Consider the following 72,089-nt stretch of genomic DNA (forward strand, 5'->3'; position numbering starts at 1 on the left):
AATACATGGCTTTATTGGAATCAAAGACCCAAAAAACTGGCAGCATCTTGTCCAGCGTTTTTAACCTCTGGCCTCAGGCTTTCTTTTTAAAAATATGTTGATAATCAACAATTAAAGTACAATAAAAATGCCAATTACCATAATTACCAATTAACATGACTGCTTCTTTTGTAATACTATTTATTTTACTTCTTGCATCTAAAAATAATTCTGAATCATGGTTCATAATCTTCAGTACTTGCACACACATGCACGCTCACACATATGATAAATCACCTTGATCTGATCCATCTCCATCATTTTCTAGATGAGGAATCTGTGGCCTGGAATGTATAGGTACTTGCTCAAGGTCACACAGAAAGTTAGAGCCTGAGCTGTTATTTGAATGAAGGTATTGTGACTACAGATTCAGTGCTCTTTCCCCACACTAAACATCACTGGAGAGCACCAGGAAAAACCAGTGTTTCAATTGCAAAATCAATTGATTATAAGCATATTCTTTGTATGAAGTCCTTTCCATGTCCAATTCACTTTTATTCAATTTAGTGCTCACACATTAAGCTTTTGTTCTGTGTCAGGTCCTGTGCTAAGCACTAAAGATACAAAGATCAGTGGCAAAACAGATTTCATCCTGAAAGAATTTATGTTCTTAGGGAATACATGTTTACAAACTTAAAAGTGATGTGTGTATACACACATGTGTGTATGTGCATGTCTTCATATATGTATATGTGGATATGTAATATGTTATATAGTAATGTCATACATACTATTTAATGTCAACCTTTTTCAGAGTTATGTCTAAGGAAGACAAAACAGGTTGTATCTATATTATTCCTCCTAAGAAGGCAGATATGTATACATAGGGAGTACAATTAGAGCTCAGCTTGAAGTAGGCATAGGCAGAAGTATTATAAAGAAATAAATCATGGGGCTGGAAGTATATAATCATCTAATGATCTTATCAGTTTATGAAGACAAAAATCACAGTTCAGGACGTGGATTTAATCACTTAATAAGTAATCTTATTAGGTTATACCTGGGTTGGGCTATTTTTCAGAAGGTATATTATGGTTGTAGCAGGTTTGGTCACTGAGATGAGCTAGTATGAACTAGTTCTGTAGCATGGTAGGGGGAGTTCTGGGTTCAGCATATGAATATTGCAAGGCATTTCTGATGTGCCCAGTTTAATAAATGCTCGTTTTCTCTCCTGCTTCTGATTCCCAGGTTAGTCTGGCATTTTCTGCAGAGTAAGGATACTTGAGCAAATCATAGTGGGTTGGCAAAAAATCATTATCTCCTCAGTTTCACAATATCATATTAACTCATTTTTATGTACATACATCCTGAAAAACTATATGTATCTATGCATACACATATATAAGAAGAAAAACTATGAAGAGTGAGAGAGAGGGAAAGAAAAGAGAGGGAAAGGAGGAAGAAACAGCGACAGACCAAGAAAGAGACAAAGAGAGAGAAAAGGAAAGGCAGAAACACACACACACACACACACACACACACACACACACACACACACCAGATAGAGACAGAAAGAGAGACAGAGACAGAAAAGAGAGAGAGACACACACACACAGAGGAGACAGAACCAGAGTCAGAAAGACAGAGATAGAGACATAGAAAAGAACATTAATAACATAACTGAGAGTTTTAAAAAGACCTTGGCCAGTTGGCACCTGAGCTGTACCTTGGAGGTTGCTAAGAATTCTCTAAGAAGGAAATAAGAAGTGAGAGCATTCCAGCCAAGGAGGGCAATCCATGCAAAATTATAGAGGAGAGAGTTGGAGAGTCTATGTACTAAGAATGGTTCATTTGGATGGAACATAGATTGTGATTGGGGGAATCACAAGAAATTGGTTTAGGAAGATGGATGAATAACCAGGTTGTGAAGGGCTTTGAGTGCAAGGCATTTGGGGTTTCTATTGTACCTTAGAAGCAATAGGGAGTCACTGAGACTCAAATATCAGATTAAATGGAAGACTTAAGCACAATATGCTGGAGATATATGAGAAATACCTCTTTAAAAAATTCGGTATCATTTCCTATTTAATACCCTCTAGTCATCATTTCCTAACAAATAGAAGCCCGCCCTTGTATCATCATATCAGTACTACCAAGAAAAACAAATTAATACATGGCTATGTCTGAAAATGAATATCTCATTTTCCACCCTTAAAGAATCATCTCTCTTGCAAGAGGTGGGAGGCAAACTCATTATTAGTTCACTGAAGTCATGATTGGTTGTTGTATTGATCAGAGTTTGGTAGTTTTTCAAGACTGTTTTCCCTCATGCCATCATGGTCATCATGTAAATGGTTTTCCTGTCTCTGATCATTTAAGTCTGCTATCAGTTCTTATAGGTTTTTCTAAGTTTTTCACATTTGTCATTTTTTATGGTATAATAATATTCCATTCCATTAATTCATGCATCACCATTCATTCAGCCATTCCCCTTCTGGAAAAGTAAAAAATAGTCAACAGTAAAATCATTTGGAAAGCCTCAGAAAAGCATCCAAAAGAAGGGGAAAGAAATTAAGACAGGGACACGCAAATCAATTTTGTTACTATTTTAACAATTTAATGTTTCAAATTTAATGTAAACTTTCAAAAGAAAAGAAGCTTTAACAGAAGTTTCCTATGCAATACATTTTCACTTGTTCTTTGTTCATCACATGTTAACACATTAATGTGTATTAATGATTGGTAAATTAATCTAGAAGAACACACAGGGGAAAAATGTCCTTTTTATAATTTAATGAGCACTCTGTTGCTGTTCAGTAGTTTCAGTCATGTATGACACTTCATGACTTCATTTGGGTTTCCTTGGTAAAGTTATTGAAATAGTTTGCCATTTCCTTCTCCAATGGATTAAGCCATCACAGGTAAAGTGACTTACCCAGAGGCAAACAGTTCATGTCTGAGATTAGATTTCCTACCTCCAGGCACAGCACTTTATCCATTGTACCAAGGAACTGCCTTAATTCTCATTCCTCCAGGATGTATCAATTTAGTCCTTTACTTAAATTCAGGAGACCAAATCTCCAAAAGAAGCAGCAAAAACCCAATATTGATAGTCCTGCAAACTAAAGGGCACAAAGAATAGTTCAGGAACAATTTTGTAGCATGTAGCAAAGGAAGAACAATCTGATTTGGTGATCTTCCTTGTGCCATTGACTACAACAAAAAGATGTCTAGTCTGTAAATAGAGAAGTTCTCTTTGCTCCAGTACTCCAACCTAATGGGACATAGGGTAGAGCCTCCTACCAAGATCTTAACTGATTCATGTGGTCTGTTAGTAACACTTTCATCAATCAAAAAAGTCAAGCACAGCCTTAAGGAATTATTGAAAACAGAGTTGTTGTTGTGGCAAAAATCATTCCATGATTTGACAATAGTCAAATTTTTTTGACTATCATTTTTCCAATGTAAAATTTCCTACCATTAATAGACGCAAACTATCAATTTAATCACAAAATAGAGAGGAATACTACTCTCTAAAAATAAAAAAATAGTAAAATGACATAATGTAAATCAAGCTCTCTGTAAGTAATATGCTGTTATTAACATTATTGTAATTATAATTATTATTTTCAGTGGAAGTAGCTAGGGTGACAGCGTAGGCAGAGAACTAAACTTGAAGTAAAGAAGACATGAGTTCAAATCCTGACTCAGACAGTTAATTAGTTGTGTGGCCCTGGGCAAGCAACTTAATTTCTTTTTACCTCAGTTTACTCTTCGTTATAAAATGGAAATAATAATAGTACCTATCCCCTAGCATTATCTTTTTATTTTTTAATTAGGTTAAATTTATTTTTAGTTACATTTAAGTTTTTGACTGCCTTCCTTACTCCCTCTTTCCCTACCCTACACTAGAGAAGGCCACCATTTCACAAGAACTATGTAGATATATATGTATATCTGAATATATCTATATCTCTACACATGTAATCTATATCTACATGTGTAAAACCATACTATATGTACTTCTATTTTTCAGTTCTTTCTTTAGAGCTGACTGACATCTGTCTTCATAGGTCTCTTTAAAATGATTTTAGTATTTATAATAAAACAACTTAGTCATTTACATTTATTTTTTGAACAATGTTGCTGTTACTATATAAAATGTTCTCCTAGTTTTGCTCATTTCACTCTTCATTTTTTCATGTATTTTCATGTTTTTCAATAATCAATCTATTTATCATTTATTTACAGCACAGAGACATTTCTTCACAATCATATACCATTATTTGTTCAGTTATTTCCCAACTGATGGGCATTCCTTCAATTTCTAGTTCTTTGCCACCAAAAAGAGAACTGCTATCAGTATTTTAAAATATATAGATTATTTTCCTTTTTCCTTGATCACCTCGGGAAATGGAGCTAGAGGGGTATTGCTGGTTCAAAGTATATATATATATATATATATATATATATATATATATATATATATATATATATATATATATATATAGTTTTATAATTCTTTGAGCATAATTCCAGATTGTTCACCAAAATGATTGTACCAGTTCACATTCAACAATATTATAGTTCTTGAGTTTTTTCACTCATATCTGACTCCCTATGATCCATTTGGGTTTTCTTGGCAAAGAGACTAGAATGGCTTGCCATTTCCTTCTTTAGCTCATTTTACAGATGGAGAAACTGAAGCAAATATGATTAAGCGACTTGTCCAGGGTCTCACAGCCAGTAAAAATCTGAAATAAGATTTGAACTCAGATTCTCCTTATTTCAAGATAGGAGGTCTATCCACTGCACCTCCTGGCTACCCTAACAGTATATTAGTGTCCCCCTAACATCTGCCATTTTACCATTCTATTATTTTAACTAATTTCGTAAGTATGAGATAGATTTTCAATGTTTTTCAAATTTACATTTCTTTAGCTAATAATGATTTAAAGCACTTTTATATGACTACATATGGTTTTGGTTTCTTTATTTAAAAACTGTTTGTACCTAATTTTGAACCATTTATCAGTTTTCCAAGACTTGCTCTGAAAATCAAATGAAATACCTATGTAAAACATTTTGCAAAGATTTAAGTGCTATATAAATGCTGGTAGCTCTTATTGCTGTTGTCATTATTGTACACAAATGAATGTATAGTTGCTTTGGAGTATGAAGAAAATCTACCAAATCTCTTCATTGGAAGAAATCTCAGATTATTTATTCCAGTTAATACTGAAATATGAATCCCCTTTATTAGTTTCAACAAGTATTCATCTAGTTTATGATTGAAGCTCTTCATTGAAGTCTTCTACCCATTCCCTCTTGAAGAAATCCATCACAATTTCAGAGTTTTCCCTTCAATCAAGTCTAGCTTGCTTACCTTCCTCTTCTATTTATTGTTCCTAAGCCTATTTTGTGGAGCCAGGGAGAACATACCTCTTTTACATGACCATACATCATATACTTTTTGTAGGAAGTGCAGTGAAGCATATCAGCCTTAATGCAAAACAAAATAATTTTTTTTTAATGTGGCCCGGAGATGTTGGTAAAGGAACCTGTCTGCTTCATCTAGGCTTTTATTCTTGTTCTTAGCTTTATTTGCTGGACAAGCTATTCAGAAAAAAAAGTTGAACTTTCTTGCATCAGCTCACATACAGCACCTCTTGAGATGAAGTTTTGGTGTATTTTTTGGGGGAAAGGGGGTGCAGCAGGGGTAAAAGGAAGAAAAAGATGAAAGAATTTCTGAAATGAACTTTGGGATACAAATACACAGACAATAATTTAATAGACCTAAAGAAAAAACATTTTTAAAAATTCTAAGTCTCTTGTTTGGGACAAAGGATGCTGAGTAAGTACCAGGAGAAATGGAGTCAAAAGAACAAGCTTGACAGTAACCTAGTTTTGCTAACATTTGATAATTTTCTCTATGGGATGGTACCTCGCAGCATTCAGCAGTGCACTAAAAGTGTACCAAGCCACTCTTTTAGATATTAGCTTCACTTTACTGATGAAGATACAAAGATACCCATTGTTCAGGATCAACTAATCAACAAGCATTGATTAAGTACTTACTGTTCAAGACCTCAGACATGATGAACAATTGAACAATACATCAAGTACTATGCTAGGTGCTGAGCACACAAAGACATATAAAAAAACACTTCATTCCCTTACAATGCTTGTGGCTCTCAGGGAGACAACACATACAAATATATTAAAGGATATGGAAATTAAATATAAGATCATTTTGAGGCAGTGAAAGAACATGAATAACCATTAAGTAAAAGGTAACATTCCAGCTGAGTTCTGAAGAAAAGAAAGGACTCTAAGAGCCGGAGGGTGTAGAAGTGAATTCCAGGGAAATGGGACAGCCACTGATAATCATCTGAATAAGAGAGGTGAGCCAAACAGAGTGTAGGAAGGGGAATAATAATGTAATAATGCCTGAAAGATAGTGAAAGGCTTTATAAACCACCTAGAAGAGTTTATCTTTGACCCTTAAGGTAATAAAGGGTCATTGAAGTTTATTGAGTAGGGAAGAAACTTTGTCAAACTTACACTTTCAGAATAAATACTTTAGAAGGCAGGTGTATGAAGGATAGATTGGAGTAGTGTAAACTCAGGCAGGAGAACAATTAGCTAGTTATTGTAGTAGTCTTGGAAAGGTGAGGAGGTCTTGAACTATTATGCCATCCAGTAAGCAGAGAGCAGAAAAAAAAAAAGATGCAAAAGATATTGTGGAGGTAGAAAACACAAGATTTAGCAACTGCTATGCTATGTGAGGTAAGAAAGAGTGTGAATTAAAAAAAAAAAATGTTGTACTTGCTTCTCTACTCTCCAGGTTTGCATTTCCACCTGATTAGATTTCTTAAAATGAATGTCCCATATATATCTTACACACAATATGTCCAAAATTGATCCCATTTCTCTCCAAACATTTCCTTCTTCCAAATTTCCATATTACAATCAACTATCCTCCCAGCCACTATCTAGATTCACAATCTAGATGCCATCAACTCCTTCTTTTCCTTCCATTTCTAATTTGTTGCTAAAGACTGTTAATTTTACCCTTGTAATATTTCTGCTATATTCCCCTTTCTCTCCTCTGACATTGCCACCCTCCTAGTGCAGTTCCTTTTCACCTTATACCTGAACTAATGCATCAACATGCCATTTGACTAGCCTACCACAAGTTTCTCTCCATTACATTCCATCCTCCATTTAGTTATTAAAATGATCTCATTAAAACACAGATTTGACCATACTACCCCCCTAAACAATAAAGTCTAGTAGCTCCTTGTTATCTCCAATATCAAATGTAAAAATCCTTTGGCATTTAAAGTCTTTTACAACTGAGTTCTTTCACCTGTAGCAAGGATGCACTCTTTCTTCACTTGGACGCACTCTTTCTTCACTTGGACATTTTCATTGGCTCTCCTCCATTGCATGGAATGACCTCTCTCCTGGATTCCTTCAAGTACCAGATAAAATCCCGCTTTCTTCAGGAAATCTTTCCTGAGCCCCATTAATTCTTATGCCTTTTTTATCTTGATTAGTTCCAACAGATCCTATTGATAGCTTATTTGTACATAGTTGGTTACTTATTGACTCTCCTATTAAACTTTGAGCTTCTTGAAAGCAAGAATTGTTTTGCTTAACATTTCTTTTGTATCTCTAACACTTAACAAAATTTATGCTACATAGTAAGCATTTAATAAATGACTAATAATTGACTGATTTTCTCTTGTTGTCCCCATTAGTCTATGAGTTTCTTAAACACAGGATCTATCTTTTGCCTATTTTTGTATCCTTAATACTTAGCACAATGTCTGGCACATATTATATTAATAAATACTATTGATATGTTCTAATCATGTACATGTTATAATAATGATTAAATTACATATGCATTACATAAATATCAATTGACTATATGTGTGCATATATGTATACACACACACACTTGACCATATCCTCCTTAGAAATAAGAAAGTTTGCCAATTGGATAGAGATTTAGGAACAGGGAAGCTAAGAAGAGATATTTTTAAAAAGACACATAAGTTTTACTTTGAAAATGTAGAGTTTCACTTCCAGTTGATCAATGATGGACAGAAACAACTACACCCAGAGAAGGAACACTGGGAAGCGAATGTAAATTGTTAGCACTACAGTCTATGTACCCAGGTTACTTATACCTTCGGAAGCTAATAATTAATGTGCAACAAGAAAATGGTATTTACACACATATATTGTATCTAGGTTATATTGTAACACATGTAAAATGTATGGGATTACCTGCCATCGGGGGGAGGGAGTGGAGGGAGGGAGGGGATAATTTGGAAAAATTAAAAAAAAAAAAAAGAAAGAAAATGTAGAGTTTGAGATGTCTTCAGGCACCTAATTTGAAATAGGCAATGGAAAGTGAAATACTGAAACTCAGAATAGAAAACTAGCATTGAACATATAGATCTGGGAATGATTAGCACAGAGAAGATAATTAAGCCTCTGGGATCTAATGAGGTCATTTAGTGAAAGAGTATAAACAGAAAAAAATGGCTTAGGACAGAGAAGTTGGGCACACCCACAGTTAAAGAGCACACAATTAATTCATTTCAGCAAGTATTTATTAATCACCTACTATGTGGCATGCTCTAAGAATTGGGGATTTAAAAAACAAATTCTAAACAAAATTATCTTGCTTCCCCCAAATGTTACATTCTTCTTGGGGAAAGAGAAAAGAAAACAACAGGTAGATTGATAAGTAATTATAAAATATAAACAATAATAAATCCACTTAATTTAAGAAGGAACTAAAAGACAAAAACAAAAACAAAAAACTGAGGGAATAAGAAGAGTTGTTTCCCAGAAGATAATCTTCAGTGTATTATATGGAACTCAGGGTTCTTAATTAGCACTAGCTAGAACATAAGCCTACTACTCCAATACTCTTGCTGCTAGACTGAAAACTTCCAAGTTGTGATTATATGTTGTTCATCCTTTATTCTTGAAGAACAATGACATCATAGATGATGTCTTGACTTGTACATAAAGTGGATTTAAGAAAGTCAGAGTTGTGCAGAATTATCTCTCTCTTCCCGAATCAGCAAAAATGGTACATCAAAAGTGAAGATGATTGGCAATGGCCCAAGATGCAGTGAATGACTTTAGAGTCTTAAATGCTTGATCAGTCTCCAAACACTCCACAATATGATCAACATGATAAAGGACTCAATACTTTCTAAACCTCATTACTCCTCACACCTCTCCAAAATGGGCAAGAGACAAAAAAAAAATTTCAGTTATTTATTTTGCAAATATCCCAAATAATAAAAATACAAAGAAAAAAAAAGTATCCACTAAAGATGATACAATTGAGGAAATAAATTAACCCAGAAAAAAAGAAAAAAGAAACTATAAAGAGAGAACACCTTTGGGAGGGGAGGCACTTAACAACAAGAATAATGAGCATATAGGCAAAAGAATAGGAGAGACCATTAAGAGATTTATTTCTCTTTCTTACTACTAGACAACACTGTTTCAAGGCAGCATAATCCCTTGTAAAACTACAGACATAATGGCTAATCCTATAGGCAAGATAAAAGCTTCAATAATCTCAGTTAATATTGAAGTGTTTTTAAAAAAAGAGTTTTTTTATAATTTTGAAATGTTCTGAATCAGCTTTATATGGAGTCAATTTAGTGTAAAAGAAATGACACAGAACATTGTCAGAAAATTGGGATTTGACCCTCAGGTATATTTGGCATGGTGAATAGTGTTGGTCTTGAAATCAAAAAAGACAAATTCAAATCCAGCTTCAGACACTTAGTAGCTATGTGACCTTGGAAAAACCATTTATCTCTCTTTGCCTCAATTTTCTCAACTATAAAATGGGCATACTAAAAGCATTTGTCTCCGAAGTTTGTCAACATCTTGAAAATTAGATACTCTTTATGCCAAGTGGTTAATAGATAAATACACAATTTTGCGCTTCTTCAGAAGAGTTATCATATGATTTCTCATAGGGGAAAGTGACAAATGTTGGACCGGATGCAGAAAAATTGGGACATTAATTCATTGTTGGTAGAATTGTGAATTTATGCAATCATTTTGGAAAGCAATTTGGAATTGTGCCCAAAGAGTTATTAAACTGTCTAAATAAACCCTTTGACCCAGAAATACCACTATTAGGTTTGTTTTCCAAACTGAATGGGAAAAACATGAAAAAAACCTCATACATTCTAAAATACTTATAACAGCTATATTTATGGTAGTAAAGAACTGGACATTGTGAGGATGCCCATCATCTGAAGAAATGGCTGATTGTGATGGAATTGGAATATTACTATGCTTTAAAAAAAGATGAACTTAATGATCTGAGAAAAAATATGGATAGATTTGTATGAAATAATGAAGAGCAAAATGAGCAGAACCAAGAGTTCATTGTATATAATAACAACTATAGTGTTTTAAGTCAAACTTGAGCAATTAAATAATTTTGGCTATTATAAATGCCCAGATTAAATGCAAAGTACATATGGAGGAAGATCCTATCTGCTTCCAAATAAAGAATTGATAAACATAAATGTGTATAGAATGATTTTACGTATACACACAAACACACACATGTATATGTATATATACATACACACAAGTAGGCATGTACATATTTGTGTCTGATAGTATCCATTTTTAGGGCATAGGGAGATAAGGCAAAAAAGAAATTTATATAACTTTATTATATGTTTAAAGGGAATAGTAAGTTTTACTTGATAGATTTGCAGTTCTTAATGCAATTATCTTTTAAATATATATATGTATATATTGTTATGAAAATGCTTTTTTGTTCCATAAATTAAAAATTGAATAAAATAAAATTTAAAAAAGAATAACTAACCAGATAATAGATTTAGAGCTGGAAGATACTATGGCCATCTTGTCCAATCTACCATACAAATGCAGACAAAATTTTGATCTCAGGGCTTGTTGACTGGAGATTTAGTGTCTTTTCCACCATGTCATATTGCAGTTAACCACTACTGGCTGACTTATTTGTGTTATTTCCTTTGGTGATGAGATTCACTTACTTCCTGGGTGAGATAAACCAATTATTATTTTGACAGAGAACAAGGCTATGGAGATGATACTTTGTATTTTTACTTTCCCATATCATGTTTAACTTACTAACATATACCTAAAGTTCTACTCATAAAATGTTGGCAAATGCCACTTTGATCACAGATTAGTATAATTTTTAGACTTACAAGATACCTCAGAAGTCACTGTAGTTTTACCACCTTATTTTACAGAAGAGGGAATTGTCTTATTATTGAAATTATTGAAATGTCACGTACAAAGTCATACAGCTAATCATTGACAAAGATACAACTAAATCTTGTGGTTGTTTTTTTTTCACTTCTAATCTATTGCTCCATCAAAGCAACTAGTAATGGCCAATCTCTAACCAAACTCTGAAGCATAATATATAATTGCCTCTCAAAAATTTCTAATAATGAGTTTTTAATGCTTCGTAAAAGAAAATGTGAAAAACATTATCAGTACATATGGTTCCTATGAAAGGATGGCTTGGTCCAGTGGATCTTTGATGCACCAGAACTTCATTGCTCTAGAAAATGATGCTTGAAATCAGGTATAATTTGCATGATTTATGAGAGAAAACTGCAGCTAAAGTCACTTGCAATATGAAACCCTGATATTTCCAAAGATGATGTTTGAAAATAACTATAAGCTAAGTATCAGTCAAAAAAACCAGACTTTTTGTTTAAAAACGTATGCCTATTTTTAAGTAAGAATTTAGGCTGAAGCAAAGACAAATTGAGAATTATTGGTCAAACTAAAATGGCCATTACTCTTTTATATCTTATATAAACCCATAAAACATTTGGACCATTTTTATTTAATGTCAAGTTAAAAGTGGGAACTTTCTTGGTATTAAGGGTTTGTCTTCTTTTGCTTTTTATGATTACAGATGAAGTATTCTTTAAATTTGGTAACAGGCATATCGACAATCCTTGTGCAGTTATGATACCATGGAAACAGGATTAGATCTGTGGCAAGAGGACCTTGGAATAAGGTCTTATTTTGCCACACTTATAAACTGTGTTATCTTGAAGAAGTTCCTTAACCTCTCTGAGGTTCACTGTGATTTGTCATCCACAAATACTCATGAAAAAAAATTCTTGAAAAGTTTTAATAACTATAAGATGAGTTATTAAAGGTTTAAGTAAAAAAAAATGGAATGATCCAAGTCGGCTGTTGTGTTCACTTCTGGGCACATTTTGAGAAGGATATGTACAAGCTGGAATATTCCTGGAGAATACTCAGTCCAGTAAAGAGACTGAAAAGTCTATCAAGCCAGAATATAAAGAATTTGGGATGGTTAGACTATAGAACAGGTCTTCTACTTTTTGAAGATGTGAAAACAGACTATTTGAAGGGTTGTCACATGAAAGGAGGACGATGTTTTGTGTGAATTCAGAGGATAGCATTAGCATTAAGACTTGTAATAAGAAGTTGTAGGGAATTAAGTTTTTGTCTCACCATAAGAACCTCCTAAAATTAATTAGTCGTTCTTCAGCCTTTTCAGTTACGTCCATTTCGTCATAATCCCATTTGGGATTTTCTTGGCAAAGATACTGGAATGATATGCCATTTCCTTCTCTAAATCATTTTACAAATAAGGCAAATAAGGTTGTTATTTGCTCAGGGTCACATAGCTAATAAGTGTCTGAGGCTGGATTGGAGCTCAAGAAGATTCTTCTTGACTTCAGCCCAGAACTCTATTCACAGAGCCATCTAGTTGTCCCTGATATGTAATAGTGACTTACTATGTATCTGTAGACTGTCAACATTTACCTTGACTGTCAACATTTACCCATTCTTCCTAAATTTTAATTTCCTCAAAATGTAACAATTTCTGCATTTGAACACTAGACTACAGGACCAAACAAATAAGGTCAGAGGCCTGAGATTGATTTATTGCCACAATTTTCAAATTCTTAATTTTTGAAGCTTTAATATATTATTATCTTACATTTCTGAACACTGTGTTTTTGGTGCTTTCTTCTGAAGTGTTGTATATTTTTTGGTACTTTGTTTCAAAATTAAAATAGGGTTTTGATTCAATAGCAACAATTATTACCAGCTGGTTGAAAAGAAGCCATTTCCAAATGATAATTATTTCCACGTGGCAATCTAGGTGAGTAGGCTGACATCCAGTTTGGAAGAGGATTACAGTGACATAAAATTAATTTGAAAGGCTTGTGACAATCAGACTCATAAAGATGAGAAGTACCTTAGAGGGTTAAGTAGCACAGCCAACATAGGAAAAATGCTCTCCATTACATGTAACATAAACGAGCATTCAGTCTTTTATTTGAAAACTTCTAGGGGCTGCTAGGTGGCACAGTGGATAGAGCACCAGCCTTGAATTCAGAAAGACCGGAGTTCAAATCTGGTCTCAGACACTTAACACTTCCTAGCTGTGTGACCCTGGGCAAGTCACTTAACCCCAACCTCAGGGGGAGGGGGACTTCCATTGAGGAAACCTTCCCAAAGCACATTCTACTTTGGGATAATTATGATTAGGAAATTTTTCCACTCAAACTTAAATTGACCTCTTTACAATTTCTACTCATTATTATTTTGTCTTCTGGAGATAAACAGAACATGTCTATTCCCTCTTCTATGAGACATTGTTTGAAAAGAGCTATCAATTTTTCCAAAGCTAAACATTCAAATTCCTTCAACAGTTTAGATGCATCTATCTTCTGGAAATAGTGCAGATACTTGATATTCTTCCTAAATGTAATACTAAGTATCGACCACAACATTTTTAATATGTTCTAGTAAGAGCACAGTATAATAGCACTGAAATCCCTATTCCAAGATACCATGTCACTGTTAATACAATCTCAGTCTGCATTATCTTTTTTTTTTTTTTTTTTTTTGTGGCTTGTCATATAAACTAATGGGTCATCTTAAATTTATAACCTACAAAATCTCTGGGTCTTTTTTTTTTCTTTAGATAAATTTCAGATTAGCTATATCTATTCAATCTTGCACTTAAAAAGGATGACTTTTTGAGTCCACGTATAAGATTTTTACATTTATCTTTATTAATAATAGTTAATAACAATAGCACTTATGTAGTACTTTAAGGCTTGCAAAATACTTCACATATATTATCTCATTGATCCTATTAATCATATTAACTTGCCTAATCAAGATCTTTTTGAAATCTTTATTATCAAATATATCTATTTTTTTGACATTGTGTCATTTGGCAACTGGATAAATCATGTCATTGATTACAATGTTAAATATCATAAGGGCAACTACATATTTTTGTATGTGGTTTGCTAAAAATGGAATCCCTACATGAAGACAAGAATGTATAGTGCTACCATACATATGAAGAGATGTTTGTCATAGACTACATGAACAAAGTCAAAGATCCCCCTTGACCTAGACAATTGTAACCTAATATAATGCACCGCTCCCAGTAGATACTAAAAATATATCCTGTTTTTCTCCTCTTTTAAAAAGATGGAAAACCAGAGCTATTTTAAAAATACCTTGTATCTCTTTCAAATCCATACTTAGACTTCTAAACTGGAATTAATATGGAATTGTGTGAATAAAATCTGCAAAGAAAAGGATTAGCAAATGAATACTTTATTAGAGAATCATAATACTTATAAAAGAAGTCTTATTGTAATATGGAATTACTAGAATTTAAAATCATTCAAACATTCTCATTTTTTACAGTTTAAGACATACAAGTTTTTAAATGCCATAATTTTTGTTCAAGTGTTTGTCACTCATTTCACAAACCTAGTATGCATTTAATCCATAGAGATGAGTATTCACAGTAAAGATAAGGGTTTAAACTTTGTTCTTAGCAATTTAAAAGCAATTCATTACAAAAGCACCTCTAGAACACTTTATTTCAAGAAAGTTGTTTGATTTAATGTCACCAAGCACAGAACTCAGATGTCTTACTGGGAGAGAAGAGGAGACACCAGAGCCAAATCTAGCCCACTTACTTCATATGATTCTTGCTAAAAGAGACTATATCCTTATGGCACAGTGCATAACTCTAATATTCAATTCATAATACGAATGTGAATAAATGGCATACATGTAGAAATGGCAGATTTTTCAAAGAGAAGGGGAAGCTTCAGAAAAGAAATATGTCAGTGTGATATATAAAGAAAGAGGGCGGACTTCCTTAAATCATACACATCAATGAGTCACATTATAGTCATGCCTTATATGTTTCACATGAAATGTACTATAATTTACATGTTGACATAATAGGGCATTAAGAAAAAATTAGTTTGCCCTTTGATCAGCAATTACCCCAACACTGCCACTTTTATGACTAACCAATGGTTTATGAAGTGGGTTGGATACTCTTTAAAAAATATCCCATATACATGGCAACTTTTAGGATGGGATTAGTAAACACACAAAAGGATGAGGATCAGAGGGACCAAATGGTACTATTATTCTAAAGGAATCTTTATTAAGACAGGCTGGAAACACTTTGTTGAGATAACATGGAGAGGACTACAATATAACTCCCACTATGTTCCCATTCAAGTCTTTAGTTCAGACATTTTGGCACCTTTCCAAAAGTAATAATGGTACATTCCAATTAATATCTGTATGACTCAACCAGAGGCTATATAAATATATATATATATATATATACACACACATATGTGCATACACAATATATAGAACCACATATGTACACTTCTGTGCATGTAGACAAATGCATATGTGCACACATACATATATACACATGCATATATTAATATATGTATATACATATACACTAGTATATATGTATACGTATCAATATACACATTAATTTAAAAAAACTAGCTTTTGCACATCTGTCATCATTTCTCAGGTAATATCAAAGCATAAAGGTTTTATAGACAGAACTGCTTTTTAAAAATCCATTCAAATTCAGCTTCAGAAAAATAAAAATAAAAATTATTCAGAATAAAAGTAAACAATTTTGAAAAATATCACATTAATGCACAAACATATTTACAGAATACACTGAAATATAACTTGAAACATAAATATATCTAAAAGAAAAAAAAAAAAACTTAGAGGAGCTAGATATCTATCTGTTCCAGTGTTCATCTATGGATATAAAGGTCTCACTTTAGTTAGGGATAAGAAGAAAGGAAAATTCTTTTACAAAGAACCATGGTTCATTTCATATATGAGCTTTTCAAGTAACCAAAATAGAATTCTAAGATACTAGGAAGAATCATTGTGCCTCCAACAGGAAAACAATTGACTACTTAACCCAGGAAATATAAACTAAAGAGAATGAGTTTTATACATGACTTGGGGAAATCAGTCTTTTCTTGAGTTATACCTTCCATGTTCAGGTTTTATAAAATCATATGTACAGGGGATTTTATAAATGGGGGTGAGACAGTTATTTGATATTTGTTTAGTTTAAAGCATATTTTGTAGGGAGGCTTAAAAAGTAACATATAAAAGCAATAAAGTCCGGGGGATTCCAGTGACCATATATATTTAAGAGACACCATTTAATAGCTAATGCTACTCATAATAATAGCTAGTGTTTACATAGTTTACAAAGGTTACAAAGCACTTCAAATAGAAGATTCCATTTAATCCTCATAACAATCCTGTGAAACAGGAACTACACATCTTATATTCCTTTTAGAAAAGAGGCAATTGAGGGTCTAAGCAACTGAGCAATTTTCCCATGACTACAAGCTAGTAAGTATTGGAAGTGAGATTCTGAACCCAAGTCTCTCCAAGCTGCCTCGATTTATTGATTATCAACTTTAAAGTGCAGGTTTCCTATAGTAAGAAGCCAATTTAACTGTAACAAAAGGCTCTTCATCTGTTAAAATAGTTTTAAAAAGTAAATTCCATCTAAATGTGAATGAAAACGTTTTTTCCATAAAGTATCTCCATATACAAAAAGACTTTGGGAATGTATCACAGCTAAAACAATATGGCCCCAAAATTGGTCTCACACATACAAGTACACAAATTAAACTAGAACATGGAGAGCTAATTGATCTGGAGTGTTATGGTCGCCATCTTCTTAAAGCCAGAGCCAGACTGCAACCGTAACAAGCTGTTGTCACAAAGGCAAAAATCTAAGGAGAAGGAAAATCAGTATGTTAGAATTGAATGTGTGACTTATAAAACACAGAAACAATTTCATCAGTGTAAATTCTGAGGTAACCTCTCCCCACTCAATAGTTTTATATTTTCATCACAGAATTATTGCTGTTCTAAACTAAGAACATTACATAGACCAGCTATTTCCAATCAATTTTGTATGTATATTTTGGTCTCAAGTGATATGTACATGTTTAATTTCCCCTACCTAATGTTATTTAAAGTTATTTAAAGGCTAAGACTATGTGTATTTTTCAGCATATAAATATAATAAGTAGTTATGCCAGAAATGATTGGTGGTGATGCTTTTTAAAAAATTTTTAAATAAAAATTTCCTTGTTTCCTCCTTGCAACAAATATATAGTCAAGGAAAAGAAATCCTATATTAGGAATATCCAAAAATGTGTCTCCTTATGCTCAACATTTATAGTTCATTACATCTTAGGAAATGGACAGCATTCTTCATCACAAGCTCTTAAATTTGTAATGAGCAAATTGACGTATCTGAACAGACCACTTTGAAACGTTTTTCCAAACACATTTTATAATTAAGCTGATTCTTTCTAAGTCTAATAATAGTAGCTTTGACTTTTCAAAGCATTACTCTCCTACTAACATTCTTATTTTAAATAATTTTCACATTTGTGAATGACTATTTGGTAAACAGTTGGTTATTCTTTGAGCTCCTGAATATTTGTTGCATTCCCCCCCCAAAAAAAAACCCAAACAAACATCCAATCAAAGATTCACTATGAGATAATTTTCAATGTATCTATTTTCTGTGCATGGGCAAGGTGGAGAACAGCTGTCAGAACTCTAGTGCACATCAAATTATCACTCTTAAAAAGGGGTAAACTATTCTAGAGCTGAACAAAGGCAACCCACATAAATGAATCATTGAGTTATCTCTATCCTAGATATGTGTGGGAATATCATATGTATATGCTAGATCTTACAGAATACTAAGTATTCAACTCGATTCCCCAAAGTGCTTATGTATGACCTATCTTACATAAGTTCCTGGCACTGAACTAGGTATTGGGGGGGTGAATGCAAAGGAATACATACATGGCCCCAAACTCTGGGTAGTTACAGCAATGTTATATAAAATGATACTAGGGTGGGACATGGCTTAACAAAAATTTTTTAAAAAATTAGTACTTACTGTAGCTGCTACATTTATATTGTATTGGTTGTCATTCAAAAGAGGCTGTACATTTAGAGTCACATTGCACTGTAAGTTGTGCAGGGAAGTAGCTGCTGCTTCCAATAGAAAAGCTCCAAAGTAAAAAACAAACACAACAAAATGATAGCCAAAATCCTAAAGAGAAATGTTTAAAAAAAGTTTGAATTAGATGTAAGTTTCTTTCCCTTTCTCTTTTCTGCAATCATTTATTTATTCAAGAATTGCTTCTCTAGATATCGAGGTAAACCTGGGTTCTCTAGCTAAACCAGCAGGTCCTGCCAAGCTAGAAAGTCTTTGAGTATGTACGTTGTAGTGAAATGTCTATTGTCCATTGTCCAGCTTAGATAGGCTGGAGAGTCTAATTATAAAATTGTCCACAGGGTAGCCACACTCTTTCTCTATTCTCTACCACAACTCTTAGGGCACTGAAGTTACAAAGGCATTGAGATAAAAGATCTATGTTAGTGGATTGGGCACACATATCAACAAAATTACATTTCCTTTAAGTATTCATGTAGTCACTGACATAAGGTACTATATATATACACACACACATATATATATATATGTATGTATATGTATATATATACACTTATGGTGGAAAGGCCACTAGGACTGGACCTGACTGGGTCCTATAGTGTTTAAAGTTTGCAAAATACTCAACATATGCTAACTCATTTGATTATCACAACAATCTCATCAGTAGATGACATTATTATCTCCAGTTTATTAATGAGGAAACTGAGACAAAGAAAAGTTAAATAATTTTCCTAGTGTCACAGAACTATTAAGTTTCTGAGGCAGAATTTCAACTCAGGGATTCAGACCCATGATTCATCCACTGTGCCATTTAGCTTCCAAAATTCTAAGAGAGTGGGGGGATGGCTGAACCTCTCTATGCCTTATTTCTTTATTTGTAAAATGGAATAGTGTTGTAGGGACTCCATAGTTCTTTCTCACTCTAAACCTATAAAACTATGAAATTTGATGTGTTGGGATCTAAAAAAGAACATGATATTTAGCTATGTAACCACAATGTTGTAATTTACTTTCAATAAATTAGCAATGTTTAGATTTTATGAAATAAAACATCTAATATATCATGAGACAATGCATTTCTAACAAGTGTACTTGTCTTCAAGCTAGAAGACATAGTTTGGAATCCTGTTCCTTTGTCTAATTTATATGACCATATGCTCAAAAGAATTTCTCCTTCTTGGTTTAAATTGGTATTATATGTGTATTCATATTGACATATATGTATATGTGTGTGTATATATATATGTATATATATATATATATATATATATATATACTTTAACATATGTATGTATTTTTCCCTCATAAGTATTTTATTACAATAACTCTTGCAAATTCAGATTGCTAATTATATCAGGGATTTCATTAGAATGCTGTTATAGGAGAAAACAGAATATGGATTATTTAACATGGATTCATCTTTCCCATTTATAGGATGCAAACTCTTTGAGGGCAGGGACCATTTTCATTTTTGTCTTTGTATTCCCAGTATCTGACACATAGTTGTGTCATACCGTGACACATGCACTTAAGAAATGACTTTTATTTCAAATTAATTCTTCCACACTGTATACTACCTTATGTCAAAGTAAATAGTTCACAAAAGAATGTTCTTAGACTTCAGGAATTGTTCTTAAGATTACTGCTAATCACTAAAAATTTTAAGGGTCATAGTTCTTTCCACCTATAACCTGAGGTCATGCCTCCACCAATTTTTTTTTTTTTTTTTTAAGGAATGGGTTTTTCATTTTTGTTATTTTTCATAATGCAATTTACTACATTGAATGTTTTAAATAACTACACTTTCTATGTTTAATCTTAATTAAATTACTAGGAATATGCACTATGAGATCATGAAAGAAACTACTTATATCAGTCTCTTTTATGAGCATAATAGGATGTCCATTTTTTTTTTTTCTGGCACTGGAGCCAGGAAGAGCTAAGTTCAAATCCCAATCTCAAATGCTAAGTGTGTGATCCTGGGCAAGTTACTTATCCCTGTTTGGCTCATCTGTAAAATGAGCTGGAGGAGGAAAAAGCAAATCATTCCAATATTTTTGATAAACAAAAAACCAAAACAAACAAACAAACAAAATCAAATGGAGTCATAAAGAGTTAGACATAACTAATATGATTGAATAACAACACTTTTTTTCTGGGTCAGATAATAACTAACATCTTTTTTTTCTTTTATAAATGGCTTCTCAAGTGAGTTAATACAAGAAATAAATAGTGTGCTACTGAATGGAAAGTCTCAAACCATGGCCACCAAAATAGCTGTCACCTTTGAACTTCATTTTTTATGTCTACATTTGTTATACACAATATCCTACTCCTTTCTCTAGAAATGTGGAAGTAAATATGTGTGGAGAAAATTACTGATGGTTGTCTCTCTTGGTTTTACTGTCTATTATCCTCCTTCCTCTTAAAAAAAGTAGGAAGTTCAGAAGCAGAAGTCTGTTAATGTCAAATAAAAACTTGTTTGTCTACTATGACCAGTTAATTTATATATTTATTATAGGTTCATCCTGGATGACAGACTTTTACTCTAAATATCTATATAACTGGACATAATAAAATATGCAAAATGTTTTAATTAAATTCATTAATTACTGCCCTTTGAGGTTAAAATATGCCTTTTTGGATGAACATTTTCCTTACAAATTATTCTCATTCTAAATTATTTTAACCAGGAGAATTAAACTCAAATATATACATCCACTTACCAAAATTAGGCAAGTCAAAGTCATCTTCCATCCTTCAATCATAATACAAAATACAAATCCACCAAAAATAAAGTATTCATTTTTCACCGATAGCAGTTATCTATGCATATAACTTATCTATTCTTTTAAAAAATATTTCAATTGATGACTGAAGAGATCTGTGCTAAGCACTTGCAACAGATACAATGATTAAAAAGATTTTGGTCCCCATTTTCATGAGACTCATAATCAAATAATCATTCTGTTTTCAACTGTTATATACCTAATTGTGCCACTTTTTTCAGATGACTGATGGAAGAGATCACTAAAGTCATTTATCATATATCTTTAAAAAACCCAAGTAAACAACAAGGTTGAAAATAGGAATTCAACTACAGATTGAAAAGGAAAGCTATTTTAACAATGAGATGATTGAGGCCAGTTCCAGTGATCTTATGATGAAGAGAGACATCTATACCCAGAGAAAGGCCTGTGAGAACTGAAATGGATCATAACATAGCATTTTTACTTATTGTTGTTGTTCACTTGCATTTTGTTTTCTTTCCCTGTTTGATCTGATTTTTCTTGTGTAAGCAAGATAATTGTATAAATATGTTTACATGTATTGGATTTAACGTATATTTTAACATGTATAACATATATTGGATTACTTGCCATCTAGGGAAGGGGGTGAAGGAAAGGAGGGGAAAATTTGGAACACAAGGCTTTGCAAGAATTAATGTTGAAAATTACCTATGCATATATTTTGAAAATAAAAAACCTTTAATTAAAAAAAACAGAATAAAACAAAACAAAAACTTCACTTAACTCTATCACCTCAAGCTATTATCTAAAATCTTTTCTCTTTTGCAATAAAACTCTTAGAAAGAGTCAAAAAAAAAAAAAGGAAAGCTAAATCAGTGTTTAGGTATCAAAAAATAGATATTTTAGTAGATTATATAACAAAATAGAATTTCAGAATTGGCAGACCTCAGCAGCTACCTAGTTCAAATCTGTATCTCAAATAAATTTCTACCATGCCATACTTAATAAGTAGTCATCTAATCCCTACTTGAAAACCTCAAGTGAGGCAAAAACAGACTCTTTCTGTGGGTAATCTATTCTGCTTTTGAACAATTCTAGTAGTTCTTATTTTTATTTATTATTGTTATTTTTTTAATAATATCACGTCTAATTTGCTTCTTTGTGACTTCTACCCATTGCTCCAAGTTTTGCCCTCTTACAGAATCTAAACAGAATAATCTAATCTCCCTTACATATGATATCTCTTCAAAATATTTGAAGATATCTTCCTTTTGATATCCCTCCCTTGCATTTTCTCCATGATGATAAATGGTTCTATTCCCCTCAATAAACAAATATTCATGTGGCTTGCACCTAAGATCCTTTACCATTCTGGTTGTTCTCCTGTAGACCAGGAATTCTTAATGTGGAGCTCACAAATTAGAAAAAAGTAGTATTTGTATTTTAATGTAGTTGGTTACCTTTTTTATCATATGTATTTTATTTTATGGACTTAAAAAACTTATTCTAAGGAATCCATAGGCTTTATCAGACTGCCAAACATACATACACACACACACACACACACACGCTAATCTTTAGAATCTTTGCTCCATTCACTGGGTCTTCACTGCAGAAAATATTTTGGGAGATTTTGTCTACCACATGTAGGATGCAGTAATTAAAGTGATAACCATCTCATAGCTTCTCCACAGAACATGTGGAACAATAGGAATCTACCCAGTACAATGTGTCCATTAATGTTTAACAAAAGGCAGGCCATTTGAATAGAGACTTCTTTCAAAGACACTCTGAATAAACTAAGAATCACAAAGTAAATAAAAGAAAAATCTTCTAAATGGGGCAGACATTCAATAACTTCTCAAAGATTTCAAAATCAGGGATCAACTTGTGGTATTTATGCCAAGCATTACAAAACAGTTGTGGGTTTCTATTAAGTCATAAGATAATAGACTATTATAATGAAATGGATCTAAAGAGGTCACCCAGTCTAATTCCCTTCTTTTGGATTTGAGGAAACTGAGGCCCAGGAAGGAGAATGAGTTCTATTGTTGAGTTGGAATTGGAACTTATATTTTCTGGCTCTCAATTCAGTACTTTATGAGACTAAATTAATGCTAGATTAACTCCGATTAACAAATGCTAATGACAAATTATTCAATTTAAAATTTAAAATTGCTGTCTACACATCAAATTTAGGAAAAAATTTCAAATGTGATTATCTCTATTTTATAAATGAAGACAGTGAAATTCAAGAGATTCAAAAGATGGCCCCTGGAATAGGAAGTGGCAAAGTCAGGATTCAAATATTGGCCTTTTGATTCCAAATTCAAGGTTAAATCTATTCAACCAAGTAATTTTCTTGACAACCACTGAAACAAATTATAAAATCTTTGAATTACATAATCTAATAAAGAGGTCTTTCAAACTATAGATTAATCTTTCAGATGCAAGGAACCATTAGTCACTCATTGATGATTCTGGTCATTCAATTTACATGACAGGAGACAAAGAAAAATGCTCTTTTATATATTTATCTGAGAGTTAGAGTGAAATGGCATTATCCAGCTCAGGCAAACTGACTATTCATTGCCTTTTCTGCACCTTTTCCTGGGCCACCCTACATGAATGGAATGTATTTTTTCATCACGTCCACCTAAAAGAATTTCTTATTTCCTCAAGAGGAAGCTCAAGCTTAACTTCCTATCTTGAAGTTTTTTCTAATTTTCAATTATCCCAACTTAACAGTTTCCTTTCCCCCTTTCTAACTACTTTATATTTATTCTGGTTATAGTTACTGTGTGTGTGTGTGTGTGTGTGTGTGTGTGTGTGTGTGTGTGTGTGTGTGTAGGATATGGAGGTGTGTATGGGGGAAGGATGTTTTCCCAAAAAGAATATAAAGTTTTGAAAGCAGTGAATCATTTTTTTTTTGATTCTTTAGCTCCAGAAAAATGCTAATTAGCACACTGGATAGAGTGTTGGACCTGGAGTTAGGAAGACCTGAATTCAATTCTGACCTCGGATGCTCAGAAGCTGTGTGACTCTGGGCAAATTTGCCTCAGTTTCTTCATTTGTAAAATGAGTTTAAGAAGGAAATGCCAAGCAACTCCAGTACCTTTGCCAAGAAAACTCTAAATGGTATCACAAAGAGACAGACATAACTTAAATGACTGAACAATAAACTCCAAAACCTCCAATACAGTAAGTACTTGATATTGTTTTTATTAACTTATCAATCCATCTATGACTCCTGTTCATATACCCTCAAAAATTCTTTACAGGAGTCATACATATAACTAGATAGATAGATACAACACAATCCCATTCTGACAGAAAAATTAAGGCTCAGGGAGCTCATTATTTTAACCCTCTTATTTCCAGTTTTCCTCAGTTGTAAAAAAAAAAAAAAAAGGAAAATAATATCACTTTCACTATATCTCCCATTATAATGTGAGGGAAGCACTTTGCATTCCTTAAAGCATCACATCAATGTCAGTCATTATTTGTCCTAGATAACAAAAAAAAAAAGTTGCAAGTGGCAACTCCTTCCTTTATGTTAGCTTGTTCTTGGCCCAAAAATCATCTTTGAAGAAGCAAGTAACGTAAAATGAGCTAAACATTCATTATTAAATTGTACAGGATCCTCATTTTTCTAAGCAAGTTCAAAGTCAATATCAATGATATCTGAGTCACAAGCACAGATTTTGAAGATGCCATATTTATAACATAGAACTATAAATGAACCTAAGAAGATTTAGCTGCTTCATAGAACTTGTGAATTAAAACTATACTAATCTAAAATGGTATCTTTCCTTAGTTTTACTATATCAACCCTGTCATATTTCTGAACTAAATTGAAGATTCTTGGGCTTAACTGCTAATCACATTCTAGATCAGGGCTTCTTAAACTTTTTTACACTAGTGACTCCTTTTCACCAGAGAAATTTCATGCAACCCCATCATGAGTTTGAGTCGAGGTTGTTTCTGCCAATGTTAGTGAATGCAGATGTAGTGTGTTTGGAAACAAGGCTGCAGTGAAAATTATGCAGTGCAACACAAACAAATATTGCCAGAAACACCTTGGATTCATTACACATTTGATTTTGAATTTTTGGTTATTGTGTTCAGAAACCTTTTATCGTTGCCAAGTTTTTTTGTGAACCCCATATTCAGTTATAGAACCCCACATGGAGCTGTGAGCCACAGGTTAGAAGCTTTGTTATAGAGTATAATTTTATCTAATCACTTACTTTGAACATATTAGAAAATAAACTGCTTCCTCCTTTAATAGCACTTTAAACCTAATTTCTATTCCTGAACCAAACTTTTACCATAAGTGGGAAAAAACCATAGGATATGTATTTTACATAAGCATTAAGCAAGTTTTTGCATATAAATTACATGCTTGTTTTCATAAGTTATGGATGCAGCTTGCTCCTGCCATTATAAATGTGGTTCCAGACTGGAATTTAGAGGCAACATAATATGTAGGAATGAACACTGGTTTTGGTTTCATTTAACACAGTTGTGTATAACTTCATATATATAATGGGTATCACATTTCTTGCCTTCTGAATGGATTTGAAAGAGGTAGAAAAAAGAAACAAATCTGAAACTGAAAATTAAAAAGACAAAAATAAATTTTAAGAAATCATTGCTTAATCTTGAGTCACAAACCATTGGGTCATGATCTTTTTAAATGGCAGACACATTGCATGGATCTTAAAGAAAACATTAGATATTTTCCTGATATTATATTTAAAAATAGAAAATTTGGCTAATCTGTTATTATGGTAGGAGTTTTAGAAAAAACCATAAAGTTATCTCTGTTCTTTTGCAGAAGTTTGAGAATGATGAATAATACTGAGGGTACGAGATATCAGAAGAGATTCTGGGGTAAACATTTTAATAAAAATAAAATGAAAGAAATCTTGCAATTTTCCCAAAGCAATAAGTTAATAAGTTTATTGGAATCATCTGCTATTCAAAATAAAGTAAAATAATAGTAAAGATAATTTTATATACTGAAATACAGAACTACTCCTTTGCTTAGAATATAAGATGCAGTGGGACCTAAGTGCAAAGTCAAAGAGACAGCTATATCACAGCATCAGTTCCTATGGATTTGATACTACCTATATGAATACATAGCTAAAATGAAAGTGTGTAGACAGGATATTACCAGACTGAATATAAAACACTATGCAAACTTTAAGACTAATATAAATTCTTATCTTATTCTCATCAATAGTTCCAAGTCGACATTAAATCATTCATATTTTTTGATATATACATAAAATGTGAACTCTTACCAAAAAATTCCAGTTGGCATCAATTCTATTCACCATGCCTGAAAGGAACACACACAGGAAGAGGAGGGAAAAGAAAAAAGCTGTGACTGATACAAACATCACCCATCCTTGCAGCAGAGGTAGAGGTACATTGGAGGATGATACCAAAATCCAGACAAGTCCTCCAAATAGCTGCAAAGAAATAAAAAAGAAATAGCTTAAAGTCAAAAGGCATTGTAACACAAATCCATTCTGATACTGTTAGCTGCTCTCTTTCACACATATGTTTCCAGGAGTGCTGAAGGCAATTCCTACTGGCTCTTGAGAACAAGTTGTTAAATTTTCAGAGTTTCATCATAAGTACAGTAAAAAATTAGTCACTAGGTGAAAGGGAAAAATCACTTATAGTGAGCCCATATGCCAAACAATGCTAATTACTTTACAAATATTATCTTTTATCCTCACCACAATCCCAAGATGTAGGTGCTATTATTGTCCCTATTTTACAATTGAGGAAATGGAGGCAAAAAGTCAAATTACTGGTCCAGGGTCACCAGGCTAGTGTCTGAGGCCATATGTGAATGTAGGCCTCTGACTTACAAAGCTCAGCACTATATCTACTATTCCATCTAGATTATAACACATATACCTTGGAAATGGGCAAGTGCTAAAATTATTTTGTTGAATTTTCAGAGAGCTGGTTGTAAAACACTTAGCAGAAGAGCCAGCCCTTAGCTAGATAGAATCTCAGCACTAGGAGACTTCTATAAATCCCTTTTTTGTACCTAGCATAGTAGTTTGCAAATACCACTTGGTTGATGAAGTGTCTTTCTTTTTTGTTTATGTTTTTTGATGAATGAGAAAGGGGGAAATTACTGTTTCTATAATCTAGGGAATTAACCTAAAATGATCACTTAAATACATAGCTATTTAAGGAAAGTATAACAAATAGATGCAAAATAAACACATTTCCCAACATCTCAATGGTAATCTATTTTAATTATCCATTCCAATAATATCAACATAATTGAATTTTAACACCTCAGTATACCCACATCCTCATATGAAAACTAATTTGGGAAGAATGGCTGGCTTAGACCAAGTGAAGACAGAAGAAAACAATGCAAGTAACAGTGTTTTAAAAACATTTGGGAAACATTTTTTGAAAGACAGATTTTTTTATTGATAGCTTTTATTTTTTATATCTTTTAGATTTTCCCATGTCTATTTTTCTGAGAGTTCCCTGATTCCCCTTTGTAAGTCTGTAGTAATTATTATATCCCTGATTGCCTTTTTGCAATAATGATAGCAGTGATCATCTGGAATAATATTCTTTTTCAGAGGTCTTAAAAACTGATCCTTGAGAATGGCTGAACAAATGTATCTCTCTCTCTCCCTCACTCCCTCTGTGTGTGTATATCTCTGTGTTGCTGAATATAATATTTTATAGTATTATAAGAAAAGACATTTGTAAAAAGCAAATGAAAAAAAAAAGAGGAAAATACCTTGAAAATATCACACATTTGTAGAGGATCTGAGAGAACTGTCATTGTATCATTTCTTTGGAGTCAAATGTGTTCTTTGTAATTTGACAACATTCAGTTTTAATTGTGGTATGGTGGTTATTCTATTCATTTACATTATTATAGTTGCTCTCTGTATAGGACATGGTCTGTGGCCCCTATTCCAATTCTCACACAAATTGGCAACCAAGTCCTCAGGGACCAGCTGCTACTTCTAGGAAGAGCCCAGAAGAGTTGGTACTTGCTTTCTATCACTACAATTTCAAACACTCAACAGTGGCTTCCCCATAATCACTGGGGGCCTAGTTCAATTAGGCAGCCAGTGTTAATAGCTTTCTGAAAAAGAATATTTTACAAAAGAATCCCTTATCCCTTAAAAGCATGTGATATACTTTGTTCACAAATACATAAAAACTAGGGGACAGTGGGCTCAAGCTCAGAATGAGTATGTGATAGAGGGGGAACTTGTAGTTCTTGGCTTCTGGAAGTCTTTTTCTCTCTTTAATGGGATATTTATGACTTTTCCATGACAGGTGAGAATAGGGACAGGTTTCTGTTTGACTCTTCATAGGATCTAAAAGCCATTACTTCCTCATTGTGTCTGGTTTATCTTTAACTCCCCATACAGAAATTGCCACCACTCATTGCTATGCCAAGGATGCTACTCAGATACTAGGGAAAATGTTCATTTCTAGTCATCCAGAGCAAGAAGGATGGGGTGAGGAACCAATGAACTGTTTTTTCCCATCCTCTCTCACCCCAAATTATTCCATGAGTTAAGCTGCCAGTCTTCTACCATATGGAAACTATTTCAAACTTGCTTGCTGGTTTAAATAAGCTCACATAATGTAACTCAAGCAAATTGAAATATACTTCCTTTGCAACATCATTACCTAAAGCTTTCAAGGACTTCTAAATTAATTAAGCATTTTTATATCTAATCTAAAATTTTTTACTGGATCAGTCAAGGCAAAAATTAACTGGTTAATACCTTACTTTTAAGTATGAGTAGGGTGATAGTTTTATTCACTGGAATAAACCCTCCCTTAGATATATGTCGTTTTCCTGGCTCTGTTTACTTTACTTTGTATCAGTTCATATAAGTCTTTTAATATTTCTTTGTATTTATTATGCTTGTCTTATCTTATGACAATATAAGATTAAATTATATTCATATACAGCAGTTTGTCCAGCCATTCTCAGGGATCAGTTTTTAAGAGTTCTAAAAGAGAAAATGATTCAAGATGACAATTGCTTTCATCATTGTAAAAAGACAACTGATATTATAGTAATTACTATTTTTTTTAATTATAGACTCTAGAACTAGAAGAGACTCCCCTACATTCTCTATCTAGACTGTTTAATAGTCAATGAACAATGGTAGTTTCCCTGATGGAAAGATGAGAAAGGGACAGCAGTCATAAATTTTATAACTGAAAAGAACATTTGAAATCATATAATTCAATTTCTCCATTTAAGGGAGAAGGAAACAAACCTAGAGAGTAGAGATGATTTACAAATTTCTAGTAGAAAGTTAGTGAACAACCACTTACAATTTGTCAGGCACAAACTAAGGAGTGGAGATAAAAAGATAGAAACACATCATTCCCACTTTCAAGGAGCATACTTTTTCATGGGGAATAAGGTAAGTAAATAGTAAATGTATTTTTTAAGATAAGGGTTTTGACTTCAAATACATTGCTACAACCACAACATTGAACTTTTGTAAATGATTCTATATACAGATTACATCTTCACAATAATAGAATTGATTGAGAGTTATAGAATACACAAGATCCTGCTATAACCTGTGGTTTACTGATTCTAACAAAACATATGACTCTAAAAGAAAACAGTCTTAAAACTTTATGAAAAAGGAATTTCCCTTGCATATAATAATGTGCAAGACTCCTTGATATATATAACCACAAAACTTATTTTCAACAATCTTCTGATTACAATTATTTAGGCAGTAAAGAAATACATAGATTTACTTAAGTGACTCTAACATTATGGCAGATGTCTTCTACATTAATTCAAATGTAAGGGAATCTAAAAAAAAATGATAAGGTTCTGAAGATTGTTGTAGTTGACACTATATTGATTGCACTGAGTTTCAAAATACTAAATCCTCTTTAATGAGCCACTCAAAAGAGACTGCTTTAACAACACATAAAACCAAGAGAGTAGAGAATAACATTTGCCTATTTTAAAATATGTAGTTGCATGGGAAGTCTACTGAGTTAGTTTATTAGTTCATTTATCTTTGCTCAGGCACTATAGATAGACTATAGATAGAACTAAGTGCAAAATTGAATGGGGAGAAGAAACTATAGATAGAATTTCAGTCATTGAGCGATATTTTCAGTGATTCTAAAGTATACCCTATTTCAAATGATAACTTTTAAAATACCAATACTCTTCTGGTGACACTATATGTTTATGAATCATGGAATATCACAATCTCAGAAGTGTTAAAACTGAAGATGACCTAAGGACAATGAAAAATGCATGGTGAATATAAGTAGAATGAAGTATATTACTGACTTGCACTAAGAAGTGATATATAATACATTCTCTAGATGCTGTTATGATTTTTAGCACCCTCAGCCTGGCCTTTTCCACCATCTACTCATCAATTCATGCATTTGTTAAGCTTATACTATGCTCTCTGCATGGTGATGGGATTCCAAAGAAAAAAGTGAAATAGTCTCTCCCCTCAAAGGGCTTACCTTCTGTTTAAGAATCTGCTCTCATAAATGCAGAAGGAAGAAGAAAGGGCATAGAGGACTAATGATCATTTAAAATGTTTACTTTTATTTGTTCTAGGTACAGAAATGACCAAATAATCTATCACCTACTGGCCAACCTATCTTTGGTAAGCCTTTCTATTCTTAGGTTGGTTGGCTTGTAGGCAACAGACTTGGGTCTGTCACCAGAATAATACCTGAAGTGTTTCCACTACACCCCAGGGATGCAACAGAGAAAAGTTTTTGTAAAAGTGTGAACATTTTAAGGTGATCTCAGATTGCTTTAGATGACAGGAAAAGATAATGCCTAATGTTGAAGAGGATGTGGGAAAACTGGGACATTGATATGTTGTTGGTGGAACTATGAGCAATCTGGAACTATGCTAAAAAAGCTATCAAACTGTGCATACCCTCTGACCCAGCAGTTTGTTCTGGACCTATATCCCAAAGAGATCTTAAAAGAGACCCAGACGTGCAAAAATGTTTGTGGCAGCCCTTTTTGTAGTGGAAAGAAACTGGGAACAGAATGGATGTCCATCAATTGGAGAATGGCTGAATAAGTTATGATAAATGAATGCTATGGAATAATATTTTTTCTGTAAGAAACAACCAGCAGGATGATTTCAGAAAGGCTTGGAGACACTTACGTGAACTGATGCTAAGTGAAATGAGCAGAATCAGGAGATTATACATTGCAACAACAAGACTATACAATGATCAATTCTGATAGACGTAGCTCTCTTCAACAATGAGATGATTCAAACCAATTCCAATTGTTCAGTGATGAAGAAAGCCATCTACACCCAGAGAGATGAGTGTGGGAGCTAAATGTGGACCACAATACAGCATTCTCACTCTTTCTGTTATTACTTGCTTGCATTTTATTTTCTTTCCTAGTTTTTTCCCTCTTGATCTGATTTTTCTTGTGCAGCAACTGTATAAATATGTATACATATATTGGATTTAACATATATTTTAACATATTTAACATGCATTGGACTACCTGCCATCTAAGGGAAGGAATAGGAGGAAGGGGGGAGATAATTTGGAACAGAAGGCTTTGCAAGGGTCAATTTTAGAAAAATTAGCTATGCATATGTTTTGTAAATAAAAAGCTTTAATTTAAAAAAAAGTTACTCCATTTCATCTAAAAAAGAAAAAGAAAAATTTAAAGTGAAACTGTTTTAAATATCAGAAAATCAATTTCAAAATTAAAATGAAGTAAAATCAATCTATTCTCATTTTAAAGACAGAAATGTTTAAAGCAATCTTATTTAAGTGACTCACAGGTTCCCCAAAAGTACATTTAATTTTTCCTACCACCCACCTAGGGATCCATCAGAGAGAAATTGAACGTGCTTCTAGTACAAAATTACCATGTACCTTGGGATGGCTTAACAATAATTTGATAGTGATTAAAAACAACCCCCCCCCCTATGCAACATTATGCTGGATCTGAAAGTCATTTTGAAGTCCTAACTGATCGGTACAATTTTTAAAGTTAAACTGAGGCCAGGCTTGAGAAAGTTCCCACTCTGCGATCCAATTTTCTTATTTTATGAGTACCACAAACAAGGTTGTTTGGCCACTCATTCTTTTATTTCCACCTTTATAATCTTCTTTTCATTTACTACATTATCCTCCAGGTTCTCATCTCTGAAATTGACTTTTAATAAATAATATACACTTAGACTACAACTTCTCCCAGATGAGCCCAGAGCATGTTATGGCCATAAACACAACTATGCTTGCAATATTTTCTGTTTTATGGAGATGGATCTAGTGGCGTCCCTGCTTTCACAGGAAAAATAAAAAGAAACATGAGTAGCCAAAAGGTAAAGTTTCAAAGGCTCCCAAACAGTGGCAGTAAAAGGACAGAAAAAATACCAGGACAAGTACAAAATAGATCTTTTCTCTTGGGCCTTGAAACCCTTATTTGCCACTTTGAGTTTACTCTTCCCTTTCAATCTAGGCTATCACTGACATATGTGAGAGGAATTTTAGGTGGGGGTGGAGCATGGGAAGGCAGTCTAAAATCTTTTTTGTATGTCATTGACCCCTTTAGGCAGTCTGGTAAAGTCTATTGATCCCTATTCAGAATGATTCTAGTGCATAAAATAAAATCCATAGATTACAAAGGAGAAAGAAGATTAGTGAAAATAATAGTTTACTTATTTCCACCTAAATTCACACACCCTCTAAAATCTATTCATGGGAAGGCAATTTGGCTGTCTGTGAAGCTGAAGTTAAGAACATGCACTTTCCCTCTTATTTTATGTTTTGAATTCTTATCTACAATTCCCCTAATTCTGGCCCTCTAGTATTCTAAAGAGAAGATGGGCTCTATAAATCATAGTACCTGCCTCCCAAAGGTTGTGAGAACCAAATGAGATGATAATTATAAAAAGCTTAGTACAGTGCCTCACACATACTGGGTACCATATAAACATGAATTATCATTATTATTATTGTTACTTATAGCCTTTAGGTATTTTTAAAGAGATGATACTCCTTATTAATCATAGCAGTTACCTCACAGGGTTATTGTAAGAATCAAATGAGTTAACTGAAATAAAGCTTTGTAAACCAACAAAAAACCTTTCCTCTACCACCTGTTTCAAATTCTCCTTAGACCACTTCATGATCCTTAACTTGTATCCATAATATTAATACTTATTAACACACATTTATGACTTTACAATTTACAAACTACTTTCTTCATAAAATACCTGTGAGGAGGGGCAACTAGATGGCACAGTATATAAACAGGATAACGTGAGTTTAAATCCAACCTCAAAAAATTAGCATACTAGCTGTATGACCCTGGGCAAGTCATTTAGCACCAATTACCTGACCAAAAAAAAAAAATCTTTAAGGAAATAGTGAAAATATTATACCCCCATTTTACAGATAAGGAAACTGAGTGAAATCAGCAAGTTCTGTAGCACTAAATATCTAAGGCTGAATATGATCCTATATTTCCTGATTTCCCAGTCCAGAAGTCTTTCCAATATTCCACACTGCATTATTCCTCAGTATTGTTAATAAGAAACAATTAAAGTAATGCTTCCAGGTCTTTAAAGGTAGAATCAGTCACAAGCAGTAACAGTCAGTAGTGCTTTCCCTGGGAACAAGAGTGGGATTGGCCACAGGGAGACATGAGGTGATTGGGTTTCAATCCAGCTGGAACTGCTGTTGTTTGAAAAGGCCCAAATTCCCAAGACCTAGAATCTAATCACTTCAGTACTGGTGATATACAAACTGCCAGCAGAACTCCTTAGTAACATGGCTATTGGTTTTCTCTAAAGAGAATTGACCTTTATAAGAAATAGCCTTCTTTGGGGACCTAACTTCACTTTGCTGATGACCTACTTTCACTTAGGTGATTCAGTCCTAAAAACTTTCTCCAAGAAACTAATCTCATTTATACATTTATGGTCTCATGAAATTTTTATTGCACAACATTTTCTCCTTTAGGTCTTTGTGCTATGGACAGGCCCTGGCATACTTACAGGGAGTGGCTTGGCTGAATCCCTTCCCCCCCTCCCCACACCAAAGGAAACTCAGAAAGTTTTTATTTACCAAGAACTTGCATAAAATTTAACCCTTAGAAATAAGAGGTTTTATTTTTGCTTTTTGCTTATATGAAGGTGGAAAGCTAGAAAAATACACAGAACTGTAGAAATAAAGACCCAGGAATGGCAAAATAGGAAATCTTGGTTGAATTTTCAGACATTTTTCCTCCTCCTTGAATTCCACTCCTATCTGGCAGACAAGGGCCCTGCCCACATTCTTCATTTCAAATCCTTTCCAAGATTTTATTCATTTCCTTATCCATTCTTTTCTCTGTCTCATATCTCTAAATTTATTTAATAATTTCCCAACCAATGACTCTCTGACACCTATAACATACATAATGAACTTATCTTTCCCATTATTACCTCATAAAAGGATAACTTAGGTGCCTCCTACATAAAACTTTTCATTATTAGTACTTCATATATCAGTACTTCTTCCTTGAAATTACATTGTATCACTTTTATGTTTACTTTGTCCTTAATCACTTCTAGATCTTTTATATCTCCCCCCCCCCAGAATGTAACCTCATAGAGGACAAGAAGTTTGTTTTGTTTGTATCTCAATCATGCCTTGTATCATGTTGTATCATGTATCATACTTTGCCTTTGACTAAATTGCTTTGAAGTGGTCACCCACTCCATGACCTCTTTATCCATTGTTACACTTTTGGTCAGCTCTAATAGCTGGGAAGCTTTTCCTAATATCAATTAAGTCTAAACTTCATTCTCTGTAACCTCCACACATTCCGTAAGAATTCATTATCTAAGCTACAAGCATACACACACACACACACACACACACACACACACACACACACACACACGACAGGGGATACAACTTTTACAGTTTTCTTCTGTGGGAAAATGCATACCAGATTCTTCCATTACAGTAATTAGATTCCCAAGTCAGGCTAGGAAAACTTATTTCATTCACAATTCCCACCCCTGAAATACGAACTGTTTACTATTTAATACACAATTACAAAATGACTATATTACAAAATAGCTTCTATATTCCAACTTGGGAAGCCAGTAATATATTTTCACTGCTGAAACAGTATCGACAAGATCTATATAGCTCTAAATCAGCTGTCACTCCAAAGTTTAAAAAAAAAAAAAGCCTCCAGCAAAGACAAGGAAAAAAGGGATCTGAAGGTAAGAGTTGAGAGGGCTGGAGGCTCTCAGCACTATTTAGTTTTGTATAGCTCTTAATTTTTTGTTTCCTTCTGAACTTCCAGAATTTCACATGCTGCCTTCTCTTTCCAGTTCTATTATGACTTCTCTGATGATTCTTCCCTGACTCCTTTTGGAACAAAATATAGTCTCAAATTTCTTTGCTTTCTTGTCCCCAAAGTAAGTAAACGTCCCTTCTAAGTTTTTCAAAGAGTTTTTACTGCCAATAGTAATGGAGGAGTTCTAAAGTGGGAAAACAGCAAACTCATACTCCTCACTCTTCCACTGGCCTCTTTCTCTATCTCTCCCCTTCCAACTTTTTTCCCCTGAGGCAATTGGGGTTAAGTGATTTACCTTAGTTTTCTCATCTGCAAAAGGAAGAAGCTGGACTAGATGACCTCTGAGGTCCTATCTAGCTATGCATCTATGATCCTATAAACTTATGACATATAAAATGTTGATACTGTTTTACATTATGACCTATCTCATAGAATTGTGTAAGGTAAGCTTAATAAACTTGAAAGTTTTGTAGATGAGTAAATTATTAGATGGCAAAAGAAGAAATGAATAATACTAGAAAGGTTATGGAATAGTAGGCACATTAAAATGCTTTTTGGTGGAATTGTGAATTGGGTCAAACACTCAGGAAAACTATTCAGAACTATGCTAAGAAGGTGGTTATAATGTCCATACCCTTTATTCAGGACATCACATTGTTAGGCACATGAAGGTATTCAAAGACAAAAAGAAAGGTTCCACATGTACCCCAGTATTCACAGCAATACTCTTTGCAATAACATAGAACCAGCAACAATGTATAGTCAATCCTCCATCACTTAAATCCAATTCACTTGAGTGTCATGGCATCACTTTCTGATGTCATATTTTCAAGAACAAAGGATAAACAACAATAACAACAACAAAAACAAATCATAGTTTAAAATGCTAGATAAATGAATGGAATAGAATGTTATAATTAACAAAAAGAAATTATGAATATGAAGAATTCAAAGAAGTATTGGGAATTTTCAATGAATTAATGTTGAGCTAAATAAGCAGAATTAGGGTAAGTAAATAGATGATAGATATAGGTGCACAGCTGGATAGACGAATGGAAATATATAGAGTTGATATATATATATATATATATATATATATAGATAGATAGATAGATAGATAGATAGATGGATAGATAGATAGATATTTATATCTATAAAGTAAAAAAATGTTAATGGAAAAAAGAATATGAAAATGAATACTGGGCAATTATAATGTCCAGGCTTGTCCTTGAAGAAAAGACCTAGAGATGCAACTTATTTATTTATTTATTTATTTTGCAGACATGGTGGACTATGGATTAATGAAAATTCTGTGCACTGTTAGATTTAATTAATGTGTTATTTTTGCTGAACTGCTTTCTCAGATATATCCCCTATTCTCTTTACCCTTCTACCTGTCCTATCTCCTATAGACTTTTTAAATTTAAATAAAAATTTGTTTATATTGGATGGCTCTCTAGATGTGGGGGGAAGAGGGATATATTTGGAAAAGCAATTGATATAACATTTTAAAATACTGTATAATTTTAAGAAGTGAGTTATTACTATATTTTTATATAAAGGATAAATTTAGGCAAACAAAACAAGGACTTGTCTATATATGAAATTGGAATATTTTAAAAAGCAAACAAATAATTTCTTAACATAAATTTGCTTTTTTTATATTTATCTCCATTGACTTTGACCAAATAGAATCAGTTATCTGCACATTGAGATTATGCTTAAAATAGAAATCTCTCAAGCATAATAAATGTCTACTCTTTACTCCATCTATTTTTATCATGTCTATACTGCTCAAAATCATTTTGGGAAGGGGAGGTGTGTCTCAATCTACTTCTCATATCCATGTTTATATCTCATGTCCATGAGTAATTATTTCTCCACTTAAGTTAAAATGCTTATCTCTACAAGGTTTTGTCCTTAACCTCCTATTTCTGCATTCAACTTCTGCATTCTCACCTTGCATTTATTCCACTTTTCTAGAATTTGATTATTTTAGTCTAAGCTCAACAAATTCTAGGAATTTTGTCAAGCAGGGGGGATGAAGAAGCCCTAAGCCCTATCTTATAACTTGATCCAGTGTTACCACCAATTACCTATGCTCAAGCCAAATCACAGTGTGTTTCTGGGCATTCTTAACATAAAGTATGAAAGCTGGACTTGACTTTAAAACTTATTTCTACCTACAATATTATATCATTTTTGAAAAGGGATGAGATTTCAGAACAACATGATAAAGATTCTGGCTGAATGCTATAGACTTAGAACTTCAAAATTAGCAAAGCACTATGGTGGTCAACTATGTCAATTATTTATTTTTAAAAATTTCAACCATTTATTTTCTATTTTATTTCAATTATTTATTTAAATTTTAATATTGAAATAATTTGGTCAAAAAATTACAGAAAAAAAAACTTTATTACTATTCTTTAGCTCGTGAGATTTTTTTGGGGGGGGGGAGTGAGGCAGTTGGGAGTGGTGACTTACCCATGGTCACACAGCTAATAAATGTTAGGTGTCTGAAGCCATATTTGAATTCAGATCCTCTTGAATTCAAGGCCTCATCTAGCTGCCCCAAGCTTTTCAGATTTCTTATGAGGTTTTCACCAGAGAAAAGTTGGTTGAAAACCTGTGACAAGGATGCAAGTTTATTTTTTTCAAGTCATTTAAAAGACTCTAAGATTTATTTTTCCTGTGATATTTTAAATTAGGAAATGCAGAAAAGAAACAGTTACTTTTCACTAATAAAAACCTTTCAGTATTAGTAAATATAACTTCATGCTGGTTTTAAGACACTGTATCCTAACCCCTTTCCTTCTAAACCAAGAGTTTTAATGGATTAAATGTTTTATTTCCTACTCCTTAAAGCAGAAGTTTCTAACCTAGGGTACACAAAGATAGATATAAGGGAGTTCGCTTATATAGCAAAAAAATAAAAAAAATAAAATAAAATGCATCTTTTCTTTTAATATGCTTTAAATGAAATTTAGCATTTTCTTCAATTGTGAATGTAACCAACAAAACACTATTCTGAGAAGTCTAAGCTTCATTAGACTACCAAAGCAGTCCACAAAACAAAAAGCTTAATAATACCTACTTTGCATGATTTCCATTTCTAATATCCAATCTCAGTTGGATTAATTGTGAAGCGCTCTTCCCCTCCCTCATATCTGCCATCATTTTTCTTTGATATTCATTCTTTCCTTCAATACAGAATCCTATATTGAAGAGGGAAGAAAGGGAGAAGAAAGGAGAGAAGGAGGGAGGTAGAGGAGAGAGAGACCGAGGAAGAGAGGGAGGAAGGTGAGAGAGGAAAGGGGAAAGAAAGGAGGAGAAGAGGGGGGAAGGAGAGAGAAGGAGAAAGAGGGAAAGAGAGAGAAAAAGGGAGAGGGATAGGAGAACAAAAATTACAACAAATGAATAACAGAGGATATTGTGCCTGGCCTGGAGTCAAAAAGACTCATCTTCCTGAGTTCAAATCTGACTTCAGAAATTCATTATTTATGTGACATCGTTTACAAACATGTTCAGCTTCACCTTGATCCTTAAATATTTACTCTACTCTGCCATCTCCAAACCAAACCTATTATTTTACATGTCTTTTCTCTTAGAGACAAACTCCTAGGAAGAGTTTTCAAATGCCTCAAGTTCCTCATCTACAACTCACTTCCTAATCCTTTTTTAAAACAATTTGATTGTTATTCATCGAAAAATTTATCTTTCTAAAATGTTCAAAGATCTTTTAAAGTAATACATTTAATGACCTTTTCTCCTTCATTCTATGTGACCACTATGAACATTTTGAAACTAACAATCACCACCTTTCTTCTTTTGGGCATCTTTTTTCTTGGTTTTCATGAAATTCTTCTTCCTCAGGCTCCTTTGCTAAATTATAATTCCTTTTCTATCCATTAAATATAGTGATATATCAAGATTCTATCCTGGACTCTCTTTTCTTTCCTCTACCATTTCTACCTTGGTGATCTCATCAGCTGCCATGGGTTTAAGTATCAGTTTAAACCTCAATAGATTTAGCCAAAATCTGCTTCTGGAATTCCAATCCTATATCATCACTTGCCTATTAGATGTCTCTTATGTTAAGTCTCACAGATATCTGATGTTTAGCATGGCCAAATTAAGCCTTCTCTACTCTTTTCCATTTTTGTTCATTGCACCACTATCCTTTTGGTCATAGATTTACAATCTTGGAGTCATCTTGATTCTTTTCTTTTTCTTTGATCAATTGTCAAGTTTTGTCAGTTCTCTCAATCACATTTTTCATATCAATCCCTTTGTTTCTATCCACACCAAAAGGCTTCATGACCTCTCATCTGCATTATTAAAATAGCCTCATGCTTTCTATATATAGACTTTCCTCTATCCAATTCATCTTCCACATAGCTACCAAAGTGATATTTCTAAAATACAAAATTAATATGCCCCTCCTCATTCACTAAATTCTAATAGTTCCTTATTGCCTTTAGGATCAACTATAAGTTTCTCTGTTATTTAAAATCCTTCACAATAATATTCCAACCTCTCTTTCTGACTGATTTTATATTACTGCTACCATTCTACTTATCCATTCTACGTTTCAGTTGACCTGGCTTGCATTCTATTTTCTTCTTCAATGCCTTTGCAGAGAATATTCCAAATGCTTCCCATTCCTTATGCTGTCTTCTTGGAATGCCTAGCTCCTTTTAACTTTCATCTTGAGGTTCTTCCTCTTACTGGGAGGCAGTAAAGTATGATATTCCTTTCATGATATCCCTAGATGTTAGTATCTTCTCACTCCAACAATTACATTTCATCTATTTTGATTTGCTTTGTACATCCTGTTTCCTCCTTGAAGGGTAGCAACTATTTCATGCCCTGTACATAGAAGGTATTTAATAAATGCTTGCTGAATTGAACTGAACACTTTGAATGCTGATTAATTCAGTACTTCTACATGACACCCATTTCAAGGTATATTTTAGGAGCTTAAATTTATTTAACTTAGGGAGCATATTGGGATAACTTTCAAGTCTGAAAACTTAGGCTACATTCAATACTACAAGTAAAACACATATTTTAAAAGCAACATATTGCTATAACCACCCTAACCAAATTTACTCTTCTTACTGAAGACCCCTTTTTTTTCACTTTGAAACCAAATTAGGGCTAAGGATTTAATTCAATAGAATTTTAAATTTTCTTAAATTACATAATAAATTGCTCTGTAAGAAATGACCAGCAGGAGGAATAGAGAGAGTCTTGGAGAGACTTAAATCAACTGTTGCTGAGTGAAATGAGCAGAACCAGAAGATCACTATACACTTCAACAACAGTACTGTATGAGGATGTATTCTGATGGAAGTGGAAATCTTCAACATAAAGAAGATCCAACTCACTTCCAGTTGATCAATGATGGACAGAAATAACTATACCCAGAGAAGGAACACTGGGAAGCGAATGTAAATTGTTAGCACTACTATCTATCTACCCAGGTTACTTATACCTTCGGAAGCTAATAATTAATGTGCAACAAGAAAATGGTATTTACACACATATATTGTATCTAGGTTATATTGTAACACATGTAAAATGTATGGGATTACCTGCCATCGGGGGGAGGGAGTGGAGGGAGGGAGGGGATAATTTGGAAAAATGAATAAAAAAATTACATAATAAATATGCTAGACTTAACTAGAAGCATATCATTGTACTTCACTTGAAGATAACATTAGAAACTACAAACCTATTTCACAGAGGTTCAAAACTCTCCATTGATGAGCTATGACACTATTTTCTGGTCTAGAGACAAAGTATAAAGCATATTAAAACCTCCAAAGATCATAAGGTTTAGAGCTATAAGAGGCCTTAGTGATAACTTAAATTTAACTCCTTCCTTCAAAGATGAGAACACTGGAGTACAAATGTACAATTTCAGTGATGTGTCTCATAGGCATACATTCAATAGGTGATAACATCAAATTTCCAATCCAAGTTTTTTTAATTGCAAACTTGATACTATTTCAACTTAAATAAAATTGGTCAGACATTTTCCCTGAATGCTCCAACTACTGCCTTACAAGGCTATCCTGCACCAGCCTATATCAGTCTCCTTCCACTGCTGTCCTTAATCTTGTTCATGTTAGTATTAACATATTAAATTGATGTTTATCAAGACCTCTTTCAGGAATTTAACTCAGGAAGTATGAAACACTGGGTAGACATTTATTCTTGAGTTGGATTTTGAACCAAAGATGGAGACTAAGAATCATAAAGCTGATCATTCTGCTCACAATGTCATGTTACTAAAGTAGCAGACACAGGCAAAAGTAAAATTATATTCATCATATACACAAGTATGGAACAAATCTGCCTGTTAAACCATACACAAGACTGTGAGGATGAATATGTTCTTCATATTGTAGGAAATTATTGGTCTACTTTGCTTTGTTTCCTAAAAGTGATGATGTGTGATATGTTTCCTAAAATACCTATTTTCCTTGTTGAACAATGTTTAGCTAGCAGAGGGCCAGAAGATCAGGTCCATAGAGTGACCTTAAAAAATGCTTGAATTGAATTTAAAACAAGTAACAAGGAATGGATGTAATTACTCAATAAATATGACCATGCAAGGTGGAGAGAGAAATAGATGATGAGATGAGTGAGGAATGTTAAATAAAAATTTGGACTTTTTTTTCTTTTTTTTTTCTTTTCAAGGAAGATATAAACCTGTCTAAGTGAGAAAGAGAAGAATGTGAAAAGAGGTCACTGATTCTAGAAAAGGAAAAAAGTTTATGAGAGTGACCATAATGTCAAAATCTCTTCAGAGGTAGAAAGGGATAGGACCTTAAACAAGGCAAGAGGTTTATACTTTTTTGAAGATGAATATGCCAGTCTTTTCCCATAAATCAAAGAGAAGATGAAAGAGGGAAGAGATCTTTATTTCTATATAATGATGAAAAGCAATTTATCTCCTTATTATTATTTCTTTCACAGATTTGAAACATCACCTTGTCCTCTCCAGACTAAAGCATTCAAATCAGTTAAAAAAATCTCTTCAGTATCTGTAACTTTCCAAGTTATTTCCCTTTCTTACAGACCCCCATCAAAATTAGTCCCATCTTCCATACTTTAATTTTACATGGATTCCTCCAAACAGTCATCACTAGGTTCACTTTCAGGTGTTTATGAACTGGGCTCAAATTCAAAACTGTTTCCTTCAGCTTTATAGTATCTTATTACTGAGGTTGGTAACTGGTAGTTTAGTTGAGTGTCCATTCTTAGATTTAAATCTGAGCTAAACTTGACTTGGGATGCTTTAATGGTGGCATAATAAAGTAGAATACCAAATGCTCCAGATCCAGCTCAAATCCACAAAACAGAAACTGAAGCACCCAGATCCAGGTTATGCAAACTCCAAAGAGGAGGGGTGAGAAGAAAAGCTCAAATCAAGTAAACCTATCAACCTGCAGAAAATAAGGTCATGTCTGGAATTCATTCTTTTATTTGTCATTCTCAGGACATGATGCAACATAAAGTTACCCAATTTTTGTTTGCACTTTTTTTTTTCTTTTCCAGTCTATGATAAACTAAAGTTCTCCAACCCATAAAATGCCATTTTTAAAAAGAGAGAAATTCCCCACTCCAAAGATATGTTAACTATAAATTTAAGTGACACATTATGGTCAAAGGTGACCCCACCCACATCTGCAAGAGTCAAAGCTCATAAAAGATTGTGTTGGAGGGGAGGGAGGGAGAGGAGAAAAAGGCTGTGCCAGGGTCACATTTTCACTCTCCTTCGAGATATTTCATATTCACCTGGTTTAGAAGCTGCCAAACATCCTAAACCTAAACAGGGAGCCTTTCCTCACCACAAACTGTGTGTGTGTAACAGAGAGAGGAGGGAAGGAGGGAGAGGTAGAGAGGGGGAGAGAGGGGGAGAAGAGGGGGAGAGGAGGAAAAGGGGAGAGAGAGAGGGGGAGAGGGGGAGAGGGAGAAAAGGGGAGAGAGAGAGAGGGAGAGAGAGGGAAAGAGGGAGAGAGAGGGGGGAAGAGGAGGAGAGGAGGAGAGGGGGAGAGGTGGAGAGGGAGAAAAGCGGAGGGAGGGAGGGGGAGAGGGGGAAAAGGAGGAGAGGGGGAAAAGGGGGAGAAGGATAGATATTGTGGGAAGGCCCCTAAAAAACCCATACTCCCAATCTTTTGCCTTCCTTAGAACCTCTCCTTTCAGTCCCCAAGTGGGAGCCTGGAGGTGCAACCCTTCAGGGTCACTTACTTACAGGGATAACTACACCTTTTCCCAGCCAACAAAATGGCAGGTTAGCAACAGGCGAGGCTGACAGCGCCTCGCTTCGCCCTAGCTCAGCCGCCCTTCCCTGCACTGCCCTTCTACAAGAGCTCGAGCTCCTCCATCCCCAACCAAAGGGGAGCAACCCCTTCCCCCTCCAAGATGCCGACCTTTCCCCATTTTGGATCTTTCCCCTTGCTCTAGTCTTAAGCAACAGGCAGCGAGTACCCAAATACGAAAATCAGGAGGCCAGGTAGCCAACGTAACAGGTGCTAGGGCAAGTGGACCAGGCCACGCTGGGTGAGCTCCACCAGAGTGGCTGCAGCGCAGAGTAGGGGAGAGGTTGGGGGTGGAGAAAAAGGGAAAAGCAAAGGTATTTGGGGAAAGGAAAGAGAAGGTGGAGAGCAAACAGAGGAAGAGAACACAAGGGGTTACACAATCTGGCATGGACAGAAGAATGTTCCTTCGTTGATTCCCTCGAGACCCTGGTCACTTGTTCCTCACCTTCACCTCCCCCCTCCCCCGCTCGTTTTTTTAAACCCTCTTCCAGACACCTCCTTTCGCCCTCCACTTACAATCTCCAAACAGACGAAGGCTCCCGAGTAGGTCCGGAGGATATCAGGTCCCACCGGCAGGGTGACCCTGGGCGCCGGGAAAGAGACAGCGGGATTGGGGGTCGTTGGCATAGGCACTCCGCCGGCCGACATGCTGCTGCTGTTACTGTTGCTGCTACTCCAGCTACTGCTGCTGCCCCTGCTGGGTGTGCAAAGGCTGCGCTACGCCCGCCTCCACGGCTGCCAGTGCTGCCACCGCTCAGGCTGGCGCAGGGATTGCTGCTCTCAGCGCGCAGTGCCCGGCGCGCCGGGAAGAGAAAGCAAGGGAAGGGAAAGGAAAGGGAATGGGGAGACGCTGCTGAATAGCACAGGCGCTACCCTTCAGGCAGGCGGGGGCGGCTCGCGCCCAGTCACGTGGGCCCAGGTGAGCCCCGATCCCCAGGGGCGGTCTTCTCGAGTCACGTGTTCCCAGGGTTGGCACAGGTGCCACGGCTTAGGCCCTCCCGATGCACAACCTTCCATTGGCTGTTCCTCCTTTCCACCCGCTTTTCTCCTCCGTGGGTCTTGGGCATTCAATAATCAACTCTGGAGTACCAAGACTTTCATCTTCCTCCCACAAGGGATGAAGAGGAGGTCCCCTGAATCTATTGTTTGTTTCTTCTACCTTCCACCCCCTTTCCACTTCTTTTTTCTTAACCTTTTGACCCACTTTTAGTCGTTAGATGGAGAACAAGAGACTCACTACCTGTCAAGGTGACCTAGGAAGTGAAATGACAAGCTACTTCCAAAAGACTGTATTATTTTTAGGAGATGGTGGGAAGAAGTTAAGTGCATTTTCTAATTTTAACTTTTTTTTTTTTTTTTTTTTTTTTTTAGTAGAATCACAGCTTCTTTCTTGTAGTAAGAAAAATTATTTTTCAGTGATAGTCATACATATTTCCCATGTAGATCCTTTGTTTTTAAAGATGGTGCTTTAAAATGGGTTCACCCCTAATTCCCCATTGTTTATGCTTTAATATCCATTCCTTTCAGTCATGTCATACTCCTCATGACAACATTTGGAGTTTTCTTAGTAAAGAAACTTGAATGGTTTGCAATTTCCTTCTCCAGCTCATCTTTTACAGATGAGGAACTGAGACAAACAGGATTAAATGGCTTGCTCAGGCTACACACCTACAGTCTGAGGCTAGATTTGAACTCAAGAAGATTGTGTCTTCCTAGCACTCTATTCACTGTGCCACCTAGTTGCCTTTTTATGCTTTATTAGGGAGTTCTTCCCCAGGGGTTTATAAGTTTAAAATAAAATAATAAATTTCAAAATAATTGGTTTCCTTTGTAACATTAGATATTTAATTTATTTCATTCTAATACATCCTTCTGAGAAATATCACAGTCTTTACCCAATTGGCAAAGAGGTCCATTAAATTAAATTAAGCACTTCTTTAGGAACCTGAAGGTAGAGACTCTTCTAAATAGAACATCTGAATCCCATGTGTCCTTGCTGCATTGCACCTAAATTTTATCCTGCATTTTAATGATTTTTTTTTTTTAAGAGGAAAAACAGTGGCCCAACTGGGAGGAGTAGCACCCTCCCAAGATGCCAGCTGAGGGTGTGTTAACCAGCATTATCAAAACAAATAATGACTGAATAATGCCAGAAAAGTAAACTTTCTTTTAAACCTTAATCTTATAGGTGTATTCTAGTCACTAATTCCCAATTAGCCAGTAGGAAGTGAATTTGAGGATATATTTTGAAAAACTGCCATAGAGTCAACAATTTTAATAAATGAAAATGTTAGGTGTGGCAATAGTACTAAAACATAATGATAAAACTGGGTGTAGATGAAACTCTTTATGACTACCTCTTACCTTCACACACAGGGAATCCTTTCCTTTGTACTTACCAGGTGATTTTTATTCCTTTGAGAATTTACAGCTGTTCAATTGTGTTTCAGCAATATACCTAGAAATTACTAAGTACTTTCAAGGGATCCGTTTGGATGTTTTTGAATATAATCTCTTTATCTTCTATAAATGAATCAATTGAACTTTCCTCTAACTAGTGATTTAGAGATAGAAGGACATTGGCAAGTGTTATGGGCTAGAACTCTATTTAAAACAAGGATTCTTACAAGGTGCTAACAGTGGAATTGGTAAAGACAATGGTTATCTAGTTTAGCATGGTGATTAATAGTTCTCTAATTCAGTACACATACTTAGTACTTAATATAGTTCTGCAAGATTCACACCTATGATAATGTAATTATAAGAGAGCATATAATCTGGGACAAACTCAGCCAGAGTCAGAGCCAGAGAAGCCAAGCAGACTGGAGGCTGGAGCTCAAGCTCTCGGAGCCAAAGAGTGACAGATTCATTCCATTGTCCACCTTTGTGATATCTGGAGGCTGAAGCACAAGCCTTGGGACTCAGCCTCTTGGTGGAGTGCCTGTCCTACTGCTCTCCCCACTGAGACTAAGGCCAGTCTAAAGGACCTTCAGAAAGCTAGCCTGGCCCCAGGTCAGGAGACAATAAAGAATTTGGATTTTGGACTTTAACACCTTCTATTCTAGTGGTGATTACTTTGCTGAAACAAAGGCTGCTCCTAGATCTTCAGAAACCAACAAAAACATTACAATCAAGCAATTCATGGACAACTTCTTGAATTAAGATAAAGGACCCTTCTATAGGGCCATGACTGAATAAGTGTACCCTCTACAATAGAATGGACATGAGTTTGAAGATCTTTCATGAATCCATTATCTTCCTATCAAGGTCATTCCATTTTGGGATACCTGTAATTGTTAGGAATTGTTTTCTCTATCCTGACATTAAACTTAAATCTGCCTTCTTTGCAACTTCTGGTCTGTTCCTACTCTTCCTTCTGGCATTGAGAAGGACAAGTTTACAATGTAGAAGGGAAAAGTGGCCACAAAATGCTACACTACCATATGCAGATGGCAGTTATGGGATGAGAACAGATGCCAGTGAGGAACAACATAGCTATGTGGATCCCTATAATCTATAGTTTATTCTGCTTGTAATTATCTTGTTTGTAATTGATGCTTGTATGTTGTCTCCGGTGTTAGATTGTGAACTCCTTGTCTTTTGCATTTCTTCCTTTACTCTACCCTTAGTATAGTGCTAACTATTAAAAGGTAATTGCCAACAACAAACTGTTTTTAGGTAGTGGCATGAAAATATCATCTAGCAGACAATATGTCATCAAAAAATGAGGTGTATTTGCTATATTGCAAGAACAAGAAATAACAAATGCACTAGGTATTGGGCAGGAAATCCATGCAAAGTATATATATATATGTTCAGTGAAATTTTATGGGAGAGTATGGACAAGGACACCAAAAAAAGCATGGATAGATTGAAATTTGTCATAAGGAAATAGTTATATCAGTGAGATCCCCTAGCCACATCTCCACAATCTTGAACTTATTTCTAATGTTGTTCCCTCTTCTGAATATTTTTACACAAAATTACTTCTCTCTCAGCCTAGGACCCACTTTACTAAGAAAATAGAGCTATTATATCCCCCTCTTCTGTACTTCAAAACCATTTCCATGTTATTGCCCATTATCTTAGCTTTTGTTCATCTTTATGGAAGAAGTCCTTCTGCTTGCTCAGACCAAACCCTCTGCCAAAGACTCTAATCTTATATCTACCAATCTCCTCCAAACTTTGGCTCTTCCACAATTTTCTCTTTTTCTTATTTTTAAACTAATAAACTAGCTCCATCATTGCTGCTTTCCAATACACACAAGACTCCCAAAACCTTAAAAACACTTAACTTTGTTAAATCCATTCCCAACTCTTGTTCTATTCTCTTTTTCCTTTCAGAAGCAAATGCTTAAAAGAAAAGAATCATTTTGTACTTGCTTTCTCTACTTTGTAGTCTCTTTTTAATGCTACAATCCTTTGTAATATGGCATCTGTCACCATTACTTAACTAAAACTTTTCTCTCCAAACTTAACAATATTTCTCTTAACTAATGACTGAAATAGAATTATCTTCAGTTTTCATCAAATGCTAATTCAGCTTTTGGCATTGTTGACCATTTCCATGTGCTAGATAGGGAAAGGTCCTTGTTCTATGCTAGATCATTATTCATTTCCTTGCCATTGAAAATATTTTCCAACACTGTCCTGAACACTTGTCTCTTTCTGAATATTACTTCCCATGATGATCTTATCAACTTCCAGAGGATTAAGTTATTATATAAGAGCAGGTAATTCCCAAATGTACACATCCAACTTTCATTTTTTTTTCCTGAGTTCCAGTGTGACATCAATACTGCTTAATAGATGTATCCAATTTTAATAGGACTATAATTTACAAATATGTCAAATGATGAAACTCCATCAATTGACACAATGCATTTTCTTTTATCCACTAAATAAACAAAAAAAGAGATTGAATGAAAATTTTATTTCAAAGTAAAAATATAATAAATCTTTTTATTAATCAGTTTGATTCTTTTAGTGTTAAATCCCCAACTCAATATGAATCAGGAAATGATTATTTTTTTCTCAGAAACATGTTCCTCCATAAATCTTTGTTTGAGAACAATACTATCCTTTCTTGCATGAATTAAGTTTCAATCATCAATGGTTGTTCCTTCTACCTAACCTTCTGTCCATAATTAATCAATTGCTAAATCTTGTTAAGTCAACATAAATAAGATCTCTTGGGTCCCTTTCCTCTCCATTAATTCTTCTACTGCTTTATCCAGGCCTACTTTATCTATTATTTTTCCTATTTCAATAGTAACAATTTAGATCCCTGAAACCATTCTCTCTCTTCTGCCATTCAGCAGCCAAAAGAATATTTTTAAAATGCTGATCCAATTAAGTCTCTTCCCTATTCAATAAACATCATACCTCTAATATTAAATAACAAACACTTCATGATGTTTGAAATTAAATTGTTGACATCTAACTTTCAGATTTATTTCATATCACTTTCTTTAATGCATTCCAGTTTCCAGACAATCTTCTTGGACTTAATGTTTCATCTCTTTACACTTTCACAGGCTATATTCCCTGATAAAAATACATTCCTTCCTCATCTATGCTTGTCAGGATTCTAATCATCCTTTAAAACTCAATCCAGATACTACCTCTTAAAAAGTCCTTCTTTCCCCTCCAGCTCTCTGCCTTTTCACATAAAATTATTTATTTATCTATGAACATACCAGGTCCTCCAAAAAAAAAAAATAAGCTTCTTGATGACAGGCTCTGTTTTGTTTGTGTCTTTCCTACTGATGTATACAGTGATTTTACACATAAAAAGAACTTAATATATGCTTGTTGAATTTCAGTATGATCAACTGCTCTTTTTAATCTCTATGAAGCTCTTGTTTATTCTTCTTAATTTTTCCTTGCATATCTTCAGTTCATTTTTCTAATTCTTAGGATCTCTTTGAATCTTTATTATGTCACCTAACCCATTACATAGATGAAATTCATATCAGCCATAAATGAAATAAGCATAATTACATCTATGTCTTAATCTAAATTGCTGATAAAATCTTAAACAGAAAGACTAGAACTAAAAATAAAATCTATTAAAAACATTCTTGTAAGTTTATATTAAACTTTTAATCAGTGTACTTGTGTCTGATTATTCAACCAATTTCTGTACCACCTAAGTATACTATCAACTAGTATAAATCTCCCCATATTATTCTCAAGAATGCTGTGATGCTATGCTTTGTCATATTCTTTGTTGATATCTACACATGTTGGTATAAGCATTAAATCTTTCCTTAAGGTCCTTAGAAATAGCATGGTATCCTATTTATATAAAATGGTTTGTCCATTATGTTCCCTTAATGTTGGCATTATATGGTGAAGTTGATAGAATTTTGAACTTTCAAGTAAAAGAATTCAAATCCTTTCTTAGATAACTTTGATATATAATCTGAGCTTGTCACTGAAACTTTCCTGGACCTAGTAATCTGTAGATAATAATAGCATCTATTTTACAGAACTGATGTTAGGATTGAACAAAATACATAAAGTGCTATGCAAATTTTAAAGTGCTGTATAAAAGCTGTTGTTGCAGTTGTTACCACCATTACTAAATGAACTGCCATCAATATGAATCTTTGAATCCATAGCATTTCCCTTATCATTATGCCAAGCTTTGGTATTCATTCTCCACCATCTAATTTTGATTTAATATTTTTGTGTCTTTTTGAAATTTAAACTAGTTGGCCAAGCTACCTTTGAATTCACATCAGTTTAAAAAAAAAAAAAACAAAACATTTTACCCCCTTCCCTCCTCACCAGAGCTGTTTCTATTTGTATCTTTAGATTAGGGCTTCCCAAATTTGCTGAGATATTTACCTGTTGACTTTTACTCTTCCTACAGGTTTTCAACAGAGGATCCTCTGGACACACTGAAGACCCACTTCCAGTCTTTTTACTATTTTTTGGTTAGCATCCAATCATTGTTGTTGGGAATACAAAGTGTGGTGATCTGTCCCATCCTGTCCTGTAACCTGACAGGTAGATCTAGAGTGGACTTTTTGCTAGGAGAGCCTTCTCCTAATTAGGAGAGCTAGAGTCCCCATTTTCACAATCATTGACTTATCAAACATTGTAGCATTTAAGGGGCAATGTTATTTTTTGGCTAGAGTCTATGGCCTCCTTCCAAAAAAAGAGAACTGGGAAAAGAATCCTTCAAAGTACAATATGAATGAAGTTATAGAGCAGCTCATTTATCCCAAAACAGAAAGCAATACTAAAACTGGGAAGAGTACCAGAGTGAAATAGCTCTGATTTAAATGGGATTAACCACTTAAAAGTATAGTTACAGGCAGTTAGGAAGCTAATATTTTAAATGTCATCCGAACATAAAATAGTTGTACAATGCTGCTAATTAGCATTTTATATTTCACTTACACCTTGAACATAATCCAATCAAATACTCAGTCTTAACCTTCTTTTTGGTACCTTTTTGGTCTAATATAGATACCTCCCCTGCTGTCAGTCACTTCTGCTCTGGTGGACACTACCACCTTGCAGACCTCCTAGCATGTTTGGACTTTGGAGAATTCACAAGCTCTCAGCTTAAATATGGCCATCTCAAGGGCATTTAGAAAAGAAAACTCCCAAAAGTTAGCTCCAATCTGGGTTCAAACATGTTTTGTTAAGAGCTAGAATCATAACTACATGGAAGGTTAAGGGAATAATGGCATCAATTGCTCTTCTTCAACTTGGCTACTGAGAAGCTGTTCAAAGATTTTATTCTCCAAAGGCAAAAGAAGGAAAATAATCATTAAAAGGGGTCCATCAAATTCCAGTTCATCAGCCAATTAAGGACTTTTTTGTCATTCCATTGTAAATCCCTAGATCACTCATGGACAAACATAGACTCATCCTCAGGCTTCTCTGGGGTTGCCAAGAATCCAAAAATGGTAACTGGACATGTTGTAGTGAAAAGGAGAATGTAACTGCTATGAATCCAATGCAATACTTGTTCTAGAGTACATGCAGTTTCAAACCATGTTCCTCTCTCCAGCCTCCAGAATTGCTGTGCTATTCTCTTTTGAATAATTATGCATTTTAGTGAAAAGTCTCTACAATATTCTGGGTCTTATCACAAGTGGCACAGTGTCATTTGCAAGCTAGAGTAGCTGTAGACAAACTCTCTTTTATTTGGCCTTTGAGAAGGATTTTCCCTGTCACACTAGTAAACACCTTTGGTGGATATATTTAGTCTTTTTCTTTTTTGAAACTCTGAATGAGTGGTTAGAAAAAATATTCCCCGATTGTATTAATAAAATACATATGAGAGTTTATTATTTGATTATAGTCTAAAATTATGCTTTGTTCTACTTGTTTAATTTTTTCTTATAATTACCATGCTTAAATAGTTATGACAAGGATGAGATACTCTGTAAAAAGCTATCTGTTAAAACTTGACTTTACTTGATGTATGTATAGATTGTCAAAAATATTATAGACATAAGAAAAATAGTAGTGTGATTTGGTAGTATTGATACATAATAAATGCTAGGAGTCTGGAATCAGAAAAATCTAAGTTTAAATCCAGCCTCAGATATCAACTAACTGTTTAGCATTGGCAAGTAACATGTGTCAGTCTCATTTTCCTCAATTATAAAATGGGGATAGCAAATATATCTATTTTCCAAGATTGTTGTTTTTAATAAAACATGCTTAATAAATAAGGTATTTAATAAAAAAGCTGTTCTCTTCCCTCTTTCCATCTTCTCTTACTTTAACATTAATTAATTGCTGTCTTTTTGGTCAGTTTTAAAAGGTGATATTACTGTGAGCTTTTCCATTCTTTTGGAATCTTCTCTTTTTGATAGTTTGAAAAACCAATCCTTGAGTATACTTAAAGTTGGTTTCACATTGGTTCATTATTTATACATTTAACCAGGTCCAATGAATCTTCTTTTCCTTAAATTACATTAGCATTTCTTTTTTAAAATGAACATTTTTATTTAAAGTTTTGAATTTCAAATTTTATTCTTCTTTACCTCCCTTTTCTCTCCCTTGAGATGGTAAGCAATCAATACCAATTATGCTTTGCAATTATGTAAAACATTTCCATGTTTGTCATTTTGTACAAAAAGAATCAAAGAAAAGGAAAAAAATGAAGGAAAGTGAAAAATAGTATCCTTAAGTCTGTATTCAATCAACATCAGTTCTTTCTTTGGTAGTAGATAGCATGTTTCATCATTAATCCTTTAAGGCTGTCTCGGATTATTGTAAGTCATTCACAATTCATTGAACAATATTGCTACTATTGTGTACAGTGTTCTTCTGGTTCTGTCAACTTCACTATGCACCAGTTCATGTAAATATTTCCATTTTTTCCCTTGAAATTACCCTGCCTGCCATTCCTTAGAACATAAAAATATCCCAGTAGAATCATATACACAGCTTATTAACCATCCACAATTGATGGGCATCCTTTTGATATCTAATTCTTAAATATTCCAAAAAGAGCTGCTATCAATATTTTTATACAAATAATTTTTACCTCTTTTTTGGATGTCTTTGAGATATAACCTAGCAATGGTATTGCTGGATAAAAGGGTTTGCACATTTTTATATTCCTTTCGGCATAATTCCAAATTGCTCCCTAGAATGTTGGATCAGTCCACAGCTCCACAATAGCGCATTAGTGTCTCAGTTTTCTCATATCCCCTCTAACATCCAACATTTTCCTTTTTTTTTTTTTATCAGAACAGCCATTCTGACATGGATGAGCTAACAAGGGCATTTCACATAGCAAATTCAGGCACTAAAGTACTGAGTTTCGAGTATTCTTTTATCATTGAGAATGAGTCAGCATCAAAATTCCAAGAAAGTCTGTTTCATTTTTTGATCATTTGCTGTACTCCTTTCAGTTTCATCCACAGATTTTTTTCAGCATGATCTGACTTATTTCAGTCTCACACCAATTTTTTTGAGCTTATGTTCACTTCAATTAAATGCCATTATTCTTTGAAATGTTACTGCATGGCATTTTTCATTGTTCTCCAAATTAAATGTTGAACAAATTAGTTTGTATTATGGTCCACCATCTCTCCTGGTCACTCTTCTTCCTGCTTGTCAAATAAATAAAGTATTTTAACTAATATTATCTCTAGACTTTTACATCCTGGTTTTCAACTGTTAAATTTATTTAAGAAATTATAATATTAAAAGCAATTTCCCATCCTTCCGCGTTAACAACTTGTTTAAATAGGTTGGGTTGGGGGTGAAATGATTATGTATCTTCTACTCTTTTGGCATTCACATAATTTAGTATTAATTTTGACATTAGTTCATACTGATCAATGATATGATATCACTGGCTGCTAATTCTGAAATGACTCCCATATTTGTTGTCACCCAATTTATAACTGATAAGATATAGCCAATTTCATTTGTTTTAGTGTTATTAGATATTTATCATATCTTTTAATTCTTCTTGAAAATGCTTTACTGTATAAGCTTGATATTTATGACTTCTCTATAAGCCTTTGGTCTTTATAATTAATTTAACTGAAACCATATTTTCTAATGTTCATCTACTATGTTTCCATGTGTCCATTTTGGTCTGAAATTATAAAGCATCCAATAAATAAGGGATAATAGATATAGGGATAAAAATGATCTTAGAGACCAGATAGACCAATCACTTCATTTTATATATGAGTAAACTGAGGCACAGAAAAGTTGTGATTTGCCCAAGATCATATAGGTAGTGACAAAGATAGGATTCTAATCCAAGTCCTCTGATTACAAATTCAATCTTCTTGCCATTGCATCACTCTATTTCTTGAGTAAAAGTTGATTTAGGTTGAAGAATGCTATCAAGATTTTAACATAGTATTTTTCCATCCTTTTTTTTTTGTTGTTGTCATTTAAGTTCTTGTATAATTCTTCACATCCCCATTTGGGATTTTTCTTGGCAAAGACACTGGAGTGATTTGCCATTCTTTCTTTAGATCATTTTACGGATGAGGAAACTGAGGCAAACAAGATGAAGTGACTTGTCCAAAGCCATACATGAGGAAGCAACACTTATTCCTGACTTCAGGCTCAATACTCGTTCTACTCTCTGCTACTTAACTGGTCTCTCTATCCTTTGAGAAGTGTTTCATCATTTGCTATCACAGCAGTCTGTTTTCTTGTTCTCATTTCAGGCATTGCAAGGGATGATGACCAAGTTTCCCAAGTTGCCTTTGGGTACATGATGAAATGAATTGCTTCATTTACTTCTTTAAGAAGAGTCTATGAACTATCTTTCTCTTTAGTTTTTCCATATTGCACCATATTGCCCATTATCACTTATTGAGAGAATGTCAACCCAGGTTTGATTTTTCCCCTCTATTTATATAGTATATTTATTATCTGTTGGACTAAAACTATACATTAACAGTGCCAAAGTCTTTAATATTTGCAAGTGATTTAAAATCTAACTCCTTTTACTTTCATGCTCCTACAATCAATATAGAAATGGAAAGTGGCCACACAGGATTAAGGGCCATTGTAAAGGAATCCATACCAAACTAGATCTAAGTCTCTAATGTCTTTCTCCTCTCCTATTGGGATCCATGGCATGTAGGGCCAAATAGTCAGAATGAAGTGTTTTCCTTGTTCTTACCAAGAGAGGCTGGAATCTTATAATCAAGCCTTGTTACCACATTCTATCTTCTTTGCCCCAAGCTTTCCTTAAAATATAAAGAACCCTTCATAGGTCCCTTGGTTTGGGAAATCTGTGTTATCTCAATTAAAGATGCTATTTTGCCTTGTAGATAGATACTAGCCTTGAAGTCAGGAAGATCTAAGTTCAAATTCAACTCCAGACACTTATCACTTACTTGCTGTGTGATCCTAGACAAGTCACTTAAACCTATTGTCACACATACACACAAGATGCTTTATTTCTCAATTCATGGCTTTGACTTATTTCAGGACTTGACAGTTGATAGCATAACATGACCAAGTGTACCTTTTGTTATTAAATTCTCTAGCTTATTTAGTTGATTAACCATACTGAGTTCATTGATCTCAAATCATTTTTCTGTTATTGTTTTCCATAATAATTTTCAAAGAATTCCTTGACACTTCTATTGATCCTGTTCTGCTGTCATACTGCTACTCTCCCCAGCATACAGCTTAGCCACCTTTTTTGGTTTAGCTATTCATATTTAGTCATTTTTCAGTCATGTATGCTTCTTTAGGCCTCCATTTTTTTTGTGCTAAGATACTAGATTGATTTGCCTTTTCCTTCTCCAGATCATTTTACAGATGAAGAAATGGAGACCAGAAAACATTAAGTGATTTGCTCAGATTCACTCAGCTAATGACTATCTTAGCCCACATTTGAACTGAGGAAGATGAATAGTCCTTGACTCCAGGCCCAACACTCTATTCATGGTACCATCCAATTGCCCTACCTTAGCCAATTTATCTAGGTACTTTTACCCCATTTCTTTCTATTTGTTGAGGAAAGATTAAAAAAAGATGAAATTTGCAAATTCCATTTGCAAGATGGCTGCCTTTAGTAATTCCATTTGTAAGTTGACAATCTTAGGAAGTCATCAAAAATACTAGATAATTTAAAATTAGTTCCAATTAGGTTTTAATTGTTTTGAATGAGTATAAATAGTAATTGTCTTCTTTTTTGACCAGAAACATTGATGATCTTTCCCTCCCAGATTGATATTTTTGGTGATGATAAATTAGGCCACCTTTTATCTGATTTTTACTTAGCACTTATTCTTTGAATGTATGTTACCTCAGACAAACTGAGATCTGGGGAAAACTCTGATTTAGAAAGGGAAAAGTCAACTCCTGCATCATGCACCATCAATGATTTTCTTGACTTTTGCCTTATTATTGGACTTTGATTCCTTGAGGAGAGGTTGAAGCTGATGGCTTTGCACAACTCTACTTCACTTAAATCCAATTCAAGCTCAAGTCAAGACATCACCCAGTGATACCATTAGTTTTCTTTGAGAATGAAAGATAATTCTCCAATTGATAAATAGTCAAAGGATATTAACAGACAATTTTCAGATGAAGAAATTAAAACCATTTCTAGTCATATGAAAAAATACTCTGAGCTACCATCTCATATCTCTGATTGACTAAGATGACAGGAAAAGATAATGATAAATGTTGGAGGGGATGTGGGAAAACTGGAACATTAATACATTATTAGTGGAGTTGTGAACAGATCCAACTATTCTGAAGAGCAATTTGGAACTATGCCCAAAGAGCTATCAAACTGTGCACATCATTTGATCCAGGACTGTATCTACTGGGTCTGTATTCCAAAGAGATCATAAAAAGGGAAAAGGACCCACAATTGCAAAAATGTTGGTAGCAGTTCTTTTTTATAGTGACAAGGTACTGGAAACTGAGTAGATGCCGATCAGTTGGGGAATGCTGAATAAGTTATGGTATATGAATGTTACGGAATATTATTGTTCTATGTGAAATAATCAGCAGGATGATTCCAGAAAGGTCAGAAGAGACTTTCATGAACTGATGAAAAGTGAAGTGAGTAGAATGAAGAGAACATTGTACATAGCAACAGGATTATCTGATAATCAACTATGATGGACTTGGCTCTTTTCAACAATGAGGCGACTCACAATAGACTTGTGATAGAGAGAGCCATCTGCATCCAGAGAGAGAACTATGGGAATTGAATGTGGATCACAACATAGTATTTTCATATTTTTGTTGTTGTTATTTAATTGCTTATTTTTTCTTATTTTTTCCCTTTTTAATTTTTTTAGTAGCAAGATAAAGATAGAAATATATTTATAATGATTGCACATGTCTAACCTATATTGGATTATTTACTGTGTGGGAGAGGAGGAAGGAGGAAAGAGAGAAAGAAAAATTTGAAATACAAGGTTTTGCAAAAGTGAATGTCAGAATTTATCTTTGCATATATTTTGAAAAATAAAAAAACTATTATTAGAAAAAAAGCTACAAAATATTTAAAAAGAGTGAAGGACAAACAACAGCAAGAAGGAAATCATAGAGGGCATTGGAAGTGATATTAGTGACAAAGGAACTGGATGTAATTTTAGTATCGCAATACTACTACTAATACATTGAAGTATTATGGTCTATTTTCATTTGCTTCAATGGCAACTGTTATCAGAGCTTTGTCCCTGAGTATATTTGGTCTTTCCATGCTTCTTTTTCTTACCCTGGTTTTCTTTCCATCTTTTTAATTCCTTCCTATCCTAATCCAATATTTTATTCCTATAAGATCTTAAAACATAGATTATTAGATCTGGAAGGGAGCTTAACAAAACAATGTTCTCATTTTATAGATGAGGAAATTGTCTTTCTGTAAGCAGGCAATCAAATAATCCCTGATTAATTATTGCCGGTTAAGGTTTAAGGTGTTATCTCTTATAAAGACATATAGAATCATGTATTTTAATAGAGTATTCATGGAGAGAAAAAAAAAAGAAATTCCTTCAGGATGCAAGGAAATGAATTTCTAATGTTGATGCTTGAAGCACCAATAAGTAGAAAATTATGATATTTTGGGGAAGCGTATTATTCTGCTTATTGCCTCACTGAATATACAAAGCTGATTGAATGGACAAGGATGACTATGTCTTTTACCTAGACAAATAATATATGTGCTTGTCAGACTCAATCCCTTAAAAAATATATTACTAAAGAGGATTAGATAGAAATCATCTCTGAAATTTCTATCACTGATCTGATAAAGCATTTGGAGTAATAAGGTGTCTAAAATCATATAGTAGTCCAAAAGCAAATTGGCAAAATGATATTTCATTCTTTATGATTATAGTTAATTTATCGACAATTACCAAGCACATAACAACACATGACTTGTCTATAACATTTTAAAGTTTACAAAGTACATTATATGTACTAGCTCACATGATCTTCCCAACAAACATATGAGATCAATACCAGAGGTATTATTATTCCAATTTCATGAGTAAGAATACTAAATCTTGGAGAAGTTGCATGACTTCAATTATAATTAATCAACGAACAAGCATTTCTTAAGCCCCTACTATAATCCAGGACTGTGCTAAGTAAAGGATATTCAAAGTTTAAAAAAAAAGTCCTTGCTCCCTAGTTAACTTTCTCAGGGAAGAGACACTATATAAATAATCCAGCAAGAGATATACAGAATAGATTGAGCTTATCTCAGAAGAGAAGGAACTAGATGCTGGGGGGATAGGGAAAGAGTCCTTGTAAAAAGTGAGATTTGTGCTAAAACTTGAATGGAAACAGGGAAACTAAGGTACAGAAGTGAAGAGGCAGACTCTTTCAGGCAGTATCAACAGTTATTTCAAAGGTAGGTAGATCAGGGATAGTGTGTAGAGTGTAGGGAACAGCAAATAGTGGTAGTTGGATTGTAAAAGTATAAAAAGATTGGAAAGGAAAAGGAAGCCAGATTATTGTTGTTCTTTGTCCTTGGTTGTCAAAGAGGACCAGTGACATCAGGAGGATGATGTCTTGATTTTCTAGTGAATTGGATTTAAGTGAGGAAGTTATCAGCCCAATTTTCTCTTCCAAGGTTATTTGAGTCCAGAATTGGTCAGGAAAATTGGAGATCGTCTCAGATACAGTGAGAGAACTGGGCTTTTTAAAGCTAAGGTCTTACTGATGCATTGTTGGTGGATTTGTGAAAGAATCCAACCATTCTGGAGAGCAATCTGGAATTATGCCCAAAAAGTTATCAAACTGTGCATACCCTTTGATCCAGCAGTGCTACTACTGGGCTTATATCCCAAGGAAATACTAAAGAAGGGAAAGGGACCTGTATGTGCCAAAATATTTGTGGCAGCTCTTTTTGTAGTGGCCAGAAACTGGAAAATGAATGGATGTCCATCAATTGGAGAATGGTTGGGTAAATTTTGGTATATGAATGTTATGGAATATTATTGTTCTGTAAGAAATGACCAACAGGAGGAATACAGAGAGGCTTGGAGAGACTTACAGCAACTGATGCTGAGTGAAATGAGCAGAACTAGGAGATCATTATACACTTCAACCACAGTACTGTATGAGGATGTATTCTGATGGAAGTGGATATCTTCAACATAGAGAAGAGCTAATCCAATTCCAATTGATCAATGATGGACAGAATCAGCTACACCCAGAAAAGGAACACTGGGAAATGAGTGTAAACTGTGAGCTTTTTTTGTTGTTGTTTTTCTTCCCAGATTATTTTTACCTTCCGAATACAATTCTTCCTTTGCAACAACAACAACAAAATTCTGTTCTGCGCATATATATTGTACCTAGGATATACTATGAGATATTTAATATGTATGGGAATGCCTGCCATCTAGGGGAGGGGGTGGAGGGAAGGAGGGGAAAAACTCAGAACAGAAGGGAGTACAAGGGATAATGTTGTAAAAAAAAATTACCTATGCATATGTACTGTCAAAAAATGTTATAATTATAAAATTAATTAAAAAATAAAGCTAAGGTCTTTCTCAGATCTCAATTTATCTGAGGCAACATACATTCATTGATTTAAGGCTAGGTAAGAAATAAAACAAAAGATAGCCTAATTTGCCTTCAAAAAGAAATAACCAGGAAGAAGAAGAAAGGAAAAAGGAGCCAGATTATAATGAATTTTAAATACCAGAGAAAATTATACTTGATTGTGAAGGCAAATATGGGTAAACCTATAGGAAAATCACTTTGGCAGTTGCATGGAGGATAGATTGGAATGGGGTAATACTTGAGGCTAGAAAAACAATTAGTAAGTTATTGTATTAGTTTTAGTAAGAGGTCTGAAAGGAGTGTACTGGCGAGTAGAGCAGAAGTGATACATGTAAGAATTGTGAATATAAAGGTAGCGTGATTTAGTTACAGACTGGCTATGTGGGCTTAGGGAGAGTGAGGGGTGGCCACATGATTACTAAACATCAGACCAGCTAGGTGTCATAGTCAACAAATGCTAGTTAGAAAAATTGGAGTTCAAATACTGCTTCAGAAGAATTTATGGCTGAAGAAGAATTAGAGAACATTATGAAATGCAAGATGGGTAATTTTGAGTAAATTTAAAAGAATTTGACAAATAAAAACAATGCAGTTAAGATTAGAAGGGGAATTTTTTTTTTTTACAGTTTTCTGATATAAGCTTCATTTCTAAAATATATAGAGAATTGAATCATTTATAAGAATACAAACCATTCTCCAATTGATAGTCAAAGGATATGAACATACTATTTTCAGATGAAGAAATTAAAGCCATTTCTAGTCATATAAAAATGCTCTAAATCACTATTGATTAGAGAAAAGCAAAGTAAGACAAGTTTGAGAAATCACTTCACCCTCTCAGATTGGCTAAAATGACAGTAAAATATGTTTGTTGGAGGAGATGTGGGAAAACTGAGACACTAATACATTGTTGGTTGTGTTGTGAAATGATTTAAATATTGTGGAGAGCAATTTGAACTATGCCCAATTAGAACTTGGGCTATAAACCTGTGGATATAGTTTTGATCCAGCAGTGTCTCTATTTGGTCGGTATCCTAAAGAGATCATAAAGAAGGGGAAAAAACCCAAATGAGCAAAAAGTGTTTGTAGAAGCTTTTTTGGCAATGGTAAGAACTTGGAAATTAACTGGATGCCCATCAGTTGCGGATTAGCTGAATAAATTAGGGTATGTAAATGTAATGGAATATTATTATTCTATAAGAAATGGTATACAGGCTGATTTCAGAAAAGCCTAAAAAGACTTACATGAACTGATGCTGAGTGAAGTGAGCAGAACAAAGACAACATTATGTGATGATCAACTGTGATGGACTTGATTTTTGTCAACAATGAAGTGATTCAAGGCACTTCCAATAGACTTGCAATGGAAAGTGCCATCCACATTCAGAGAAAGAACTGTGGAGACTGAATATAGATCAAATCATATTATTTTTTATCTTTTGTTGTTCTTCTTCGTTTGATTGTTTTTTGTTTTTATTTCTCATGTTTCCCCCCGTCTTGACCTGATTTTTTTTTTTTTTGGACAGCATAATAAATATGGAAATATGTTTAGAAGAATTGTATATGTTTAACCTATATTGGATTGCTTGCTATCTTGGAGAAGGGAAGTAGGGAAGAAAAAGGGAAACATTTGAAGCACAAGGTTTTGCAAAAGTGAATAATCAGGGGCAGCTATATGGCACAGGGGATAGAGCACTGGCCCTGAAGTCAGGAGGACCTGAGTTCAAATATGGCCTCAGACATTTAGTACTTCCTAGCTGTGTGTATGATCCTGGGCAAGTGACTTAACCCCAATTGCCTCAGGAAAAAAAGTGAATGATAGAAACTATCTTTGCATGTATTTAGAAAAATAAAATACTACCTTAGATATTTATCAGCTGTGTGATTTTATGAATCTCAACCTCAGTTTCTCATCTATAATATGGGGTAATACAAACACCTACTTCACAAGTTTGTTGTATGAAATGAAATAACATGTAGAGTGCTTTTTAAACTTTATGGATGCTAACTAGCATTATCAAACAACAGAAGCAAGCTTGACTCCAAATTCTATTTACTTTGCTAGGCATGGCATAGTGTGAAAGTCATGATACAAAAATAAAACATAAAAATGAAATCTCTGCCTTCAGAGTGTTTATAATTTCTCAAGATGACAAAAATAAGGATATAAATATTAATTACATTAGTGACAGCTAACATTTATATAGGCTGTAAGGTTCATAAGGGCAATTAGGTGGCACACACTCCCTGGAGTCAGGAGGACCTAAGTTCATGTCTTGTAAAGGGATGAAACTCTGAGTTGATGCACTGAGGTCTGACAACTGAGCATTTAAGGCTAACTACGGATTAGACAATACTCTATTAGCATATGCTTGGAAAATGGCCCTTCCCACTATTCTGTGTTGGCCCAATCTTTTGGTGTATACAGAGAATTGTAGAGGGACTAGGGGATGGAGTAAGACAAGCCAGAGTCACTTTTAGGACAGGGGATGAAGAGGAGAGATCTCAGAGATCCTGAGTATCCATTCCCTTCACTTCTACCTTAAAGACCAAGAATAAAGACCAAGGACCTTTGCTTATCCTGACTCTGGCTGATTCTAAGGTATCCAGGATGCTAATGCGGTCCTCATAATATCTGACCTTAGATACTTACTAGCTACTGTGGGCAGTTACTTAACTCAGTTTGAGTTGGAGAAGGAAAAAGCAAACCACTCCAATATCTTCATCAAGGATAATCCTACAAGGGATTATAGAAAATGGATGATGATTCAATGACAAAAAAGTTTGCAAAGCATCTTTCCTATGTTAATTCAACCTATATTAACAGTCCTTATGAGGTCCTTGCTATTGAGGAAATTAAAGAACAAAGAGGTAGTGTGACTTGCCCAAGTTCATACAGCTAATGAGAGTTCTGAGGTAATACTTGAGTCATTCTAGTTCCTTTTGTTTTATCCACCAGGCCATCCAGTTACTTATTAGAATATAAGTGAACAGAAGTCCCAAAGTACTGGGAAGATTCAGGAAGAATTCAGGGGCTAATGAAAAATTTTGGAAAATAACTTCTGTTCGGGGAGATCAGTAAAGTCTTAATGAATTAGATAGTACCTGAATGAATCTTTTAAAACAAGAGAAAAGTTTCAAAAGGTACAATTGGGAGTATAAGGAAGAGACATGCAAAAAGTATGTTTGAGAAGAAGGCAAGATGATATCAGAACATACTGAACAGCTGAGATCGGATAAAATGTGTTACAGCATATGTAGAGAAATAATGTAAAATAAGTTAGAAAGATAGGTGAGAAATAGTTCAAGACCTTGACTAGGGAGTCTATGAAGTTTGCCTTGATTCTGTAGGTGATAGGAAACCACTGAATTTTGGAAGATTGATATTCCACAGGAGCAATTTCAAAAGAACTGTTCTTTCATATGAAGTGATATGTACATGTGTATACTGATTGTTCCTACCAATTTCTCTACCCTTCCTCCCCCATCTTAAATATTTTCTGACATTTTTTCTGTTTCGTTTCCTATATCTTGATTGACATGTTCTATTTTTTTCTTCTTGAATGACTGCTTGATTACTATTTCCAAATGGAAATATTTTCCCATTGAGTAGAAAGCACTTTAATGGCCTTTGTCCTCATTTCTTGCTTCTTTAATAGCTTTTAAGTGGTTACTCAAGCTTTTAGTCACATTTCAAAACCTCTAAATTGAGTACAACTCTAAAAATATGATAGATATTATTAGAATCACTTAGGAGGAGAATGAATAGAGGAATTGCAATCTCTATCTCTGGAGGGAATGCCCTACTCCCCATCCTTAAGCACCCCCTAGATAATGAGTGAAACTTGGAACTTGATTATGCAGGTGAATGTAGTCTGTGTAGGGTTAACTTAACTACTGTGATGGCAATACACATATATTAAAAGTGTTAGATCTGAAAAGGCACATCTGTCTTGGGATATGGTTAGATGCTGGATACAGTTGTTCAAGGCCATTAGCCCAACTTCCATCAGAACAGCAGTTTATCTTGGCCAAATACCCAGGGATAGATCATGATGTAGTGTTGATCCCACTTTTGGGAACAGAAGAAAGCAAGTAATATTTAGGATCATAGGTTCATAGATTTAGAGAAGGAATCTTGGAAGTCACCTATTACATCTCTCTCATTATATAGAAGAAGACATTAAAGCAGAGAAAATATCTGTGACTCCCAAAGTCACACATAAAGTGGCAGAGCCAGTATTTCAACTTAACTATATCCAGTATTCTTTCCACTGTACTGTTTAATATGATTCCTTTACTGTAAGCAGGGGTGAGCTAATAATGTTTAACAATTAGTGCTCCGAAAGAAAAAAAAATCTATGTACAACACACTTTTAAATTTTATTTGGTTTATTTCAATTCTGAATAGTTTCTTTCTCCTCTTCCAAATCCACATTAGAGAAGGCCAACATTTAAATATATATATATGGAACCATATAATACATACTTCCATATATTAGTTCTTTCTCTAGAGGTTGATAGCATTTTCTACCAAATTTGATTTGAAAATTCATATTACTCAGAATAACTTAGTCGTTCAGAGTTGTTCTTGGAACAATATTGCTGTTACTATATAAAATGTTCTCTTGGTTCTGCTTATTTTACTCTTCATTTTTTTTATGAAAGTCTTTGCATGTTTCCCCCTCACTAAAATCAACCCTGCTCATCTTTCTTATATCACAGTAGTATTCCATGATGATCATATTTTACAACTTATTCAGCCATCCTCCAATTGTTGGGCTAGTTCTTTGCCAGCACAAAAGGAGCTGCTATAAATATTTTAGAGCATATAAATTCTTTTCCTTTTTCCCTTATCACCTTGAGAAACAGGCCTAATAGTAATATTTGTGGGTTAAAAAGTATACATACTTTCATAACTCTGTGGGTATAATTCAAAATTGCTCTCTAAACAACACACTTTTAAATTTAATCTGCATTATTGATATTTTCTTCATTATTTTCTAAATTCTAGAAATTAGAAAATAAGGGAAACAATAACTCAAACTCTGATTTGTAGCCTAATTTTTGAGGTGAAAATGTTCACATGAAAATTTAACAAGTGGGTCTTACAAACTGGTTCCAGCTGACTCCAACACACTCTTACTAAAACTCTTGGGAGTGTCTTGTTTGTGGAAAAGCAAGACAGCCAATTTCACTGAATGAAAACATAGGTGGAGAGGTAAAAGATTTATGAAGACTAGATTTGTGTGGGATATGGACACTAAACACTGGATTTTGCATTTCCTAATGTTAACCTTTTCTGGAGTTTGGTCTAAGAAAGACTGAGTTAAGTTGTATCTGGGAGTTTATTCCTCCTAAGGAGGCAGACATATACATACACAATTAGAACTAAGCTCAGGGCGGACATAGGCAGCAGAGTTTATCAAGACAAAAATCACATGTCAAGGGGATAGAGATAATCACTTAGTAGTCTTAACAAGTCATCCCTGGATTAGGCTATTTTTCAGAAGGCATTTTTTGTCTGTATCAGGTTTGGCTATTGGGCTGAGGGTTGACATGAACCAGTCTGAATTGGTTCTGTAGCATAGTGGGGGGGGGAGGGATTCTGTATTTAGCATGCAAATACTGCAAGGAATTTCTGATTTGTCCAATCTAAAGACTGTTCAGTTTGCCTTCTATCTCGAATAGGAGTCAAGTTTGCGCAATCAAGGTGGTTAGTAAAAAATTTTCATCGCCTCAGTTCCACACTAATCACAGGAGATAAAAGGGAGCTGAAGGACTTTACTGAATTTTGGAGTGACATAGTAAGACTTATGCTTTAGGAAAATCACTTTGGTGGTTGAATAAAACATATTCTAGAATAAGAAGAAACGGGGTAATCAAACCAATATTGTAATAAGTCTGGCATGAGAAGAGAGTATCAGTAGCAGTGGAGAGAAGGGTCCATATCCAAGAGATGTTGAAAGGTAAAATAGACTGATATGGATTGAGGATGACCAATAGTGGGGAGTTGTGAGCTTGGGAGACTGGGAAAATAGTGATTCCCTCAAGAGGGCATAGGGAATTTTGGAAGGGGGGAGGGCTTATAGGAAAAAATAATGAGTTCATTTTTGGACTACTGTGTCACCCACTGTGGAGCCACAGAATTCTCAGTCCTTGTCACCCATTGTTGTTCCTCCTACATTTCTCCTCAAGCTCCCAGGAGTTATTTATTATCCATCCTAGCACTGTTCTTTTGCCATTCTGTCCTATGTAGCACCTTTATGTAACTGTTTATGTGGTTCTTTATGGCATCTAACAGATGATATAGTTATATCTTCCCATCCCTAGAGGAAAGACTTTTCTACTGGGATCTCCATCTCATTATCACAGGGAGTAGTATATTAGAATTCTCTATAATGACAATGTGGTATATAATGTTCTGGTTAGCTTTCTGGAGATCTTGGGACCAGCCTTCATTTCAGCAGAGTAATCACAATGAGAATAGCCAGAAATAAAGTCCAAGTTCTTTATTATCTTCTTCTCAGTCTGTCTCCTTCACTTGGGGCCTGGCTAGCTTTCTGGTGGGCCTTCAGTCAGGACTTGATTCCAGTGGAGAAATGAAGGAGAGACGCCAGGAGTCTGATCAAAGATGGAATGTCTGTTGTCCCTAACCGTAACCCTTGTTGGCTCTTATATACTCTATTATAATTACATCATCATAAGTGTCAATTTTGTAGAACTATATTAAGTACTAAGTACATGTACTGAATTAGAGAACTATTAATTACCATGCTAAACTAGATAACCATTGTCTTTTTAATTCCACTGACTTAACACCTTTCTCCAGAGTTCTGGCCCATTACATCTCCTGCTTTCTTTTGTTTTAGAACATAGGTGATCATGCCCTCCCTGACTTAAAAAGATGATCACACCCTCCCTGATGTCTCAGGAAGGGAAATGAAAACACCAAAGGAAATGGGGAGCCAAACCAGCTTTTGTTAGCGGATTTCTGAAGGGTCTAACTGAAACAGGTATACAAAAATCCATCAACATGTGAGGTTTTACACAAGCACATAGTAATATAACATAGGCTAGTAGTGATATAACAAACAACATGAATCAACATGAGGAATTAAACGGGTCCATAAATCCTAGAAATAGTCCAGAATCAATCTATTGTCCATCACTTCATGTGTCAGGGAATCTAATGATTCCTGCAAGTTTTAAAATCCTGCAATAATCTCATCATAATCTCATCTCAGACAGTTCTACAACAATCTTTTCAACAATTTTTCATCTCAGGAAATCCAATGATTCTTGTGGGTTTTGAAGTTCTGTAACAGTCTTATTATCAGCCATGCTCTTTCAGTGTCAGATGTTTCTTAGGTCTTCTCCTTTGTTTTGCGTTTTTTTTTCTCTTTTTCTGTCTCTCTCCAGTGGACAAGGCGAATATGGCTCATTGGCATCTATCTGATTCCTTCTCCATCTGTAGAGAGACAAGCAAACCTCTCTCCCAAGCAGTTAGCCGATCTAGTCCCTTCCATTCACCATTTTCCGGATCTCTCCATATCACTTGGAGGTTATATTGAGTTGCTGGCACTGGAGCCTTCTGTCAAGTTTAAAAGCCTAAAGTCACTACAAATTCCAATGTAACCCATAACCCAGAGTCTGCAGAGATCAGAATTCATATAGCATGTAGAGGATTTGAACAATTTATAAATTTTGCTTCATTTAATTGTCACAACAATCCTGGAAGGCAAGTACTATTATTACCATCATTTTGCATATGAAAAATTGTGCCTGAATTAGGTTAAATTACTTACCCAGAGTCACACAGTTGATAAATATAGAGGGTAGCATTTTAACGTAGGTCTTCCACTGATATCAATTAATTACCCAGACTTAATTGGATTTTTGTAAAAGGTTATTTGCTAAATAGTAGAGTAAAATGGTTGGTGCAAAATATCTCCTCCAAGGTCTGTGACATTTTCCAGTTAATACATTTAGAGTCTAGGGGAATGTGGTTCTAATCTTAGAAAGCACATACAAAAAGCATTAGTTTCACAGTTTCTGAAAGTCTTTTTGTTGAATCCTCAAGAGTTTCCCACTAGGTATCGTGTTCTGATGGGTTCTTTATATACCTTTGTATAGTTTCACTTCCATTTTCTTATTTTGTCCTCCCTGTCTTTGTCTCTTAATGCAAATAGAACTCTGGAGATGTTACAAGGAAGCTGAGAGAACAGTATAATAGCTTCTGTAACATTTATGAGAGTCCTTTGGCCAAGGACAGGAAGTGGTAATGGGGAAAGGGCAGAAAGAAAATCAAGGCCAAAATGAAGGCCAATTTCTGATTCTCACCCTCCCCCCATTCACTCCTTCTCAGCAGGGACTAAGAAACTTCATAGAAAGATGTCCTCATTTCCCCCATCCCTGGGGGGCAGTGTTCCTCACACATGACAATATTTCTCATGAGTTGGAAGAACTTGAGAAAACATTCCAAGCCAACCTCCCACACCCCCACTCCCCACATAAACCATCTGTAATTGTGCTTCAAGTCCCCCAATTCTCTCTGGAGCTAAATGAGTAGTTATTTATATTACTCTGGGTAAAGTCACTCAGACTTGCAAGGATTTGGTCTCCGAGGTTACTTCTGATGACATTTTGTATGACAGATGGATGTTGTAACCATCACTAGGGCACCAAAGGACCTATGAAATACTTACCCTCTCTTCACAAAAGCAAAGTCCATTAACTTGGCAGCAGCCCCTAAATCCACCATCTCTAGGGGACTGGCAATTCAATCTCAAAGGTTAGAAATAAATGTGCTATGGAATAGAATATGAAGAATGGTGAATCACTAAATAGATTAAGGAAGGAATCTTGTCAGCCCCTTATAACCAGTGCTAGGCATTTTATAAATTACTTGGATTAAGGTAATGACAGAATGCTTATCCAGTTGACAGGCAATGCCAAGTGGGAGGTTTAGAGCTAATACACTGAATGACTGAGTCAGGATGCAAAAATACCTTGAGAGGGTAGAATACTAAACCAAATCTAATAAGATGACATATAATAAGGATAAACGTAATATGCTATACCCAAATTTCAAAAAATTAACTTTATAAGGAAAAGCTAGAAAGCAGTTCATGTGAAAAAGATTTGGAAGTTTTGTTGCAGTGCAACTTCAATATGAATGAGCAGTGTGCTATGACGACAAAGAAAATTAGTGTGACCTTAAAATGTTTTAAGAGTCATTGAAATTAGGAATAAACAGTAATAGCTTTATTAGACTTTGACATATTCTATATCTTGAGTACTGTGTTTCTGGGTACCATTTTAGAAAAGACTTGGATGAACTTTAGAATAATCAGATGGTAACATAGCCAAAATGATAAAGGATCTAATGTTCATAACACATGGCAATCAGTTTAAAGAACTGGAGTTATTTTATCTGGAAAAGAGTGTCTTGAAGCATTTGCATGGTTATCCTGTGGGGAAAATGAAGAAGCCAATTTAGGCTTAATGTTAGGGGAAATAAAACCAAACCAAAAACAAACAACTTTCCTAACAATTTGAAATATTATAAAGTAGAATAGACTGCAATAGAGGTAGTGGATTCTCTATCATCTTAGGTCTTTAAGCAAAAAACTGGATACTTTGTTGGGTATATTATAGAGTAGATAATTTTTCCTACTACAGTTGGACTAAAGAGCCTTTGGGGTTCTAACTTTAAAATTCTTTTATTCTATCAATTCTGCAACTAGGCAGTGGGAGAAAGTTGGTTTCAATATTTTAGAGTTGTACCAATCCTCTTGAGGTTTAAAAATGGTTTCAAGTTGGTAGGATCATAAAATGTCTCATTGTATGTCAACATGAGGCCATTTGTTTATGGAGCTAAAACACATATATTTTATGGTGTTTGTGTAATGATGGAGGTGGAAATAGAAAGGTTTTTCAAAGACTTTTTTGCAAAGTCGTGGATGAGCCATTACCTCCTTGAAGGCAGAGTAAGGATATGAGCTAACATAGTCCAAAAGGTACTGATAACCTCTTTATGTATCTCTGTCCCTCTGTCTTTCTGTCTCTCTCATTGAAGCAATATTGTGATATTCTTTTGTCTAACAGCTCCTATTCAAGCTAGATTACTCTGGCAATTTCAGATATGACCAGCTAGCTCTTCATTCATTAAGATTCTTTGGCATCCAATCATTTTGGCATCCATCCTTAGCATTTGTAAAGCCCGTATCATTCATCTGTAAAATGTGATTAATACTTGTTTCACAGAGTTATAAGGATCAATTGAAATATCATTTATAAAGCACTTTTAACTACATGAACTTAGAATTTAAGCCAAATCTTTCTGATTTTCATTTGAGTGCCTTATTCACAAGTGAATAGTGGATAGAATACTCAACAATCCAAGTTTAAAGTCTGGGTTAATAATCTAAATCACTAATAATTAGCAAAATGCAAATTAAAACAACTCTGAGGTACTACCTCATACCTATCAGAGTGGCTAATGAAACAAAAAAAATGTTAGATGTTGGAGGAGATGTGGAAAAACTGGGACACTTCATTGTTGGTGGAGTGGTGAAGCAGTACAACCATTCTGGAGAGCAATTTGAAACTGTGCCCAAAGGGCTATAAAACTGTGCAGACCCTTTAATTTAACCATATGACTGTTAGGTATATAACTGAAAGGCATCCAAAAAAGGGGAAAGGATTTTATCTGTACAAAAATATTTACAGTAGCTCTTTTTGGAATTAGAAGTAATAACGACTTCTATTAAAAATGTGGAATTTTAGGAGAATCTTAAGAGGCAAAGCTCCATTGCTGGAGTTCATCAGGGCAAGGAGAATTATCATGTTCCTTGATGCATTCCCTTTAATGAGAATGTATCATTAATTAATGATGCATTCTCCCAATTAGTGGCTATAGTACAGATATTTTTAATTCTTGTTTTGTGACTTCTCAAGGTTGATCAAATTATTTCAAAAAATATATTCTTGATTTTTAAAATAGTTAAAAGCATGAAAATTCTATAGCATTTTGAAAGGGTGCTGTCATTGAACCAAAAGTTTCCATTCAATAAAGAGTACAATAAAAAAATGACTAGCTAGTGTGAACTGTTTAATGGTTTAAATAGGGCAGAAAATAGCTTGATTTTAATAAGAGCTGCTAAAGATCTATGTATAAAGAAATAGTTTTCTGTTGCATTCTCAAAAACAGTAGAAAATGAATTTTTATTTACATTAAAGGTTTAAATTGCTTTGTAAAGATTGTAGAATAATGTACATTTGAGACTGGTTTGATTGTTCAAAACATCAGGGAGGAAACAGTTTTTAAAACTAAAATGTTATAAAATGCATTTCCAAGTAAGAAGGCTAAAGAAAAGGTAAAGAAAAGGTGGAACAATTCAGAGAATGAAGAGAAGAGCCAATATGTTTATTGGTTCTATTTCCACATAAAATGCTCTAACTAGAAGAGAGATACAGGGATCTTTCTCACAATCCTCTTAGACTCTCCACTGAATTTTTGCTATTATAACCTAGATGCCTAGTATAGAAACCTGCAGACTAATTCTTAGCCTGGAATATGGATTACTCTTTGTCAGTCTCTGTGTCTAGCTGTCTGTTTATCTCTCTCTTACCTGTTTTGTTTGCCCACACATTAGGAGAAATAGTATTCCTTCTGGAAAACTCCTAGAAGTAAACCT

General features: G+C 34.4%; 1 protein-coding gene across 1 annotated transcript; it reads right to left on the reverse strand.

Moving 5' to 3' along the window:
• Nucleotides 1–14,660: 14,660 nt before the first annotated feature.
• On the reverse strand, nucleotides 14,661–44,785 carry MAL2 (mal, T cell differentiation protein 2). Its single transcript, XM_074266557.1, has 4 exons — nucleotides 44,398–44,785; nucleotides 26,484–26,654; nucleotides 18,362–18,517; nucleotides 14,661–17,171 (listed from the first exon to the last, which is right to left on the reverse strand). The coding sequence occupies exons 1-4, from the start codon at nucleotides 44,527–44,529 to the stop codon at nucleotides 17,100–17,102; spliced, it is 531 nt and encodes a 176-aa protein (XP_074122658.1). The 5' UTR covers nucleotides 44,530–44,785; the 3' UTR covers nucleotides 14,661–17,099.
• Nucleotides 44,786–72,089: the final 27,304 nt, after the last annotated feature.

This window comes from Sminthopsis crassicaudata, chromosome 1, assembly GCF_048593235.1.
Source record: "Sminthopsis crassicaudata isolate SCR6 chromosome 1, ASM4859323v1, whole genome shotgun sequence".
Classification (NCBI taxonomy): domain Eukaryota; kingdom Metazoa; phylum Chordata; class Mammalia; order Dasyuromorphia; family Dasyuridae; genus Sminthopsis; species Sminthopsis crassicaudata.

Excerpts from the sequence above, each read along its gene's own strand:
- MAL2 (XM_074266557.1), bottom strand. The coding sequence starts at position 44,529 with ATGTCGGCCGGCGGAGTGCCTATGCCAACGACCCCCAATCCCGCTGTC. Across the intron at positions 26,655-44,397 it reads CCTTCGTCTGTTTGGAGATT|CTATTTGGAGGACTTGTCTG; the intron begins GTAAGTGGAGGG and ends ATTTCTTTGCAG. Across the intron at positions 18,518-26,483 it reads ATGCCAACTGGAATTTTTTG|GATTTTGGCTATCATTTTGT; the intron begins GTAAGAGTTCAC and ends ATTTCTCTTTAG.